The sequence below is a fragment of the Siphateles boraxobius genome, unplaced genomic scaffold (assembly GCF_051911475.1).
Source record: "Siphateles boraxobius isolate OS27281-9 unplaced genomic scaffold, OSU_SipBor_1 193, whole genome shotgun sequence".
NCBI classification, from domain to species: Eukaryota; Metazoa; Chordata; class Actinopteri; order Cypriniformes; family Leuciscidae; genus Siphateles; species Siphateles boraxobius.
This window is the reverse complement of record NW_027508803.1, coordinates 170205-240000: the sequence shown is the minus strand read 5'-3', so window position 1 is coordinate 240000 and position 69796 is coordinate 170205. Positions and strand designations below refer to the sequence as shown.

The window sequence follows — 69796 nt, the reverse complement described above, 5'->3', positions numbered from 1 at the left end:
CCATCAGTGTGTGTCGCTCCTGCAGCTTCAAGTGTTTCAGCGGGCGCGCGCGGACAGGGTCTGTGTGTCCGTGTCCGTGTGTGTGTGTGTCCGTGACTCCGCCCACCCGCGTCCGACACACACACACACACACTGATGCTCCTCCAGGTGTTTCCAGAGGTGCTGCTGCTCTTTCATCCCTTCCGTCAATTTATGTTTTATTTGACACATTATTTTAAATGCTGTCTATGTATAGCTACATTTTCTGACTTTGTTTATATGCAATTAACAACATACATACTAGAGTAAATGCTGATTATTAAACAGTTTGTTTTGATCATGTTAGATGATAAACAGTGCATATTTCGTCACGTGGAAAATATGGGGGGAAATGTATTTTTATTTTAGAGTTGTTACTTTCAAAATTGTCTTTAGATTAGTCTCATATCTGGTCCCACCTTAACAGGGTTCATATGTAATTGAATTAATTATATATTACGTTTAAATTTAATGAAATGCAACCCACACAAATTCAAACGGACTCAAAATTGCTCGACCGTCGTTAAAATATATTATTTTAAAAGAATCTTTTTGAAGAAGTTTGAGAATTTGAAGATACAAAAAAAACTACAAAAGCTGATTCATTGTCATATGTATAGATTCAGTCAATAAAAAGGCATGTGTAGGGAAATGTGAGCACTGGTTTTATTCGGTTTTTGTGCACTTACATCACATCTTCTACACACTACAGAGACACTGTCGTTTAGAGACAAACCTTTAATAGTTTCTATCGAAATCATAAAAGGTAAGCAGATGCACTTCTGAGAGCTGAGGGATGAATACTGCACACACACGCTGAATGTTTGCGATATAATTTCTGCTCAATAACAACGTCATGTCAGATGCGCCCGATAATCATCAGATGAGTCTTTATAGAACGCATTGTGTTTATCGTGCAATTTATACGCAAAAATTAGTTTTTACGTGCATATGATACGAACTGTGAACCCCTTGGGTAGGATTAGCAGTGTAGTGGGTTATTTAGTGCGGGTCATGCACGCTAAAACTGCGTATCATATGCACGTAAAAACTAATTTTCGCGTATAAATTCCACGATAAACACAATGCCTGCTATAGATACGCATTTCATGAGATCAGGGTGGTTAAGTTGAGTTAAGAGTTTAGTGAGTGTGTGAATTTTGTCAAGTGAACTCGGGTCCGGATGATTCCTCCGAGCAGGATTTGGAGCGCGGGAAGAGCCCGTTCTCGTCCACGGGAAGCGCGTTGGTTGCCGTGACGCACAGGCCCTTCCGCGCGCGTCGTCGCTCCTCCAGTCGGATGGTGTGGTACAGGCCCACGGGCGGGTCCTCCAGCAGCGCGTCGCTCTCGGAGCGCGAAGGTCTCATCTGGCACACGGAGCGCAACATCAGCAACGCGGGCGCGTACAGCACGTTCACCAGACCCATGCCCAGGTTCAGCTGCACGAACCCCAGGTGGTGCACGATCTGCCCCGCGACCACAGGCCCTAGCGCATACGCGACGCAGTAGGAGATGTCCGCGATGGCGTACACGCTCCCGTACACGGACACGTGACGCACGTCCACCAGGAACGCGAGCGTTGGCAGGAGCGCCGTGTCCACTAGCGCGATGCCGAAGCAGATTCCGCACAGCGGGACCATCAGCTGGCCGAAGCTCCTGCATGCGGGAACAGTGCACGAACTGGCCCCTATAATCACCATCCCGAGGGCCCCGTAGAACCACTGCAGGTCCGGGAACTTTGCGGCTAAACGGACAGTGACATAAACGCCCAGCACGTGCGGCAGGAACGCGGGCAGCCAGACGAGCCCCATCTCCCACTCGCTGGCGTTCATCGTGCTCTCCATCCAGCGGGAGATGGTGGGCTCCAGGAACGCCAGCGGGATGTTGCACACGGTCAGCGCGCCCGCCACCACGGCGATGTACGGGTCAATCATGAGCCGGTGAATGGGCGTCCCGACCGGCATGTTCTCGCGCGTCCTGTTAGAGAAAGGTTTGATCACAGTCAAGACCAGCACGCTGTCTGCCAAGCACACGCAGGCCAGAACTATGAACGGGACCCGTTTACCTGCGAACTCATACAGGATCCCGCCGAACGGAGGCGCCACGAGGCTCCCGAACGAGATGAAGGCGAGCGCGATGCCGAGCGCGCGACTCCTCTCCGCCTCCTCCGTGTATTTATCCGCGATCATCGCGATCCCTGACGTGTCCGCGAACGCTGAGCCGAACCCCTGCAGACTGCGCGCGCAGAACAGCGTCCAGTAGTTCTCAGCGAACGCAAATATACACGTGGAGACGAACATGACCAGGAGTCCGATGAGCAGCGGGATGTCGTACCCGACGCGGTCGATGAAGGTGCCGGTGAACGGGTTCACCAGGAGCTGCAGGATGGCCTTGGACGCGAACAACACCCCGATCTGGATGTCCAGGTTCTCCCGGGTTGCTCTGCTCAGAGAAGAGTTGGAATTAGTGCGCAAAGCCTGCGCGTTCTCTAAATCTGTGAGATAATCGGGAATGATGGGAACGATCACCATGTAAAGCATGTTGTCCAGCAGAAGCGCGACGCAAACTATCACCAGTATGACGCGTCTCTGCCGCTCCGGGTCCCGCAACGCGCTGCCCAGCTGTTTACTTCTTTCGCCCATCTCAGACAACTTTAGTGCGGCTGATTTAGCCAGCCCAGCAGACCCAGCAGACTCCATGCCTGTTTCCCTCAGGAGAAATGTCCTTCAGAATCTCTTTACATTCCCTTTATGTGCAGCGACGCTTCTGGTTTTTACGCACGAACTTTCCGTGTGTCCGGCGCGCGCGCTCGGGTTGCTTTGCTTTGGTCTGTCGGCTGGTGACGTGCTAGTCTTTTCTCTTCACAATCCTGAGCTTTGCATCTTGCATTTCATTTTCTACTGAGCCTTTTTTCATTTACATTCCTGTTACGCGCGTATTGAGTTTGCACTCTCTCGTGTGCGCGCAATGTCACCTGTGGTCATTCACATCAGTTTTTCTTTCCATCAGAAATAGTAGACTTGCTATGAGCACAAATTAAGAAGTGTGCCAATATTAGTCTCCTCTTATTTCCTCTGTCTGTGTTTTCTCCAGGGGTGTGTGTCGCGCGCGCGCGCTCCCGCTGGTCATCAGCTGCGGCCGTTCTAAAACTGACCAATCAGAGTCATCCTCACATGATGAAGACAACAGTTCTCGGATACCCCCCCCCCCCCCCCTGGATCAGCTCTTAGTCTGTTCTCCAAACACTGGAGAAATAATAGCAATAACAAAAGTTCATCAAGGCTTGTCTTGCGTCGTAAATGACCGCTGATAATAATCCGAGTGTATATGCTGGAAAAATAATAAATTCATGAACAAAACAAGAAATGCACATTATATGAGTGCCAGGGTTTCCAGTCTGATCAGGATAAAATGTATATTACGTGTTTTCTTGATGCAAGTTCTCATTACACACACACACACACACACACACACACACACACACACACACACACACACACACACACACACACACACACACACACACACACACACACACACACACACACACACATGTAGTGTTTCCATGTTTTATGGGGACTTTCCATAGACATAATGATTTTTATACTGTACAAACTGTATATTCTATTCCCTTACACTAACCCTACCCCTAAACCTACCCATCACAGAAAGCTTTCTGCATTTTTACATTTTCAAAAAACATCACTTAGTATGATTTATAAGCTGTTTTCCTCATGGGGACCAAAAAATGTCCCCACACGAACAAGGATTTCAGATATTGCCATCCTTATGGGGACATTTTGTCCCCATAATGTAGGGTTTACCAGGCCACACACACACACACACACACACACACACACACACACACACACACACACACACACACACACACACACACACACACACACACACACACACACACACACACACACACACACACACACACAAAATGACAATTGTTACAGTTTCTTTTTATGCGACTATTTCTGTGAAATTTGATATTACAAGGTTAAATAATTGAAATCATTCACTGTGTCACTCATTTAATATTCGTCAGTATTATTGATCTGACTTTTGCTGCTGTGTTTTTTATTGCTAGAAACGAAACAGCACTGCATTGAATCCATTAACATAAAATGAAAAGGAAAGAAAAAAAAATACAGAGAAATAACAATGACACCTCAACCAGTAAGAAAAATATGATCATAAGTGTCTGACGCTGCTGTATGAGAACTGAACTGGGCTGAACGATGACATCATTTAAAAAAAAATGTTGTGCAGAACTGATTTATAGATTAAATGAACTTATTCAATAATTGATGATCTTTACAGCGGAACTGAATCAACACAGAACTGACTTCAGCGGAACAACAGACCTAATGCATTACTTTCCAGTTATCTCTGTAAAGCTGCTTTGAAACACTCTGTGTTGTAAAAAGCGCTGTATAAATAAAGCTGACTTGACTAGACTTGTGTTGGCTGGTCAACCGCTATTGTTAGGGACGAATAAATTATGAACTATTATTTAAATACTTCAATTCACGGACATGACGCAAGACAATAATAATATGATATCACCTTTTGGGAAGTATTTGGGGAACTAATAAAGCATGCACAGTTATTCTGATCATTAGCACTAATGAACTGCGGCACAACACTGACATCTATCGGGCGTTTAATATAAACGGTCAGATTTCTCCTGTTTCTGTTCCTTCTCGAGCTTCTGCTCTTACTAAACCGATGCATCACTGCAGGGGCCTGTACCATAGAACTAGACTCACACTAAAGGAGACTAGAACTAGACTGCACACTAAAGGAGCCTAGAACACTAAAGGAGCCTAGAACTAGACTCACACTAAAGGAGACTAGAACTAGACTGCACACTAAAGGAGCCTAGAACTAGACTGCACACTAAAGGAGCCTAGAACACTAAAGGAGCCTAGAACTAGACTGCACACTAAAGGAGCCTAGAACTAGACTGCACACTAAAGGAGCCTAGAACTAGACTGCAAACTAAAGGAGCCTAGAACTAGACTGCACACTAAAGGAGCCTAGAACTAGACTGCAAACTAAAGGAGCCTAGAACTAGACTCACACTAAAGGAGACTAGAACTAGACTGCACACTAAAGGAGCCTAGAACTAGACTGCAAACTAAAGGAGCCTAGAACTAGACTCACACTAAAAGACTCTAGAACTAGACTGCTCACTAAAGGAGCCTAGAACTAGACTGCAAACTAAAGGAGCCTAGAACTAGACTGCACACTAAAGGAGCCTAGAACTAGACTGCAAACTAAAGGAGCCTAGAACTAGACTGCAAACTAAAGGAGCCTAGAACTAGACTCACACTAAAGGAGACTAGAACTAGACTGCACACTAAAGGAGCCTAGAACTAGACTGCACACTAAAGGAGACTAGAACTAGACTGCACACTAAAGGAGCCTAGAACTAGACTGCACACTAAAGGAGCCTAGAACTAGACTGCACACTAAAGGAGCCTAGAACACTAAAGGAGCCTAGAACTAGACTGCAAACTAAAGGAGCCTAGAACTAGACTGCACACTAAAGGAGCCTAGAACTAGACTGCACACTAAAGGAGCCTAGAACTAGACTGCAAACTAAAGGAGCCTAGAACTAGACTGCACACTAAAGGAGCCTAGAACTAGACTGCAAACTAAAGGAGACTAGAACTAGACTGCACACTAAAGGAGCCTAGAACTAGACTGCAAACTAAAGGAGCCTAGAACTAGACTCACACTAAAGGAGACTAGAACTAGACTGCACACTAAAGGAGCCTAGAACTAGACTGCACACTAAAGGAGACTAGAACTAGACTGCACACTAAAGGAGCCTAGAACTAGACTGCACACTAAAGGAGCCTAGAACACTAAAGGAGCCTAGAACTAGACTGCAAACTAAAGGAGCCTAGAACTAGACTGCACACTAAAGGAGCCTAGAACTAGACTGCACACTAAAGGAGCCTAGAGCACGAAAGGAGCCTAGAACTGGACTGCACACTAAAGGAGACTAGAACTAGACTGCACACTAAAGGAGACTAGAACTAGACTTCACACTAAAGGAGACAAGAACTAGACTGCACACTAAAGGAGATTAGAACTAGACTGCACACTAAAGGAGTCTAGAACTAGACTGCACACTAAAGGAGCCTAGAACTAGACTGCACACTAAAGGAGCCTAGAACTAGACTGCACACTAAAGGAGCCTAGAACTAGACTGCACACTAAAGGAGCCTAGAACACGAAAGGAGCCTAGAACTAGACTGCACACTAAAGGAGACTAGAACACGAAAGGAGCCTAGAACTAGACTGCACACTAAAGGAGCCTAGAACTAGACTGCAAACTAAAGGAGCCTAGAACTAGACTGCACACTAAAGGAGCCTAGAACACAAAAGGAGCCTAGAACTAGACTGCACACTAAAGGAGCCTAGAACACTAAAGGGGCCTAGAACTAGACTGCACACTAAAGGAGCCTAGAACTAGACTGCAAACTAAAGGAGCCTAGAACTAGACTGCAAACTAAAGGAGCCTAGAACTAGACTGCACACTAAAGGAGCCTAGAACTAGACTGCACACTAAAGGAGCCTAGAGCACGAAAGGAGCCTAGAACTGGACTGCACACTAAAGGAGACTAGAACTAGACTGCACACTAAAGGAGACTAGAACTAGACTTCACACTAAAGGAGACTAGAACTAGACTGCACACTAAAGGAGACTAGAACTAGACTGCACACTATAGGAGTCTAGAACTAGACTGCATACTAAAGGAGCCTAGAACTAGACTGCACACTAAAGGAGCCTAGAACTAGACTGCACACTAAAGGAGCCTAGAACTAGACTGCACACTAAAGGAGCCTAGAACACGAAAGGAGCCTAGAACTAGACTGCACACTAAAGGAGACTAGAACACGAAAGGAGCCTAGAACTAGACTGCACACTAAAGGAGCCTAGAACTAGACTGCACACTAAAGGAGCCTAGAACTAGACTGCACACTAAAGGAGCCTAGAACTAGACTGCACACTAAAGGAGCCTAGAACTAGACTGCACACTAAAGGAGCCTAGAACTAGACTGCACACTAAAGGAGCCTAGAACACTAAAGGAGCCTAGAACTAGACTGCACACTAAAGGAGACTAGAACACGAAAGGAGCCTAGAACTAGACTGCACACTAAAGGAGACTAGAACTAGACTGCACACTAAAGGAGCCTAGAACACTAAAGGAGCCTAGAACTAGACTCACACTAAAGGAGACTAGAACTAGACTGCACACTAAAGGAGCCTAGAACTAGACTGCACACTAAAGGAGCCTAGAACTAGACTGCACACTAAAGGAGCCTAGAACACTAAAGGAGCCTAGAACTAGACTGCAAACTAAAGGAGCCTAGAACTAGACTGCACACTAAAGGAGCCTAGAACTAGACTGCACACTAAAGGAGCCTAGAACTAGACTGCAAACTAAAGGAGCCTAGAACTAGACTGCACACTAAAGGAGCCTAGAACTAGACTGCAAACTAAAGGAGCCTAGAACTAGACTCACACTAAAGGAGACTAGAACTAGACTGCACACTAAAGGAGCCTAGAACTAGACTGCAAACTAAAGGAGCCTAGAACTAGACTCACACTAAAGGAGACTAGAACTAGACTGCTCACTAAAGGAGCCTAGAACTAGACTGCAAACTAAAGGAGCCTAGAACTAGACTGCACACTAAAGGAGCCTAGAACTAGACTGCACACTAAAGGAGCCTAGAACTAGACTGCAAACTAAAGGAGCCTAGAACTAGACTGCAAACTAAAGGAGCCTAGAACTAGACTGCAAACTAAAGGAGCCTAGAACTAGACTCACACTAAAGGAGACTAGAACTAGACTGCACACTAAAGGAGCCTAGAACTAGACTGCACACTAAAGGAGACTAGAACTAGACTGCACACTAAAGGAGCCTAGAACTAGACTGCACACTAAAGGAGCCTAGAACTAGACTGCACACTAAAGGAGCCTAGAACACTAAAGGAGCCTAGAACTAGACTGCAAACTAAAGGAGCCTAGAACTAGACTGCACACTAAAGGAGCCTAGAACTAGACTGCACACTAAAGGAGCCTAGAACTAGACTGCAAACTAAAGGAGCCTAGAACTAGACTGCACACTAAAGGAGCCTAGAACTAGACTGCAAACTAAAGGAGACTAGAACTAGACTGCACACTAAAGGAGCCTAGAACTAGACTGCAAACTAAAGGAGCCTAGAACTAGACTCACACTAAAGGAGACTAGAACTAGACTGCACACTAAAGGAGCCTAGAACTAGACTGCACACTAAAGGAGACTAGAACTAGACTGCACACTAAAGGAGCCTAGAACTAGACTGCACACTAAAGGAGCCTAGAACACTAAAGGAGCCTAGAACTAGACTGCAAACTAAAGGAGCCTAGAACTAGACTGCACACTAAAGGAGCCTAGAACTAGACTGCACACTAAAGGAGCCTAGAGCACGAAAGGAGCCTAGAACTGGACTGCACACTAAAGGAGACTAGAACTAGACTGCACACTAAAGGAGACTAGAACTAGACTTCACACTAAAGGAGACAAGAACTAGACTGCACACTAAAGGAGATTAGAACTAGACTGCACAATAAAGGAGTCTAGAACTAGACTGCACACTAAAGGAGCCTAGAACTAGACTGCACACTAAAGGAGCCTAGAACTAGACTGCACACTAAAGGAGCCTAGAACTAGACTGCACACTAAAGGAGCCTAGAACACGAAAGGAGCCTAGAACTAGACTGCACACTAAAGGAGACTAGAACACGAAAGGAGCCTAGAACTAGACTGCACACTAAAGGAGCCTAGAACTAGACTGCAAACTAAAGGAGCCTAGAACTAGACTGCACACTAAAGGAGCCTAGAACACTAAAGGAGCCTAGAACTAGACTGCACACTAAAGGAGCCTAGAACACTAAAGGAGCCTAGAACTAGACTGCACACTAAAGGAGCCTAGAACTAGACTGCAAACTAAAGGAGCCTAGAACTAGACTGCAAACTAAAGGAGCCTAGAACTAGACTGCACACTAAAGGAGCCTAGAACTAGACTGCACACTAAAGGAGCCTAGAGCACGAAAGGAGCCTAGAACTGGACTGCACACTAAAGGAGACTAGAACTAGACTGCACACTAAAGGAGACTAGAACTAGACTTCACACTAAAGGAGACTAGAACTAGACTGCACACTAAAGGAGACTAGAACTAGACTGCACACTATAGGAGTCTAGAACTAGACTGCATACTAAAGGAGCCTAGAACTAGACTGCACACTAAAGGAGCCTAGAACTAGACTGCACACTAAAGGAGCCTAGAACTAGACTGCACACTAAAGGAGCCTAGAACACGAAAGGAGCCTAGAACTAGACTGCACACTAAAGGAGACTAGAACACGAAAGGAGCCTAGAACTAGACTGCACACTAAAGGAGCCTAGAACTAGACTGCACACTAAAGGAGCCTAAAACTAGACTGCACACTAAAGGAGCCTATAACTAGACTGCACACTAAAGGAGCCTAGAACTAGACTGCACACTAAAGGAGCCTAGAACTAGACTGCACACTAAAGGAGCCTAGAACTAGACTGCACACTAAAGGAGCCTAGAACACGAAAGGAGCCTAGAACTAGACTGCACACTAAAGGAGACTAGAACACGAAAGGAGCCTAGAACTAGACTGCACACTAAAGGAGCCTAGAACTAGACTGCAAACTAAAGGAGCCTAGAACTAGACTGCACACTAAAGGAGCCTAGAACACTAAAGGAGCCTAGAACTAGACTGCACACTAAAGGAGCCTAGAACACTAAAGGAGCCTAGAACTAGACTGCACACTAAAGGAGCCTAGAACTAGACTGCAAACTAAAGGAGCCTAGAACTAGACTGCAAACTAAAGGAGCCTAGAACTAGACTGCACACTAAAGGAGCCTAGAACTAGACTGCACACTAAAGGAGCCTAGAGCACGAAAGGAGCCTAGAACTGGACTGCACACTAAAGGAGACTAGAACTAGACTTCAAACTAAAGGAGACTAGAACTAGACTGCACACTAAAGGAGACTAGAACTAGACTGCACACTAAAGGAGTCTAGAACTAGACTGCACACTAAAGGAGCCTAGAACTAGACTGCACACTAAAGGAGCCTAGAACTAGACTGCACACTAAAGGAGCCTAGAACTAGACTGCACACTAAAGGAGCCTAGAACACGAAAGGAGCCTAGAACTAGACTGCACACTAAAGGAGACTAGAACACGAAAGGAGCCTAGAACTAGACTGCACACTAAAGGAGCCTAGAACTAGACTGCACACTAAAGGAGCCTAAAACTAGACTGCACACTAAAGGAGCCTAGAACTAGACTGCACACTAAAGGAGACTAGAACTAGACTGCACACTAAAGGAGCCTAGAACTAGACTGCACACTAAAGGAGCCTAAAACTAGACTGCACACTAAAGGAGCCTAGAACTAGACTGCACACTAAAGGAGACTAGAACTAGACTTCACACTAAAGGAGCCTAGAACTAGACTTCACACTAAAGGAGACTAGAACTAGACTGCACACTAAAGGAGACTAGAACTAGACTGCACACTAAAGGAGCCTAGAACTAGACTGCACACTAAAGGAGCCTAGAACTAGACTGCACACTAAAGGAGCCTAGAACACGAAAGGAGCCTAGAACTAGACTGCACACTAAAGGAGACTAGAACACGAAAGGAGCCCAGAACTGGACTGCACACTAAAGGAGACTAGAATTAGACTGCACACTAAAGGAGCCTAGAACACTAAAGGAGCCTAGAACTAGACTGCACACTAAAGGAGCCTAGAACTAGACAGCACACTAAAGGAGACTAGAACTACACTGCACACTAAAGGAGCCTAGAACTGGACTGCACACTAAAGGAGCCTAGAACTAGACTGCACACTAAAGGAGCCTAGAACTAGACTGCACACTAAAGGAGCCTAGAACTAGACTGCACACTAAAGGAGCCTAGAACTAGACTGCACACTATAGGAGCCTAGAACTAGACTGCACACTAAAGGAGCCTAAAACTAGACTGCACACTAAAGGAGCCTAGAACTAGACTGCACAGTAAAGGAGCCTAGAACTAGACTGCACACTAAAGGAGCCTAGAACTAGACTGCACACTAAAGGAGCCTAGAACTAGACTGCACACTAAAGGAGCCTAGAACTAGACTGCACACTAAAGGAGCCTAGAACTAGACTGCACACTAAAGGAGCCTAGAACTAGACTGCACACTAAAGGAGCCTAGAACTAGACTGCACACTAAAGGAGACTAGAACTAGACTGCACACTAAAGGAGCCTAGAACTAGACTGCACACTAAAGGAGCCTAGAACTAGACTGCACACTAAAGGAGACTAGAACTAGACTGCACACAAAGGGGCCTAGAACTAGACTGCACACTAAAGGAGACTAGAACACTAAAGGAGCCTAGAACTAGACTGCAAACTAAAGGAGCCTAGAACACTAAAGGAGCCTAGAACTGGACTGCACACTAAAGGAGCCTAGAACTAGACTGCACACTAAAGGAGCCTAGAACTGGACTGCACACTAAAGGAGCCTAGAACTAGACTGCACACTAAAGGAGACTAGAACTAGACTGCACACTAAAGTAGACTAGAACACTAAAGGAGCCTAGAACTAGACTGCACACAAAGGGGCCTAGAACTAGACTGCACACTAAAGGAGACTAGAACACTAAAGGAGCCTAGAACTAGACTGCACACTAAAGGAGCCTAGAACACTAAAGGAGACTAGAACTAGACTGCACACTAAAGGAGACTAGAACACTAAAGGAGCCTAGAACTAGACTGCACACTAAAGGAGCCTAGAACTAGACTGCACACTAAAGGAGCCTAAAACTAGACTGCACACTAAAGGAGCCTAGAACTAGACTGCACACTAAAGGAGCCTAGAACTAGACTACACACTAAAGGAGCCTAGAACTAGACTGCACACTAAAGGAGCCTAGAACTAGACTGCACACTAAAGGATCGTAAAACTAGACTGCACACTAAAGGAGACTAGAAACACTAAAGGAACCTAGAAATAGACTGCACACTAAAGGAGACTAGAACACTAAAGGAGCCTAGAACTAGACTGCACACAAAGGGGCCTATAACTAGACTGCACACTAAAGGAGACTAGAACACTAAAGGAGCCTAGAACTAGACTGCACACTAAAGGAGCCTAGAACACTAAAGGAGACTAGAACTAGACTGCACACTAAAGGAGACTAGAACACTAAAGGAGCCTAGAACTAGACTGCACACTAAAGGATCCTAGAACACTAAAGGAGCCTAGAACTAGACTGCACACTAAAGGAGACTAGAACACTAAAGGAGCCTAGAACTGGACTGCACACTAAAGGAGCCTAGAACTAGACTGCACACTAAAGGAGCCTAGAACTAGACTGCACACTAAAGGAGCCTAGAACTAGACTGCACACTAAAGTAGACTAGAACACTAAAGGAGCCTAGAACTAGACTGCACACAAAGGGGCCTAGAACTAGACTGCACACTAAAGGAGACTAGAACACTAAAGGAGCCTAGAACTAGACTGCACACTAAAGGAGCCTAGAACACTAAAGGAGACTAGAACTAGACTGCACACTAAAGGAGACTAGAACACTAAAGGAGCCTAGAACTAGACTGCACACTAAGGGAGCCTAGAACTAGACTGCACACTAAAGGAGCCTAAAACTAGACTGCACACTAAAGGAGCCTAGAACTAGACTGCACACTAAAGGAGCCTAGAACTAGACTACACACTAAAGGAGCCTAGAACTAGACTGCAAACTAAAGGAGCCTAGAACTAGACTGCACACTAAAGGATCCTAAAACTAGACTGCACACTAAAGGAGACTAGAAACACTAAAGGAACCTAGAAATAGATTGCACACTAAAGGAGACTAGAACACTAAAGGAGCCTAGAACTAGACTGCACACTAAAGGAGCCTAGAACACTAAAGGAGACTAGAACTAGACTGCACACTAAAGGAGACTAGAACACTAAAGGAGCCTAGAACTAGACTGCACACTAAAGGATCCTAGAACACTAAATGAGCCTAGAACTAGACTGCACACTAAAGGAGACTAGAACACTAAAGGAGCCTAGAACTGGACTGCACACTAAAGGAGCCTAGAACTAGACTGCACACTAAAGGAGCCTAGAACTAGACTGCACACTAAAGGAGCCTAGAACTAGACTGCACACTAAAGGAGCCTAGAACTAGACTGCACACTAAAGGAGTCTAGAACTAGACTGCACACTAAAGGAGCCTAGAACACGAAAGAAGCCTAGAACTAGACTGCACACTAAAGGAGACTAGAACACGAAAGGAGCCTAGAACTGGACTGCACACTAAAGGAGCCTAGAACTAGACTGCACACTAAAGGAGACTAGAACTAGACTGCACACTAAAGGAGCCTAGAACTAGACTGCACACTAAAGGAGCCTAGAACTAGACTGCACACTAAAGGAGCCTAGAACTAGACTGCACACTAAAGGAGCCTAGAACTAGACTGCACACTAAAGGAGCCTAATACTAGACTGCACACTAAAGGGGCCTAGAACTAGACTGCACACTAAAGGAGCCTAAAACTAGACTGCACACTAAAGGAGCCTAGAACTAGACTGCACACTAAAGGGGCCTAGAACTAGACTGCACACTAAAGGGGCCTAGAACTAGACTGCACACTAAAGGAGACTAGAACACTAAAGGAGCCTAGAACTAGACTGGACACAAAGGGGCCTAGAACTAGACTGCACACTAAAGGAGACTAGAACACTAAAGGAGCCTAGAACTGGACTGCACACTAAAGGAGCCTAGAACTAGACTGCACACTAAAGGAGCCTAGAACTAGACTGCACACTAAAGGAGCCTAGAACTAGACTGCACACTAAAGGAGCCTAAAACTAGACTGCACACTAAAGGAGCCTAGAACTAGACTGCACACTAAAGGAGCCTAGAACTGGACTGCACACTAAAGGAGACTAGAACTAGACTGCACACTAAAGGAGCCTAGAACTAGACTGCACACTAAAGGAGACTAGAACTAGACTGCACACTAAAGGAGCCTAGAACTAGACTGCACACTAAAGGAGACTAAAACTAGACTGCACACTAAAGGAGCCTAGAACTAGACTGCACACTAAAGGAGCCTAGAACTAGACTGCACACTAAAGGAGCCTAGAACTAGACTGCACACTAAAGGAGCCTAGAACTAGACTGCACACTAAAGGAGCCTAGAACTGGACTGCACAATAAAGGAGCCTAGAACTAGACTGCACACTAAAGGAGACTAGAACTAGACTGCACACTAAAGGAGCCTAGAACTAGACTGCACACTAAAGGAGACTAGAACTAGACTGCACACTAAAGGAGCCTAGAACTAGACTGCACACTAAAGGAGCCTAGAACTAGACTGCACACTAAAGGGACCTAGAAATAGACTGCACACTAAAGGAGCCTAAAACTAGACTGCACACTAAAGGAGCCTAAAACTAGACTGCTCACTAAAGGAGCCTAAAACTAGACTGCACACTAAAGGGGCCTAGAACTAGACTGCACACTAAAGGAGCCTAAAACTAGACTGCACACTAAAGGAGCCTAGAACTGGACTGCACACTAAAGGAGACTAGAACTAGACTGCACACTAAAGGAGCCTAGAACTAGACTGCACACTAAAGGAGACTAGAACTAGACTGCACACTAAAGGAGCCTAGAACTAGACTGCACACTAAAGGAGACTAAAACTAGACTGCACACTAAAGGAGCCTAGAACTAGACTGCACACTAAAGGAGCCTAGAACTAGACTGCACACTAAAGGAGCCTAGAACTAGACTGCACACTAAAGGAGCCTAGAACTAGACTGCACACTAAAGGAGCCTAGAACTGGACTGCACAATAAAGGAGCCTAGAACTAGACTGCACACTAAAGGAGACTAGAACTAGACTGCACACTAAAGGAGCCTAGAACTAGACTGCACACTAAAGGAGACTAGAACTAGACTGCACACTAAAGGAGCCTAGAACTAGACTGCACACTAAAGGAGCCTAGAACTAGACTGCACACTAAAGGGACCTAGAAATAGACTGCACACTAAAGGAGCCTAAAACTAGACTGCACACTAAAGGAGCCTAAAACTAGACTGCTCACTAAAGGAGCCTAAAACTAGACTGCACACTAAAGGGGCCTAGAACTAGACTGCACACTAAAGGAGCCTAAAACTAGACTGCACACTAAAGGAGCCTAGAACTAGACTGCACACTAAAGGGCCCTAGAACTAGACTGCACACTAAAGGTGCCTAGAACTAGACTGCACACTAAAGGAGACTAGAACACTAAAGGAGCCTAGAACTAGACTGCACACTAAAGGAGACTAGAACACTAAAGGAGCCTAAAACTAGACTGCACACTAAAGGAGACTAGAACACTAAAGGAGCCTAGAACTAGACTGCACACAAAGGGGCCTAGAACTAGACTGCACACTAAAGGAGACTAGAACACTAAAGGAGCCTAGAACTAGACTGCAAACTAAAGGAGCCTAGAACACTAAAGGAGCCTAGAACTGGACTGCACACTAAAGGAGCCTAGAACTAGACTGCACACTAAAGGAGCCTAGAACTGGACTGCACACTAAAGGAGCCTAGAACTAGACTGCACACTAAAGGAGACTAGAACTAGACTGCACACTAAAGTAGACTAAAACACTAAAGGAGCCTAGAACTAGACTGCACACAAAGGGGCCTAGAACTAGACTGCACACTAAAGGAGCCTAGAACTAGACTGCACACTAAAGGAGCCTAGAACTAGACTGCACACTAAAGGAGCCTAGAACTAGACTGCACACTAAAGGAGCCTAATACTAGACTGCACACTAAAGGGGCCTAGAACTAGACTGCACACTAAAGGAGCCTAAAACTAGACTGCACACTAAAGGAGCCTAGAACTAGACTGCACACTAAAGGGGCCTAGAACTAGACTGCACACTAAAGGGGCCTAGAACTAGACTGCACACTAAAGGAGACTAGAACACTAAAGGAGCCTAGAACTAGACTGGACACAAAGGGGCCTAGAACTAGACTGCACACTAAAGGAGACCTGAACACTAAAGGAGCCTAGAACTGGACTGCACACTAAAGGAGCCTAGAACTAGACTGCACACTAAAGGAGCCTAGAACTAGACTGCACACTAAAGGAGCCTAGAACTAGACTGCACACTAAAGGAGCCTAAAACTAGACTGCACACTAAAGGAGCCTAGAACTAGACTGCACACTAAAGGAGCCTAGAACTGGACTGCACACTAAAGGAGCCTAGAACTAGACTGCACACTAAAGGAGCCTAGAAGTAGACTGCACACTAAAGGAGACTAGAATTAGACTGCACACTAAAGGAGCCTAGAACTAGACTGCACACTAAAGGAGACTAAAACTAGACTGCACACTAAAGGAGCCTAGAACTAGACTGCACACTAAAGGAGCCTAGAACTAGACTGCACACTAAAGGAGCCTAGAACTAGACTGCACACTAAAGGAGCCTAGAACTAGACTGCACACTAAAGGAGCCTAGAACTGGACTGCACAATAAAGGAGCCTAGAACTAGACTGCACACTAAAGGAGACTAGAACTAGACTGCACACTAAAGGAGCCTAGAACTAGACTGCACACTAAAGGAGACTAGAACTAGACTGCACACTAAAGGAGCCTAGAACTAGACTGCACACTAAAGGAGCCTAGAACTAGACTGCACACTAAAGGGACCTAGAAATAGACTGCACACTAAAGGAGCCTAAAACTAGACTGCACACTAAAGGAGCCTAAAACTAGACTGCTCACTAAAGGAGCCTAAAACTAGACTGCACACTAAAGGGGCCTAGAACTAGACTGCACACTAAAGGAGCCTAAAACTAGACTGCACACTAAAGGAGCCTAGAACTAGACTGCACACTAAAGGGCCCTAGAACTAGACTGCACACTAAAGGTGCCTAGAACTAGACTGCACACTAAAGGAGACTAGAACACTAAAGGAGCCTAGAACTAGACTGCACACTAAAGGAGACTAGAACACTAAAGGAGCCTAAAACTAGACTGCACACTAAAGGAGACTAGAACACTAAAGGAGCCTAGAACTAGACTGCACACAAAGGGGCCTAGAACTAGACTGCACACTAAAGGAGCCTAGAACTAGACTGCACACTAAAGGAGCCTAGAACTAGACTGCAAACTAAAGGAGACTAGAACACTAAAGGAGCCTAGAACTAGACTGCACACTAAAGGAGACTAGAACACTAAAGGAGCCTAGAACTAGACTGCACACAAAGGGGCCTAGAACTAGACTGCACACTAAAGGAGCCTAGAACTAGACTGCACACTAAAGGAGACTAGAACACTAAAGGAGCCTAGAACTAGACTGCAAACTAAAGGAGCCTAGAACACTAAAGGAGCCTAGAACTGGACTGCACACTAAAGGAGCCTAGAACTAGACTGCACACTAAAGGAGCCTAGAACTGGACTGCACACTAAAGGAGCCTAGAACTAGACTGCACACTAAAGGAGACTAGAACTAGACTGCACACTAAAGGAGCCTAAAACTAGACTGCACACTAAAGGAGCCTAGAACTAGACTGCACACTAAAGGAGCCTAGAACTGGACTGCACACTAAAGGAGACTAGAACTAGACTGCACACTAAAGGAGCCTAGAACTAGACTGCACACTAAAGGAGACTAGAACTAGACTGCACACTAAAGGAGCCTAGAACTAGACTGCACACTAAAGGAGACTAAAACTAGACTGCACACTAAAGGAGCCTAGAACACGAAAGGAGCCTAGAACTAGACTGCACACTAAAGGAGACTAGAACACGAAAGGAGCCTAGAACTAGACTGCACACTAAAGGAGCCTAGAACTAGACTGCAAACTAAAGGAGCCTAGAACTAGACTGCACACTAAAGGAGCCTAGAACTAGACTGCACACTAAAGGAGCCTAGAGCACGAAAGGAGCCTAGAACTGGACTGCACACTAAAGGAGACTAGAACTAGACTGCACACTAAAGGAGACTAGAACTAGACTTCACACTAAAGGAGACAAGAACTAGACTGCACACTAAAGGAGATTAGAACTAGACTGCACACTAAAGGAGTCTAGAACTAGACTGCACACTAAAGGAGCCTAGAACTAGACTGCACACTAAAGGAGCCTAGAACTAGACTGCACACTAAAGGAGCCTAGAACTAGACTGCACACTAAAGGAGCCTAGAACACGAAAGGAGCCTAGAACTAGACTGCACACTAAAGGAGACTAGAACACGAAAGGAGCCTAGAACTAGACTGCACACTAAAGGAGCCTAGAACTAGACTGCAAACTAAAGGAGCCTAGAACTAGACTGCACACTAAAGGAGCCTAGAACACAAAAGGAGCCTAGAACTAGACTGCACACTAAAGGAGCCTAGAACACTAAAGGGGCCTAGAACTAGACTGCACACTAAAGGAGCCTAGAACTAGACTGCAAACTAAAGGAGCCTAGAACTAGACTGCAAACTAAAGGAGCCTAGAACTAGACTGCACACTAAAGGAGCCTAGAACTAGACTGCACACTAAAGGAGCCTAGAGCACGAAAGGAGCCTAGAACTGGACTGCACACTAAAGGAGACTAGAACTAGACTGCACACTAAAGGAGACTAGAACTAGACTTCACACTAAAGGAGACTAGAACTAGACTGCACACTAAAGGAGACTAGAACTAGACTGCACACTATAGGAGTCTAGAACTAGACTGCATACTAAAGGAGCCTAGAACTAGACTGCACACTAAAGGAGCCTAGAACTAGACTGCACACTAAAGGAGCCTAGAACTAGACTGCACACTAAAGGAGCCTAGAACACGAAAGGAGCCTAGAACTAGACTGCACACTAAAGGAGACTAGAACACGAAAGGAGCCTAGAACTAGACTGCACACTAAAGGAGCCTAGAACTAGACTGCACACTAAAGGAGCCTAGAACTAGACTGCACACTAAAGGAGCCTAGAACTAGACTGCACACTAAAGGAGCCTAGAACTAGACTGCACACTAAAGGAGCCTAGAACTAGACTGCACACTAAAGGAGCCTAGAACACTAAAGGAGCCTAGAACTAGACTGCACACTAAAGGAGACTAGAACACGAAAGGAGCCTAGAACTAGACTGCACACTAAAGGAGACTAGAACTAGACTGCACACTAAAGGAGCCTAGAACACTAAAGGAGCCTAGAACTAGACTCACACTAAAGGAGACTAGAACTAGACTGCACACTAAAGGAGCCTAGAACTAGACTGCACACTAAAGGAGCCTAGAACTAGACTGCACACTAAAGGAGCCTAGAACACTAAAGGAGCCTAGAACTAGACTGCAAACTAAAGGAGCCTAGAACTAGACTGCACACTAAAGGAGCCTAGAACTAGACTGCACACTAAAGGAGCCTAGAACTAGACTGCAAACTAAAGGAGCCTAGAACTAGACTGCACACTAAAGGAGCCTAGAACTAGACTGCAAACTAAAGGAGCCTAGAACTAGACTCACACTAAAGGAGACTAGAACTAGACTGCACACTAAAGGAGCCTAGAACTAGACTGCAAACTAAAGGAGCCTAGAACTAGACTCACACTAAAGGAGACTAGAACTAGACTGCTCACTAAAGGAGCCTAGAACTAGACTGCAAACTAAAGGAGCCTAGAACTAGACTGCACACTAAAGGAGCCTAGAACTAGACTGCACACTAAAGGAGCCTAGAACTAGACTGCAAACTAAAGGAGCCTAGAACTAGACTGCAAACTAAAGGAGCCTAGAACTAGACTGCAAACTAAAGGAGCCTAGAACTAGACTCACACTAAAGGAGACTAGAACTAGACTGCACACTAAAGGAGCCTAGAACTAGACTGCACACTAAAGGAGACTAGAACTAGACTGCACACTAAAGGAGCCTAGAACTAGACTGCACACTAAAGGAGCCTAGAACTAGACTGCACACTAAAGGAGCCTAGAACACTAAAGGAGCCTAGAACTAGACTGCAAACTAAAGGAGCCTAGAACTAGACTGCACACTAAAGGAGCCTAGAACTAGACTGCACACTAAAGGAGCCTAGAACTAGACTGCAAACTAAAGGAGCCTAGAACTAGACTGCACACTAAAGGAGCCTAGAACTAGACTGCAAACTAAAGGAGACTAGAACTAGACTGCACACTAAAGGAGCCTAGAACTAGACTGCAAACTAAAGGAGCCTAGAACTAGACTCACACTAAAGGAGACTAGAACTAGACTGCACACTAAAGGAGCCTAGAACTAGACTGCACACTAAAGGAGACTAGAACTAGACTGCACACTAAAGGAGCCTAGAACTAGACTGCACACTAAAGGAGCCTAGAACACTAAAGGAGCCTAGAACTAGACTGCAAACTAAAGGAGCCTAGAACTAGACTGCACACTAAAGGAGCCTAGAACTAGACTGCACACTAAAGGAGCCTAGAGCACGAAAGGAGCCTAGAACTGGACTGCACACTAAAGGAGACTAGAACTAGACTGCACACTAAAGGAGACTAGAACTAGACTTCACACTAAAGGAGACAAGAACTAGACTGCACACTAAAGGAGATTAGAACTAGACTGCACAATAAAGGAGTCTAGAACTAGACTGCACACTAAAGGAGCCTAGAACTAGACTGCACACTAAAGGAGCCTAGAACTAGACTGCACACTAAAGGAGCCTAGAACTAGACTGCACACTAAAGGAGCCTAGAACACGAAAGGAGCCTAGAACTAGACTGCACACTAAAGGAGACTAGAACACGAAAGGAGCCTAGAACTAGACTGCACACTAAAGGAGCCTAGAACTAGACTGCAAACTAAAGGAGCCTAGAACTAGACTGCACACTAAAGGAGCCTAGAACACTAAAGGAGCCTAGAACTAGACTGCACACTAAAGGAGCCTAGAACACTAAAGGAGCCTAGAACTAGACTGCACACTAAAGGAGCCTAGAACTAGACTGCAAACTAAAGGAGCCTAGAACTAGACTGCAAACTAAAGGAGCCTAGAACTAGACTGCACACTAAAGGAGCCTAGAACTAGACTGCACACTAAAGGAGCCTAGAGCACGAAAGGAGCCTAGAACTGGACTGCACACTAAAGGAGACTAGAACTAGACTGCACACTAAAGGAGACTAGAACTAGACTTCACACTAAAGGAGACTAGAACTAGACTGCACACTAAAGGAGACTAGAACTAGACTGCACACTATAGGAGTCTAGAACTAGACTGCATACTAAAGGAGCCTAGAACTAGACTGCACACTAAAGGAGCCTAGAACTAGACTGCACACTAAAGGAGCCTAGAACTAGACTGCACACTAAAGGAGCCTAGAACACGAAAGGAGCCTAGAACTAGACTGCACACTAAAGGAGACTAGAACACGAAAGGAGCCTAGAACTAGACTGCACACTAAAGGAGCCTAGAACTAGACTGCACACTAAAGGAGCCTAAAACTAGACTGCACACTAAAGGAGCCTATAACTAGACTGCACACTAAAGGAGCCTAGAACTAGACTGCACACTAAAGGAGCCTAGAACTAGACTGCACACTAAAGGAGCCTAGAACTAGACTGCACACTAAAGGAGCCTAGAACACGAAAGGAGCCTAGAACTAGACTGCACACTAAAGGAGACTAGAACACGAAAGGAGCCTAGAACTAGACTGCACACTAAAGGAGCCTAGAACTAGACTGCAAACTAAAGGAGCCTAGAACTAGACTGCACACTAAAGGAGCCTAGAACACTAAAGGAGCCTAGAACTAGACTGCACACTAAAGGAGCCTAGAACACTAAAGGAGCCTAGAACTAGACTGCACACTAAAGGAGCCTAGAACTAGACTGCAAACTAAAGGAGCCTAGAACTAGACTGCAAACTAAAGGAGCCTAGAACTAGACTGCACACTAAAGGAGCCTAGAACTAGACTGCACACTAAAGGAGCCTAGAGCACGAAAGGAGCCTAGAACTGGACTGCACACTAAAGGAGACTAGAACTAGACTTCAAACTAAAGGAGACTAGAACTAGACTGCACACTAAAGGAGACTAGAACTAGACTGCACACTAAAGGAGTCTAGAACTAGACTGCACACTAAAGGAGCCTAGAACTAGACTGCACACTAAAGGAGCCTAGAACTAGACTGCACACTAAAGGAGCCTAGAACTAGACTGCACACTAAAGGAGCCTAGAACACGAAAGGAGCCTAGAACTAGACTGCACACTAAAGGAGACTAGAACACGAAAGGAGCCTAGAACTAGACTGCACACTAAAGGAGCCTAGAACTAGACTGCACACTAAAGGAGCCTAAAACTAGACTGCACACTAAAGGAGCCTAGAACTAGACTGCACACTAAAGGAGACTAGAACTAGACTGCACACTAAAGGAGCCTAGAACTAGACTGCACACTAAAGGAGCCTAAAACTAGACTGCACACTAAAGGAGCCTAGAACTAGACTGCACACTAAAGGAGACTAGAACTAGACTTCACACTAAAGGAGCCTAGAACTAGACTTCACACTAAAGGAGACTAGAACTAGACTGCACACTAAAGGAGACTAGAACTAGACTGCACACTAAAGGAGCCTAGAACTAGACTGCACACTAAAGGAGCCTAGAACTAGACTGCACACTAAAGGAGCCTAGAACACGAAAGGAGCCTAGAACTAGACTGCACACTAAAGGAGACTAGAACACGAAAGGAGCCCAGAACTGGACTGCACACTAAAGGAGACTAGAATTAGACTGCACACTAAAGGAGCCTAGAACACTAAAGGAGCCTAGAACTAGACTGCACACTAAAGGAGCCTAGAACTAGACAGCACACTAAAGGAGACTAGAACTACACTGCACACTAAAGGAGCCTAGAACTGGACTGCACACTAAAGGAGCCTAGAACTAGACTGCACACTAAAGGAGCCTAGAACTAGACTGCACACTAAAGGAGCCTAGAACTAGACTGCACACTAAAGGAGCCTAGAACTAGACTGCACACTATAGGAGCCTAGAACTAGACTGCACACTAAAGGAGCCTAAAACTAGACTGCACACTAAAGGAGCCTAGAACTAGACTGCACAGTAAAGGAGCCTAGAACTAGACTGCACACTAAAGGAGCCTAGAACTAGACTGCACACTAAAGGAGCCTAGAACTAGACTGCACACTAAAGGAGCCTAGAACTAGACTGCACACTAAAGGAGCCTAGAACTAGACTGCACACTAAAGGAGCCTAGAACTAGACTGCACACTAAAGGAGCCTAGAACTAGACTGCACACTAAAGGAGACTAGAACTAGACTGCACACTAAAGGAGCCTAGAACTAGACTGCACACTAAAGGAGCCTAGAACTAGACTGCACACTAAAGGAGACTAGAACTAGACTGCACACAAAGGGGCCTAGAACTAGACTGCACACTAAAGGAGACTAGAACACTAAAGGAGCCTAGAACTAGACTGCAAACTAAAGGAGCCTAGAACACTAAAGGAGCCTAGAACTGGACTGCACACTAAAGGAGCCTAGAACTAGACTGCACACTAAAGGAGCCTAGAACTGGACTGCACACTAAAGGAGCCTAGAACTAGACTGCACACTAAAGGAGACTAGAACTAGACTGCACACTAAAGTAGACTAGAACACTAAAGGAGCCTAGAACTAGACTGCACACAAAGGGGCCTAGAACTAGACTGCACACTAAAGGAGACTAGAACACTAAAGGAGCCTAGAACTAGACTGCACACTAAAGGAGCCTAGAACACTAAAGGAGACTAGAACTAGACTGCACACTAAAGGAGACTAGAACACTAAAGGAGCCTAGAACTAGACTGCACACTAAAGGAGCCTAGAACTAGACTGCACACTAAAGGAGCCTAAAACTAGACTGCACACTAAAGGAGCCTAGAACTAGACTGCACACTAAAGGAGCCTAGAACTAGACTACACACTAAAGGAGCCTAGAACTAGACTGCACACTAAAGGAGCCTAGAACTAGACTGCACACTAAAGGATCGTAAAACTAGACTGCACACTAAAGGAGACTAGAAACACTAAAGGAACCTAGAAATAGACTGCACACTAAAGGAGACTAGAACACTAAAGGAGCCTAGAACTAGACTGCACACAAAGGGGCCTATAACTAGACTGCACACTAAAGGAGACTAGAACACTAAAGGAGCCTAGAACTAGACTGCACACTAAAGGAGCCTAGAACACTAAAGGAGACTAGAACTAGACTGCACACTAAAGGAGACTAGAACACTAAAGGAGCCTAGAACTAGACTGCACACTAAAGGATCCTAGAACACTAAAGGAGCCTAGAACTAGACTGCACACTAAAGGAGACTAGAACACTAAAGGAGCCTAGAACTGGACTGCACACTAAAGGAGCCTAGAACTAGACTGCACACTAAAGGAGCCTAGAACTAGACTGCACACTAAAGGAGCCTAGAACTAGACTGCACACTAAAGTAGACTAGAACACTAAAGGAGCCTAGAACTAGACTGCACACAAAGGGGCCTAGAACTAGACTGCACACTAAAGGAGACTAGAACACTAAAGGAGCCTAGAACTAGACTGCACACTAAAGGAGCCTAGAACACTAAAGGAGACTAGAACTAGACTGCACACTAAAGGAGACTAGAACACTAAAGGAGCCTAGAACTAGACTGCACACTAAGGGAGCCTAGAACTAGACTGCACACTAAAGGAGCCTAAAACTAGACTGCACACTAAAGGAGCCTAGAACTAGACTGCACACTAAAGGAGCCTAGAACTAGACTACACACTAAAGGAGCCTAGAACTAGACTGCAAACTAAAGGAGCCTAGAACTAGACTGCACACTAAAGGATCCTAAAACTAGACTGCACACTAAAGGAGACTAGAAACACTAAAGGAACCTAGAAATAGATTGCACACTAAAGGAGACTAGAACACTAAAGGAGCCTAGAACTAGACTGCACACTAAAGGAGCCTAGAACACTAAAGGAGACTAGAACTAGACTGCACACTAAAGGAGACTAGAACACTAAAGGAGCCTAGAACTAGACTGCACACTAAAGGATCCTAGAACACTAAATGAGCCTAGAACTAGACTGCACACTAAAGGAGACTAGAACACTAAAGGAGCCTAGAACTGGACTGCACACTAAAGGAGCCTAGAACTAGACTGCACACTAAAGGAGCCTAGAACTAGACTGCACACTAAAGGAGCCTAGAACTAGACTGCACACTAAAGGAGCCTAGAACTAGACTGCACACTAAAGGAGTCTAGAACTAGACTGCACACTAAAGGAGCCTAGAACACGAAAGAAGCCTAGAACTAGACTGCACACTAAAGGAGACTAGAACACGAAAGGAGCCTAGAACTGGACTGCACACTAAAGGAGCCTAGAACTAGACTGCACACTAAAGGAGACTAGAACTAGACTGCACACTAAAGGAGCCTAGAACTAGACTGCACACTAAAGGAGCCTAGAACTAGACTGCACACTAAAGGAGCCTAGAACTAGACTGCACACTAAAGGAGCCTAGAACTAGACTGCACACTAAAGGAGCCTAATACTAGACTGCACACTAAAGGGGCCTAGAACTAGACTGCACACTAAAGGAGCCTAAAACTAGACTGCACACTAAAGGAGCCTAGAACTAGACTGCACACTAAAGGGGCCTAGAACTAGACTGCACACTAAAGGGGCCTAGAACTAGACTGCACACTAAAGGAGACTAGAACACTAAAGGAGCCTAGAACTAGACTGGACACAAAGGGGCCTAGAACTAGACTGCACACTAAAGGAGACTAGAACACTAAAGGAGCCTAGAACTGGACTGCACACTAAAGGAGCCTAGAACTAGACTGCACACTAAAGGAGCCTAGAACTAGACTGCACACTAAAGGAGCCTAGAACTAGACTGCACACTAAAGGAGCCTAAAACTAGACTGCACACTAAAGGAGCCTAGAACTAGACTGCACACTAAAGGAGCCTAGAACTGGACTGCACACTAAAGGAGACTAGAACTAGACTGCACACTAAAGGAGCCTAGAACTAGACTGCACACTAAAGGAGACTAGAACTAGACTGCACACTAAAGGAGCCTAGAACTAGACTGCACACTAAAGGAGACTAAAACTAGACTGCACACTAAAGGAGCCTAGAACTAGACTGCACACTAAAGGAGCCTAGAACTAGACTGCACACTAAAGGAGCCTAGAACTAGACTGCACACTAAAGGAGCCTAGAACTAGACTGCACACTAAAGGAGCCTAGAACTGGACTGCACAATAAAGGAGCCTAGAACTAGACTGCACACTAAAGGAGACTAGAACTAGACTGCACACTAAAGGAGCCTAGAACTAGACTGCACACTAAAGGAGACTAGAACTAGACTGCACACTAAAGGAGCCTAGAACTAGACTGCACACTAAAGGAGCCTAGAACTAGACTGCACACTAAAGGGACCTAGAAATAGACTGCACACTAAAGGAGCCTAAAACTAGACTGCACACTAAAGGAGCCTAAAACTAGACTGCTCACTAAAGGAGCCTAAAACTAGACTGCACACTAAAGGGGCCTAGAACTAGACTGCACACTAAAGGAGCCTAAAACTAGACTGCACACTAAAGGAGCCTAGAACTGGACTGCACACTAAAGGAGACTAGAACTAGACTGCACACTAAAGGAGCCTAGAACTAGACTGCACACTAAAGGAGACTAGAACTAGACTGCACACTAAAGGAGCCTAGAACTAGACTGCACACTAAAGGAGACTAAAACTAGACTGCACACTAAAGGAGCCTAGAACTAGACTGCACACTAAAGGAGCCTAGAACTAGACTGCACACTAAAGGAGCCTAGAACTAGACTGCACACTAAAGGAGCCTAGAACTAGACTGCACACTAAAGGAGCCTAGAACTGGACTGCACAATAAAGGAGCCTAGAACTAGACTGCACACTAAAGGAGACTAGAACTAGACTGCACACTAAAGGAGCCTAGAACTAGACTGCACACTAAAGGAGACTAGAACTAGACTGCACACTAAAGGAGCCTAGAACTAGACTGCACACTAAAGGAGCCTAGAACTAGACTGCACACTAAAGGGACCTAGAAATAGACTGCACACTAAAGGAGCCTAAAACTAGACTGCACACTAAAGGAGCCTAAAACTAGACTGCTCACTAAAGGAGCCTAAAACTAGACTGCACACTAAAGGGGCCTAGAACTAGACTGCACACTAAAGGAGCCTAAAACTAGACTGCACACTAAAGGAGCCTAGAACTAGACTGCACACTAAAGGGCCCTAGAACTAGACTGCACACTAAAGGTGCCTAGAACTAGACTGCACACTAAAGGAGACTAGAACACTAAAGGAGCCTAGAACTAGACTGCACACTAAAGGAGACTAGAACACTAAAGGAGCCTAAAACTAGACTGCACACTAAAGGAGACTAGAACACTAAAGGAGCCTAGAACTAGACTGCACACAAAGGGGCCTAGAACTAGACTGCACACTAAAGGAGACTAGAACACTAAAGGAGCCTAGAACTAGACTGCAAACTAAAGGAGCCTAGAACACTAAAGGAGCCTAGAACTGGACTGCACACTAAAGGAGCCTAGAACTAGACTGCACACTAAAGGAGCCTAGAACTGGACTGCACACTAAAGGAGCCTAGAACTAGACTGCACACTAAAGGAGACTAGAACTAGACTGCACACTAAAGTAGACTAAAACACTAAAGGAGCCTAGAACTAGACTGCACACAAAGGGGCCTAGAACTAGACTGCACACTAAAGGAGCCTAGAACTAGACTGCACACTAAAGGAGCCTAGAACTAGACTGCACACTAAAGGAGCCTAGAACTAGACTGCACACTAAAGGAGCCTAATACTAGACTGCACACTAAAGGGGCCTAGAACTAGACTGCACACTAAAGGAGCCTAAAACTAGACTGCACACTAAAGGAGCCTAGAACTAGACTGCACACTAAAGGGGCCTAGAACTAGACTGCACACTAAAGGGGCCTAGAACTAGACTGCACACTAAAGGAGACTAGAACACTAAAGGAGCCTAGAACTAGACTGGACACAAAGGGGCCTAGAACTAGACTGCACACTAAAGGAGACCTGAACACTAAAGGAGCCTAGAACTGGACTGCACACTAAAGGAGCCTAGAACTAGACTGCACACTAAAGGAGCCTAGAACTAGACTGCACACTAAAGGAGCCTAGAACTAGACTGCACACTAAAGGAGCCTAAAACTAGACTGCACACTAAAGGAGCCTAGAACTAGACTGCACACTAAAGGAGCCTAGAACTGGACTGCACACTAAAGGAGCCTAGAACTAGACTGCACACTAAAGGAGCCTAGAAGTAGACTGCACACTAAAGGAGACTAGAATTAGACTGCACACTAAAGGAGCCTAGAACTAGACTGCACACTAAAGGAGACTAAAACTAGACTGCACACTAAAGGAGCCTAGAACTAGACTGCACACTAAAGGAGCCTAGAACTAGACTGCACACTAAAGGAGCCTAGAACTAGACTGCACACTAAAGGAGCCTAGAACTAGACTGCACACTAAAGGAGCCTAGAACTGGACTGCACAATAAAGGAGCCTAGAACTAGACTGCACACTAAAGGAGACTAGAACTAGACTGCACACTAAAGGAGCCTAGAACTAGACTGCACACTAAAGGAGACTAGAACTAGACTGCACACTAAAGGAGCCTAGAACTAGACTGCACACTAAAGGAGCCTAGAACTAGACTGCACACTAAAGGGACCTAGAAATAGACTGCACACTAAAGGAGCCTAAAACTAGACTGCACACTAAAGGAGCCTAAAACTAGACTGCTCACTAAAGGAGCCTAAAACTAGACTGCACACTAAAGGGGCCTAGAACTAGACTGCACACTAAAGGAGCCTAAAACTAGACTGCACACTAAAGGAGCCTAGAACTAGACTGCACACTAAAGGGCCCTAGAACTAGACTGCACACTAAAGGTGCCTAGAACTAGACTGCACACTAAAGGAGACTAGAACACTAAAGGAGCCTAGAACTAGACTGCACACTAAAGGAGACTAGAACACTAAAGGAGCCTAAAACTAGACTGCACACTAAAGGAGACTAGAACACTAAAGGAGCCTAGAACTAGACTGCACACAAAGGGGCCTAGAACTAGACTGCACACTAAAGGAGCCTAGAACTAGACTGCACACTAAAGGAGCCTAGAACTAGACTGCAAACTAAAGGAGACTAGAACACTAAAGGAGCCTAGAACTAGACTGCACACTAAAGGAGACTAGAACACTAAAGGAGCCTAGAACTAGACTGCACACAAAGGGGCCTAGAACTAGACTGCACACTAAAGGAGCCTAGAACTAGACTGCACACTAAAGGAGACTAGAACACTAAAGGAGCCTAGAACTAGACTGCAAACTAAAGGAGCCTAGAACACTAAAGGAGCCTAGAACTGGACTGCACACTAAAGGAGCCTAGAACTAGACTGCACACTAAAGGAGCCTAGAACTGGACTGCACACTAAAGGAGCCTAGAACTAGACTGCACACTAAAGGAGACTAGAACTAGACTGCACACTAAAGGAGCCTAAAACTAGACTGCACACTAAAGGAGCCTAGAACTAGACTGCACACTAAAGGAGCCTAGAACTGGACTGCACACTAAAGGAGACTAGAACTAGACTGCACACTAAAGGAGCCTAGAACTAGACTGCACACTAAAGGAGACTAGAACTAGACTGCACACTAAAGGAGCCTAGAACTAGACTGCACACTAAAGGAGACTAAAACTAGACTGCACACTAAAGGAGCCTAGAACTAGACTGCACACTAAAGGAGCCTAGAACTAGACTGCACACTAAAGGAGCCTAGAACTAGACTGCACACTAAAGGAGCCTAGAACTAGACTGCACACTAAAGGAGCCTAGAACTGGACTGCACAATAAAGGAGCCTAGAACTAGACTGCACACTAAAGGAGACTAGAACTAGACTGCACACTAAAGGAGCCTAGAACTAGACTGCACACTAAAGGAGACTAGAACTAGACTGCACACTAAAGGAGCCTAGAACTAGACTGCACACTAAAGGAGCCTAGAACTAGACTGCACACTAAAGGGACCTAGAAATAGACTGCACACTAAAGGAGCCTAAAACTAGACTGCACACTAAAGGAGCCTAAAACTAGACTGCTCACTAAAGGAGCCTAAAACTAGACTGCACACTAAAGGGGCCTAGAACTAGACTGCACACTAAAGGAGCCTAAAACTAGACTGCACACTAAAGGAGCCTAGAACTGGACTGCACACTAAAGGAGACTAGAACTAGACTGCACACTAAAGGAGCCTAGAACTAGACTGCACACTAAAGGAGACTAGAACTAGACTGCACACTAAAGGAGCCTAGAACTAGACTGCACACTAAAGGAGACTAAAACTAGACTGCACACTAAAGGAGCCTAGAACTAGACTGCACACTAAAGGAGCCTAGAACTAGACTGCACACTAAAGGAGCCTAGAACTAGACTGCACACTAAAGGAGCCTAGAACTAGACTGCACACTAAAGGAGCCTAGAACTGGACTGCACAATAAAGGAGCCTAGAACTAGACTGCACACTAAAGGAGACTAGAACTAGACTGCACACTAAAGGAGCCTAGAACTAGACTGCACACTAAAGGAGACTAGAACTAGACTGCACACTAAAGGAGCCTAGAACTAGACTGCACACTAAAGGAGCCTAGAACTAGACTGCACACTAAAGGGACCTAGAAATAGACTGCACACTAAAGGAGCCTAAAACTAGACTGCACACTAAAGGAGCCTAAAACTAGACTGCTCACTAAAGGAGCCTAAAACTAGACTGCACACTAAAGGGGCCTAGAACTAGACTGCACACTAAAGGAGCCTAAAACTAGACTGCACACTAAAGGAGCCTAGAACTAGACTGCACACTAAAGGGCCCTAGAACTAGACTGCACACTAAAGGTGCCTAGAACTAGACTGCACACTAAAGGAGACTAGAACACTAAAGGAGCCTAGAACTAGACTGCACACTAAAGGAGACTAGAACACTAAAGGAGCCTAAAACTAGACTGCACACTAAAGGAGACTAGAACACTAAAGGAGCCTAGAACTAGACTGCACACAAAGGGGCCTAGAACTAGACTGCACACTAAAGGAGACTAGAACACTAAAGGAGCCTAGAACTAGACTGCAAACTAAAGGAGCCTAGAACACTAAAGGAGCCTAGAACTGGACTGCACACTAAAGGAGCCTAGAACTAGACTGCACACTAAAGGAGCCTAGAACTGGACTGCACACTAAAGGAGCCTAGAACTAGACTGCACACTAAAGGAGACTAGAACTAGACTGCACACTAAAGTAGACTAAAACACTAAAGGAGCCTAGAACTGGACTGCACACTAAAGGAGCCTAGAACTAGACTGCACACTAAAGGAGCCTAGAACTAGACTGCACACTAAAGGAGACTAGAATTAGACTGCACACTAAAGGAGCCTAGAACTAGACTGCACACTAAAGGAGACTAAAACTAGACTGCACACTAAAGGAGCCTAGAACTAGACTGCACACTAAAGGAGCCTAGAACTAGACTGCACACTAAAGGAGCCTAGAACTAGACTGCACACTAAAGGAGCCTAGAACTAGACTGCACACTAAAGGAGCCTAGAACTGGACTGCACAATAAAGGAGCCTAGAACTAGACTGCACACTAAAGGAGACTAGAACTAGACTGCACACTAAAGGAGCCTAGAACTAGACTGCACACTAAAGGAGACTAGAACTAGACTGCACACTAAAGGAGCCTAGAACTAGACTGCACACTAAAGGAGCCTAGAACTAGACTGCACACTAAAGGGACCTAGAAATAGACTGCACACTAAAGGAGCCTAAAACTAGACTGCACACTAAAGGAGCCTAAAACTAGACTGCTCACTAAAGGAGCCTAAAACTAGACTGCACACTAAAGGGGCCTAGAACTAGACTGCACACTAAAGGAGCCTAAAACTAGACTGCACACTAAAGGAGCCTAGAACTAGACTGCACACTAAAGGGCCCTAGAACTAGACTGCACACTAAAGGTGCCTAGAACTAGACTGCACACTAAAGGAGACTAGAACACTAAAGGAGCCTAGAACTAGACTGCACACTAAAGGAGACTAGAACACTAAAGGAGCCTAAAACTAGACTGCACACTAAAGGAGACTAGAACACTAAAGGAGCCTAGAACTAGACTGCACACAAAGGGGCCTAGAACTAGACTGCACACTAAAGGAGCCTAGAACTAGACTGCACACTAAAGGAGCCTAGAACTAGACTGCAAACTAAAGGAGACTAGAACACTAAAGGAGCCTAGAACTAGACTGCACACTAAAGGAGACTAGAACACTAAAGGAGCCTAGAACTAGACTGCACACAAAGGGGCCTAGAACTAGACTGCACACTAAAGGAGCCTAGAACTAGACTGCACACTAAAGGAGACTAGAACACTAAAGGAGCCTAGAACTAGACTGCAAACTAAAGGAGCCTAGAACACTAAAGGAGCCTAGAACTGGACTGCACACTAAAGGAGCCTAGAACTAGACTGCACACTAAAGGAGCCTAGAACTGGACTGCACACTAAAGGAGCCTAGAACTAGACTGCACACTAAAGGAGACTAGAACTAGACTGCACACTAAAGTAGACTAAAACACTAAAGGAGCCTAGAACTAGACTGCACACAAAGGGGCCTAGAACTAGACTGCACACTAAAGGAGACTCGAACACTAAATGAGCCTAGAACTAGACTGCACACTAAAGGAGCCTAGAACACTAAAGGAGACTAGAACTAGACTGCACACTAAAGGAGACTAGAACACTAAAGGAGCCTAGAACTAGACTGCACACTAAAGGAGCCTAGAACTAGACTGCACACTAAAGGACCCTAGAACTAGACTGCACACTAAAGGAGCCTAGAACTACACTGCACACTAAAGGAGCCTAGAACTAGACTGCACACTAAAGGAGCCTAGAACTGGACTGCACACTAAAGGAGACTAGAACTAGACTGCACACTAAAGGAGACTAGAACACTAAAGGAGCCTAGAACTAGACTGCACACAAAGGGGCCTAGAACTAGACTGCACACTAAAGGAGCCTAGAACTAGACTGCACACTAAAGGAGACTAGAACACTAAAGGAGCCTAGAACTAGACTGCACACTAAAGGAGCCTAGAACTAGACTGCACACTAAAGGAGCCTAAAACTAGACTGCACACTAAAGGAGCCTAGAACTAGACTGCACACTAAAGGACCCTAGAACTAGACTGCACACTAAAGGAGCCTAGAACTAGACTGCACACTAAAGGAGCCTAGAACTAGACTGCACACTAAAGGATCCTAAAATTAGACTGCACACTAAAGGAGACTAGAAACACTAAAGGAACCTAGAAATAGACTGCACACTAAAGGAGACTAGAACACTAAAGGAGCCTAGAACTAGACTGCACACAAAGGGGCCTATAACTAGACTGCACACTAAAGGAGACTAGAACACTAAAGGAGCCTAGAACTAGACTGCACACTAAAGGAGCCTAGAACACTAAAGGAGACTAGAACTAGACTGCACACTAAAGGAGACTAGAACACTAAAGGAGCCTAGAACTAGACTGCACACTAAAGGATCCTAGAACACTAAAGGAGCCTAGAACTAGACTGCACACTAAAGGAGACTAGAGCACTAAAGGAGCCTAGAACTGGACTGCACACTAAAGGAGCCTAGAACTAGACTGCACACTAAAGGAGCCTAGAACTAGACTGCACACTAAAGGATCCTAGAACTAGACTGCACACTAAAGGAGCCTAAAACTAGACTGCACACTAAAGGAGACTAGAACTAGACTGCACACTAAAGGAGACTATAACTAGACTAGAACTAGACTGCACACTAAAGGAGCCTAGAACTAGACTGCACACTAAAGGAGACTAAAACTAGACTGCACACTAAAGGAGCCTAGAACTAGACTGCACACTAAAGGAGCCTAGAACTAGACTGCACACTAAAGGAGCCTAGAACTAGACTGCACACTAAAGGAGCCTAGAACTAGACTGCACACTAAAGGAGCCTAGAACTGGACTGCACAATAAAGGAGCCTAGAACTAGACTGCACACTAAAGGAGACTAGAACTAGACTGCACACTAAAGGAGCCTAGAACTAGACTGCACACTAAAGGAGCCTAGAACTAGACTGCACACTAAAGGAGCCTAGAACTAGACTGCACACTAAAGGAGCCTAAAACTAGACTGCTCACTAAAGGAGCCTAAAACTAGACTGCACACTAAAGGGGCCTAGAACTAGACTGCACACTAAAGGAGCCTAAAACTAGACTGCACACTAAAGGAGCCTAGAACTAGACTGCACACTAAAGGAGCCTAAAACTAGACTGCTCACTAAAGGGGCCTAGAACTAGACTGCACACTAAAGGAGCCTAAAACTAGACTGCACACTAAAGGAGCCTAGAACTAGACTGCACACTAAAGGAGCCTAAAACTAGACTGCTCACTAAAGGAGCCTAAAACTAGACTGCACACTAAAGGGGCCTAGAACTAGACTGCACACTAAAGGAGCCTAAAACTAGACTGCACACTAAAGGAGCCTAGAACTAGACTGCACACTAAAGGGCCCTAGAACTAGACTGCACACTAAAGGGGCCTAGAACTAGACTGCACACTAAAGGAGACTAGAACACTAAAGGAGCCTAGAACTAGACTGCACACTAAAGGAGACTAGAACACTAAAGGAGCCTAGAACTAGACTGCACACTAAAGGAGACTAGAACTAGACTGCACACTAAAGGAGCCTAGAACTAGACTGCACACTAAAGGAGCCTAGAACCATACTGCACACTAAAGGAGACTAGAACTAGACTGCACACTAAAGGAGACTAGAACTAGACTGCACACTAAAGGAGACTAGAACTAGACTGCACACTAAAGGAGACTAGAACACTAAAGGAGACTACAACTAGACTGCACACTAAAGGAGCTTAGAACTAGACTGCACACTAAAGGAGCCTAAAACTAGACTGCACACTAAAGGAGCTTAGAACTAGACTGTACACTATAGGAGACTAGAACACTAAAGGAGCCTAGAACTAGACTGCACCCTAAACGAGCCTAGAACTAGACTGCACACTAAAGGAGACTAGAACTAGACTGCACCCTAAACGAGCCTAGTACTAGACTGCACACTAAAAGAGACTAGAACACTAAAGGAGCCTAGAACTAGACTGCACACTAAAGGAGCCTAGAACTAGACTGCACACTAAAGGAGACTAGAACACTAAAGGAGCCTAGAACTAGACTGCACACTAAAGGAGACTAGAACTAGACTGCACCCTAAACGAGCCTAGAACTAGACTGCACACTAAAAGAGACTAGAACACTAAAGGAGCCTAGAACTAGACTGCACACTAAAGGAGCTTAGAACTAGACTGCACACTAAAGGAGCCTAAAACTAGACTGCACACTAAAGGAGCTTAGAACTAGACTGTACACTAAAGGAGACTAGAACACTAAAGGAGCCTAGAACTAGACTGCACCCTAAACGAGCCTAGAACTAGACTGCACACTAAAAGAGACTAGAACACTAAAGGAGCCTAGAACTAGACTGCACACTAAAGGAGCCTAGAACTAGACTGCAGACTAAAGGAGACTAGAACACTAAAGGAGCCTAGAACTAGTTCAGTGATCAGTGTTTGTGTGTCTCAGCTGTAGTTCAGTGATCAGTGTTTGTGTATCTCAGCTGTAGTTCAGCATCAGTGTTTGTGTGTCTCAGCTGTAGTTCAGTGATCAGTGTTTGTGTGTCTCAGCTGTAGTTCAGCATCAGTGTTTGTGTGTCTCAGCTGTAGTTCAGTGATCAGTGTTTGTGTGTCTCAGCTGTAGTTCAGCATCAGTGTTTGTGTGTCTCAGCTGTAGTTCAGCATCAGTGTTTGTGTGTCTCAGCTGTAGTTCAGTGATCAGTGTTTGTGTGTCTCAGCTGTAGTTCAGCATCAGTGTTTGTGTGTCACAGCTGTAGTTCAGCATCAGTGTTTGTGTGTCTCAGCTGTAGTTCAGCATCAGTGTTTGTGTGTTTCAGCTGTAGTTCAGCATCAGTGTTTGTGTCTCAGCTGTAGTTCAGCATCAGTGTTTGTGTGTCTCAGCTGTAGTTCAGCATCAGTGTTTGTGTGTCTCAGCTGTAGTTCAGCATCAGTGTTTGTGTGTCTCAGCTGTAGTTCAGCATCAGTGTTTGTGTGTTTCAGCTGTAGTTCAGCATCAGTGTTTGTGTCTCAGCTGTAGTTCAGCATCAGTGTTTGTGTGTCTCAGCTGTAGTTCAGCATCAGTGTTTGTGTGTCTCAGCTGTAGTTCATCATCAGTGTTTGTGTGTCTCAGCTGTAGTTCAGCATCAGTGTTTGTGTGTCTCAGCTGTAGTTCAGCATCAGTGTTTGTGTGTCTCAGCTGTAGTTCAGCATCAGTGTTTGTGTCTCAGCTGTAGTTCAGCATCAGTGTTTGTGTGTTTCAGCTGTAGTTCAGCATCAGTGTTTGTGTCTCAGCTGTAGTTCAGCATCAGTGTTTGTGTGTCTCAGCTGTAGTTCAGCATCAGTGTTTGTGTGTCTCAGCTGTAGTTCATCATCAGTGTTTGTGTCTCAGCTGTAGTTCAGCATCAGTGTTTGTGTCTCAGCTGTAGTTCATCATCAGTGTTTGTGTCTCAGCTGTAGTTCAGCATCAGTGTTTGTGTCTCAGCTGTAGTTCAGCATCAGTGTTTGTGTGTCTCAGCTGTAGTTCAGCATCAGTGTTTGTGTGTCTCAGCTGTAGTTCAGCATCAGTGTTTGTGTGTCTCAGCTGTAGTTCAGCATCAGTGTTTGTGTGTCTCAGCTGTAGTTCAGCATCAGTGTTTGTGTGTCTCAGCTGTAGTTCAGCATCAGTGTTTGTGTGTCTCAGCTGTAGTTCATCATCAGTGTTTGTGTGTCTCAGCTGTAGTTCAGCATCAGTGTTTGTGTGTCTCAGTTGTAGTTCAGCATCAGTGTTTGTGTGTCTCAGCTGTAGTTCAGCATCAGTGTTTGTGTGTCTCAGCTGTAGTTCAGCATCAGTGTTTGTGTGTCTCAGCTGTAGTTCAGCATCAGTGTTTGTGTGTTTCAGCTGTAGTTCAGCATCAGTGTTTGTGTGTCTCAGCTGTAGTTCAGCATCAGTGTTTGTGTGTCTCAGCTGTAGTTCATCATCAGTGTTTGTGTGTCTCAGCTGTAGTTCAGCATCAGTGTTTGTGTGTCTCAGCTGTAGTTCAGCATCAGTGTTTGTGTGTCTCAGCTGTAGTTCAGCATCAGTGTTTGTGTGTCTCAGCTGTAGTTCAGCATCAGTGTTTGTGTGTCTCAGCTGTAGTTCATCATCAGTGTTTGTGTGTCTCAGCTGTAGTTCAGCATCAGTGTTTGTGTGTCTCAGCTGTAGTTCAGCATCAGTGTTTGTGTGTCTCAGCTGTAGTTCAGCATCAGTGTTTGTGTGTCTCAGCTGTAGTTCATCATCAGTGTTTGTGTGTCTCAGCTGTAGTTCAGCATCAGTGTCTGTGTGTCTCAGCTGTAGTTCAGCATCAGTGTTTGTGTGTCTCAGCTGTAGTTCAGCATCAGTGCACTGCGCAGTTCAGCCGCTAGATGGCGCTGTCAGTCAGGAAACAAGCGTGTGTTCAGGTGTGTGTCTTCAGTGTCTGTTCAGAATTACATTATCTGCAATAACTGATTAGCGTTGCTGCAAAATAATTTAGTCCAAATTACACTTAAATCTTAAATCTTAAATTTTTGCTCAGGATTACAAGTAGGGTTCATGTGATAAACGTAAACAGGTTTAGCTCGAACTGAAACACATGCTGAAAACAAGTTGGAGTGATTTACATATTATTAAATTTTCTAGTGCCAGAAATGGTGCAATTAAATGCACAATCTCCAAAACTTTTATTCGGAACGGCATTTCATTTTTTGGAAGAATAATCAGGGCCACATGTAAAGGTGTATAACCGTTATGGGTAAGTGTGTTATAGTGACAGTATAGACTCATATGGGAATGTTGTTCTGTATGAATGAATGTTTGTTGCACAGAGTTAATGATTAAACAACTGACCTTTATCCTCGAGTCCATGAAACATCTGCAATATATACCTATATAAAACTATCTAGACTCTTTTACAGATTTTGCAATATTATCTTACGTAACGTCACAGCATTTTCTCTTCACTGATGCCGTTTCTTTTAGACCTTACATTTGAAAAATCACACTGACCAGATCATTGTGGGAATATGGGGGATAATCTCATCAATTATTGGGAAACTGAGCAGCTTTTCAAGAAATGGCTAAAGACGCATGTTTCTCATCAGAACTTGAGCCATTAATAATAACTCTTCTACTCTATTTCTATACACAGTACTTGCATATTATTGCGCTTTTGTTGGTTTAACTGCTTCTATTGCTCTCCTCATTTATAAGTCTCTTTGGATAAATGATCAAATGTAAATGTAGTCTCAAATCTGCACTGTGATAGGAAGTGTCTGTCAGCTTTGCTTAGAGAAACTGGTCAAATCTTCATCACTGTGATCTAATCTAGAGCTTCAGGACCGTGTGAAAGTTTTTATTGGAGTGTTTACGCTCTTCAATGTCTATTTCCAAAGCTGTTTCTGAGAAGAGTCCTGGAGTTAATCCAGCTTACGGGTCGATGTCAGCGAACAGCCCGAGATAGAGCTGAGATAACCCAGAGATCGAGAGGCAGTGACCCAGAGCCGTGTGAACCAGAGCTGAGCTTCATTAACATTTAAATATCTTTATAACAGCTTAAAGAGCAAATATCTGGAAAAAAAGACAAAGTATCCCCGTGGAACTCTTCTTACCCTAAATTAGCTGCATCTGCTTTGTCTACTTGCCAATGTTCAGTTGATAGTCTCTCAGCTCACGTGAAATACACCAGTTGCCTCATTTATAAACGGTTGTGAGGAAGCGTCCTACATCTGATCTCAGATTCAGAGAACCAACACCTCTCTTCCAGAAGAGAAATTTAATAATCGGAAATGATCTTGAAATTGTGCACAGCTTCAGATCTCCACCTTGTAAACGTAATGTGATTAACGTACATACTCTCTGAGTGTGTGTGTGTGTGTGGGTGTTTGTGTGTGTGTGTGTGTGTGTGTGCGTGCTCAGACTCACTGACGGAGGTGTGTGTGTGTGTGTGAGTGTGTGAGGAAGAGGATGGTTTCAGATCTGCAATGGTGTGTGTGTGTGTGTGAGGAAGAGGAGGGTTTCAGATCTGCAATGGTGTGTGTGTGTGTGTGTGTGTGTGTGTGTGTGTGTGTGTGAGGAAGAGGAGGGTTTCAGATCTGCAATGGTGTGTGTGTGTGTGTGTGTGTATGTGTGTGTGTGAGGAAGAGGAGCGTTTCAGATCTGCAATGGTGTGTGTGTGTGTGTGTGTGTGAGGAAGAGGAGCGTTTCAGATCTGCAATGGTGTGTGTGTGTGTGTGTGAGGAAGAGGAGCGTTTCAGATCTGCAATGGTGTGTGTGTGTGTGTGTGTGTGAGGAAGAGGAGCGTTTCAGATCTGCAATGGTGTGTGTGTGTGTGTGTGTGTGTGTGTGTGTGAGGAAGAGGAACGTTTCAGATCTGCAATGGTGTGTGTGTGTGTGAGGAAGAGGAGGGTTTCAGATCTGCAATGGTGTGTGTGTGTGTGTGTATGTGTGTGTGTGAGGAAGAGGAGCGTTACAGATCTGCAATGGTGTGTGTGTGTGTGTGTGTGTGTGTGTGTGTGTGTGTGTGAGGAAGAGGAGCGTTTCAGATCTGCAATGGTGTGTGTGAGGAAGAGGAGCGTTTCAGATCTGCAATGGTGTGTGTGTGTGTGTGAGGAAGAGGAGCGTTTCAGATCTGCAATGGTGTGTGTGTGTGTGAGGAAGAGGAGCGTTTCAGATCTGCAATGGTGTGTGTGTGTGAGGAAGAGGAGCGTTTCAGATCTGCAATGATGTGTGTGTGTGAGGAAGAGGAGCGTTTCAGATCTGCAATGGTGTGTGTGTGTGTGAGGAAAAGGAGCGTTTCAGATCTGCAATGGTGTGTGTGTGTGTGAGGTAGAGGAGCGTTTCAGATCTGCAATGGTGTGTGTGTGTGTGAGGAAGAGGAGCGTTTCAGATCTGCAATGGTGTGTGTGTGTGAGGAAGAGGAGCGTTTCAGATCTGCAATGATGTGTGTGTGAGGAAGAGGAGCGTTTCAGATCTGCAATGGTGTGTGTGTGTGTGTGTTAGGAAGAGGAGGGTTTCAGATCTGCAATGGTGTGTGTGTGTGTGTTTGTGTGTGAGGAAGAGGAGGGTTTCAGATCTGCAATGGTGTGTGTGTGTGTGTTAGGAAGAGGAGGGTTTCAGATCTGCAATGGTGTGTGTGTGTGTGTTAGGAAGAGGAGGGTTTCAGATCTGCAATGGTGTGTGTGTGTGTGTGTGTGTGTGTGTGTGAGGAAGAGGAGCGTTTCAGATCTGCACTGGTGTGTGTGTGTGTGTGTTAGGAAGAGGAGGGTTTCAGATCTGCAATGGTGTGTGTGTGTGTGTGTGTGAGGAAGAGGAGGGTTTCAGATCTGCAATGGTGTGTGTGAGGAAGAGGAGGGTTTCAGATCTGCAATGGTGTGTGTGTGTGTGTGTGTGTGTGTGTGTGTGTGTGAGGAAGAGGAGCGTTTCAGATCTGCACTGGTGTGTGTGTGTGTGAGGAAGAGGAGGGTTTCAGATCTGCACTGGTGTGTGTGTGAGGAAGAGGAGCGTTTCAGATCTGCAATGGTGTGTGTGTGTGTGTGTGTGTGTGTGTGTGTGTGTGTGTGAGGAAGAGGAGCGTTTCAGATCTGCAATGGTGTGTGTGTGTGTGTGTGTGTGTGTGTGTGTGTGTGTGAGGAAGAGGAGGGTTTCAGATCTGCAATGGTGTGTGTGTGTGTGAGGAAGAGGAGTGTTTCAGATCTGCAATGATGTGTGTGTGTGTGTGTGAGGAAGAGGAGCGTTTCAGTTCTGCAATGGTGTGTGTGTTTGTGTGAGGAAGAGGAGCGTTTCAGATCTGCAATGGTGTGTGTGTGTGTGTGTGTGTGTGTGAGGAAGAGGAGCGTTTCAGATCTGCAATGATGTGTGTGTGTGTGTGAGGAAGAGGAGCGTTTCAGATCTGCAATGGTGTGTGTGTGTGAGGAAGAGGAGCGTTTCAGATCTGCAATGGTGTGTGTGTGTGAGGAAGAGGAGCGTTTCAGATCTGCACTGGTGTGTGTGTGTGAGGAAGAGAAGCGTTTCAGATCTGCAATGGTGTGTGTGTGTGAGGAAGAGGAGCGTTTCAGATCTGCAATGATGTGTGTGTGTGAGGAAGAGGAGCGTTTCAGATCTGCAATGGTGTGTGTGTGTGAGGAAGAGGAGCGTTTCAGATCTGCAATGGTGTGTGTGTGTGAGGAAGAGTAGCGTTTCAGATCTGCAATGATGTGTGTGTGTGTGTGTGTGTGTGTGTGAGGAAGAGGAGCATTTCAGATCTGCAATGGTGTGTGTGTGTCTGTGAGGAAGAGGAGGGTTTCAGATCTGCACTTGTGTGTGTGTGTGTGTGAGGAAGAGGAGCGTTTCAGATCTGCAATGGTGTGTGTGTGTGAGGAAGAGGAGCGTTTCAGATCTGCAATGGTGTGTGTGTGTGTGAGGAAGAGGAGCGTTTCAGATCTGCAATGGTGTGTGTGTGTGTGTGTGTGGAAGAGGAGAGTTTCAGATCTGCAATGGTGTGTGTGTGTGTGAGGAAGAGGAGGGTTTCAGATCTGCAATGGTGTGTGTGTGTGTGAGGAAGAGGAGCGTTTCAAATCTGCAATGGTGTGTGTGAGGAAGAGGAGCGTTTCAGATCTGCAATGGTGTGTGTGTGTGTGAGGAAGAGGAGCGTTTCAGATCTGCAATGGTGTGTGTGAGGAAGAGGAGCGTTTCAGATCTGCAATGATGTGTGTGTGTGTGTGAGGTAGAGGAGCGTTTCAGATCTGCAATGATGTGTGTGTGTGTGTGTGTGTGTGTGTGAGGAAGAGGAGCGTTTCAGATCTGCACTGGTGTGTGTGTGTGTGAGGAAGAGGAGCGTTTCAGATCTGCAATGGTGTGTTTGTGTGAGGAAGAGGAGCGTTTCAGATCTGCAATGGTGTGTTTGTGTGAGGAAGAGGAGCGTTTCAGATCTGCAATGGTGTGTGTGTGTGTGAGGAAGAGGAACGTTTCAGATCTGCAATGGTGTGTGTGTGTGAGGAAGAGGAGCGTTTCAGATCTGTAATGGTGTGTGTGTGTGTGTGTGTGAGGAAGAGGAGCGTTTCAGATCTGCAATGGTGTGTGTGTGTGTGTGTGAGGAAGAGGAACGTTTCAGATCTGAGATGGTGTGTGTGTGTGTGTGTGAGGAAGAGGAGGGTTTCAGATCTGCAAAGATGTGTGTGTGTGTGAGGAAGAGGAGCATTTCAGATCTGCAATGGTGTGTGTGTGTGTGTGTGTATGAGGAAGAGGAGGGTTTCAGATCTGCAATGGTGTGTGTGTGTGTGTGTATGAGGAAGAGGAGCGTTTCAGATCTGCAAAGATGTGTGTGTGTGTGAGGAAGAGGTGCGTTTCAGATCTGCACTGGTGTGTGTGTGTGTGTGTGAGGAAGAGGAGCATTTCAGATCTGCACCGGTGTGTGTGTGTGTGTGTGTGAGGAAGAGGAGCGTTTCAGATCTGTACTTGTGTGTGTGTGTGTGAGGAAGAGGAGGGTTTCAGATCTGCACTGGTGTGTGTGTGTGTGAGGAAGAGGAGCGTTTCAGATCTGCACTGGTGTGTGTGTGTGTGTGAGGAAGAGGAGCGTTTCAGATCTGCAATGGTGTGTGTGTGTGAGGAAGAGGAGCGTTTCAGATCTGCAATGGTGTGTGTGTGTGAGGAAGAGGAGCGTTTCAGATCTGCAATGGTGTGTGTGTGTGTGTGTGTGTGTGTGAGGAAGAGGAGCGTTTCAGATCTGTACTTGTGTGTGTGTGTGTGAGGAAGAGGAGGGTTTCAGATCTGCAATGGTGTGTGTGTGTGAGGAAGAGGAGCGTTTCAGATCTGCACTGGTGCGTGTGTGTGTGTGAGGAAGAGTAGCGTTTCAGATCTGCAATGGTGTGTGTGAGGAAGAGGAGCGTTTCAGATCTGCACTGGTGCGTGTGTGTGTGTGTGTGAGGAAGAGGAGCGTTTCAGATCTGCAATGGTGTGTGTGTGTGTGTGTGAGGAAGAGCAGCGTTTCAGATCTGCAATGATGTGTGTGTGAGGAAGAGGAGCGTTTCAGATCTGCAATGGTGTGTGTGTGTGTGAGGAAGAGGAGTGTTTCAGTTCTGCAATGGTGTGTGTGTGTGAGGAAGAGGAGCGTTTCAGATCTGCAAAGGTGTGTGTGTGTGTGTGTGTGTGTTAGGGAGAGGAGCGTTTCAGATCTGCAAAGGTGTGTGTGTGTGTGTGTGTGTGTGAGGGAGAGGAGCGTTTCAGATCTGCAAAGGTGTGTGTGTGTGTGTGTGTGTGTGAGGAGGGGCGTTTCAGATCTGCAATGGTGTGTGTGTGTGTGAGGAAGAGGAGCGTTTCAGATCTGCAATGGTGTGTGTGTGTGTGAGGAGGGGCGTTTCAGATCTGCAATGGTGTGTGTGTGTGTGAGGGAGAGGAGCGTTTCAGATCTGCAAAGGTGTGTGTGTGTGTGTGTGTGTGTGAGGAGGGGCGTTTCAGATCTGCAATGGTGTGTGTGTGTGTGAGGAAGAGGAGCGTTTCAGATCTGCAAAGGTGTGTGTGTGTGTGTGTGTGTGTGAGGGAGAGGAGCGTTTCAGATCTGCAAAGGTGTGTGTGTGTGTGTGTGTGTGTGAGGAGGGGCGTTTCAGATCTGCAATGGTGTGTGTGTGTGAGGATGAGGAGCGTTTCAGATCTGCAATGGTGTGTGTGTGTGAGGAGGGGCGTTTCAGATCTGCAATGGTGTGTGTGTGTGTGAGGAAGAGGAGCGTTTCAGATCTGCAATGGTGTGTGTGTGTGTGAGGAAGAGGAGCGTTTCAGATCTGCAATGGTGTGTGTGTGTGAGGAGGGGCGTTTCAGATCTGCAATGGTGTGTGTGTGTGTGAGGAAGAGGAGCGTTTCAGATCTGCAATGGTGTGTGTGTGTGTGAGGAAGAGGAGCGTTTCAGATCTGCAATGGTGTGTGTGTGTGAGGAGGGGCGTTTCAGATCTGCAATGGTGTGTGTGTGTGTGAGGAAGAGGAGCGTTTCAGATCTGCAATGGTGTGTGTGTGTGAGGAAGAGGAGCGTTTCAGATCTGCAATGGTGTGTGTGTGTGAGGAAGAGGAGCGTTTCAGATCTGCAATGGTGTGTGTGTGTGAGGAAGAGGAGAGTTTCAGATCTGCAATGGTGTGTGTGTGTGTGAGGGAGAGGAGGGTTTCAGATCTGCAATGGTGTGTGTGTGTGTGAGGGAGAGGAGCGTTTCAGATCTGCACTTGTGTGTGTGTGTGTGAGGAAGAGGAGCGTTTCAGATCTGCAATGGTGTGTGTGTGTGTGTGTGTGAGGAAGAGGAGCGTTTCAGATCTGCAATGGTGTGTGTGTGTGTGTGTGAGGAAGAGGAGGGTTTCAGATCTGCACTTGTGTGTGTGTGTGTGTGTGTGAGGAAGAGGAGCGTTTCAGATCTGCAATGGTGTGTGTGTGTGTGTGAGGAAGAGGAGCGTTTCAGATCTGCAATGGTGTGTGTGTGTGTGTGAGGAAGAGGAGTGTTTCAGATCTGCACTGGTGTGTGTGTGTGTGAGGAAGAGGAGCGTTTCAGATCTTTACTGGTGTGTGTGTGTGTGTGTGTGAGGAAGAGGAGCGTTTCAGATCTGCACTGGTGTGTGTGTGTGTGTGTGTGTGAGGAAGAGGAGGGTTTCAGATCTGCAATGGTGTGTGTGTGTGAGGAAGAGGAGCATTTCAGATCTGCACTGGTGTGTGTGTGTGTGTGTGTGAGGAAGAGGAGCGTTTGAGATCTGCACTGGTGTGTGTGTGTGTGTGTGTGAGGAAGAGGAGCATTTCAGATCTGCACTGGTGTGTGTGTGTGTGTGTGTGAGGAAGAGGAGCGTTTCAGATCTGCACTGGTGTGTGTGTGAGGAAGAGGAGCGTTTCAGATCTGCAATGGTGTGTGTGTGTGTGTGAGGAAGAGGAGCATTTCAGATCTGCACTGGTGTGTGTGTGTGTGTGTGTGAGGAAGAGGAGCGTTTGAGATCTGCACTGGTGTGTGTGTGTGTGTGTGAGGAAGAGGAGCATTTCAGATCTGCACTGGTGTGTGTGTGTGTGTGTGTGAGGAAGAGGAGCGTTTCAGATCTGCAATGGTGTGTGTGTGTGTGTGAGGAAGAGGAGCGTTTCAGATCTGCACTGGTGTGTGTGTGTGTGTGAGGAAGAGGAGCGTTTCAGATCTGCACTGGTGTGTGTGTGTGTGTGTGTCAGAGCTTTTGGTCAGCAGGTCTGAGAGTCGCGCTGTGACCGGCGCATTAATGATCCTGATCCGCTTTGGGAAACAAACACACGTCACAAACCCAAATCTGCCGATATGAGAGCAGCTCCTTGTGCAGAGGAATTACTGAAGATTACAAAAGCCTTCAGATCTCTTAATCCTAAATGTGCATGTTGATTATTAGCCCCTGTTCAGAGACCTGAGCTAGCCACTGAACAATCCATGAAGATCTCTCAACCTGGAATAATGAACTGCAATAAAAGCACTCCTAACTCACACATGTAGAGGAATGAGAGCGTTTAGTGAGTCTGAGTGTGTATGAATGAAACCAGTTAAGAAGAACGGCCCTCTGATGTCAACAGGCTCGTTGAGTTAATTAGCCTTTATAAGCATCAGTCCCCTGAAGGGCCCCTGAAGAAACTGTGACAACCGTCTTAAGCCTCACGTTTATTCTGTGGATTAACAAAGAAAGGCCCTTTTGTTACTAGTGGTTCATTCACTGGATTCAAGCTCTGGCTAGAAAAATTCTCTTCTTCATACATTTACACATGAATACTGACTCATTAATCAACAGAGACAGTAAGGCATCAACAATGAGTGTCCTGAATGAATTGTGGGAATTGTAAGTCACCTCTCACACTTCAGGCTTCACACTGTATTTCAGTCTTCAATTAATAATTCAGGGAAATTCTGGATAAACATCTCCAAATGTGTTAGGCACTGATTCGACATAAACATCATCATGTGTGAACGCTTATAGATTCTTCTGAAAACAACATTACATGGACGTACGAACGGACTTTCACTCTTATTTCTTCTTGTCCGCAGGTTTCTGTCCCGTGAGGAACTGCCAGATTCCTCCGCGGTAGAACTCGTTACCGTACGCGTACATGACGGCGTGGAAGATCGGAGACGTCTTTGCGAGCACCGGCAGAACCTGCAGGATTTACAAGTAAAGACTGAGACTCTGAGCTAATGTGCTGATGAAGAGAAGAGAAGATTTATTCATGTTTGATTACAGTTCTCTTACCATCCTGAGCTTCGGGGAAATGATACTGGCGTTCTCGAAGCAGGCGTATGTGCACATCAGAACATACGGACCCCAGCAGAACAACAGCATCTTCAGCGGTAAGCCAGTGTTAAACTACAGGACAGAGAGAAAGAGCAGCTGACATGCATTCACTGTCCGGTCCGATCACAGAAACTACACCAGCAATCTTTCAATGCAAGAACGAAACCTTAAAGCACACAGAACGATGAGCATTCGATCCTGTGCCTGATCTACAACTGAGGAGACTATACAACTGTGTAAAGCGAGTTCCTTTAAAACTAGAATGATTGTGTTTGTATACTTCCTTTAAAATCGTACTGGGAGAGAGTGTGCGAGTACCTTAAAGTGGTGCGTCTTTTTGAAATGTGCATAGATGCCACTGTAGGAGGATTGCATGATGAGAACAGGGAACGCTAAATACAGAACAGTGATGGTCAGCATGTAGCTGATGTAATTCCTGAAGATGACAGCAGAGAAGAGAACAACGCATTACTCTTACATTATCATTTAAGTCACTGCAGATAAACGAATCAGTCATTTCAGTATTATCAATGTTATCTCTGTCTGAAGATTAGTAATGTGCCGTCATTTTCAGGGACGTTGTGCTTTGCCTTGAGCTACAGCAAACTGTGGTGAAACACACCAGGTGTGTGAGGTGTTGGAGTCAGGTGTGTGAGGTGTTGGAGTCAGGTGTGTGAGGTGGAGTTAGGGTTAGGGTTAGGTGTGTGAGGTGGAGTCACGTGTGTGAGAGATGGAGTCAGGTGTGTCAGGTGTTGGTGTCAGGTGTTGGTGTCAGGTGTGTGAGATGGAGTTGGTGTGTGAGGTGTTGGTGTCAGGTGTGTGAGATGGAGTTGGTGTGTGAGGTGGAGTCAGGTGTGTGAGAGATGGAGTCAGGTGTGTGAGGTGTTGGTGTCAGGTGTGTGAGTCAGGTGTGTGAGAGGTGTGTGAGTCAGGTGTGTGAGAGGTGGAGTCAGGTGTTTGAGGTGTTCGTGTCAGGTGTGTGAGAGATGGAGTCAGGTGTGTGAGAGATGGAGTCAGGTGTGTGAGAGATGGAGTCAGGTGTGTGAGGTGTTGGAATCAAGTGTGTGAGGTGTTGGAGTTGGTGTGTGAGGTGTTCGAGTAAGGTGTGTGAGGTGTTCGAGTCAGGTGTGTGAGGTGTTGGAGACAGGTGTGTGAGAGATGGAGTCAGGTGTGTGAGGTGTTGGAGTCAAGTGTGTGAGGTGTTGGAGTCAGGTGTGTGAGAGGTGGAGTCAGGTGTGTGAGAGGTGGAGTCAGGTGTGTGAGGTGGAGTCAGGAGTGTGAGGTGGAGTCAGGTGTGTGAGAGGTGGAGTCAGGTGTGTGAGAGATGGAGTCAGGTGTGTGAGGTGTTGGAGGTGTTGGAGTCAAGTGTGTGAGGTGTTGGAGTTGGTGTGTGAGGTGTTCGAGTCAGGTGTGTGAGGTGTTGGAGACAGGTGTGTGAGAGATGGAGTCAGGTGTGTGAGGTGTTGGAGTCAAGTGTGTGAGGTGTTGGAGTCAGGTGTGTGAGAGGTGGAGTCAGGTGTGTGAGGTGGAGTCAGGAGTGTGAGGTGGAGTCAGGTGTGTGAGAGGTGGAGTCAGGTGTGTGAGGTAGAGTCAGGTGTGTGAGGTGTTGGTGTCAGGTGTGTGAGTCAGGTGTGTGAGAGGTGTGTGAGTCAGGTGTGTGAGAGGTGGAGTCAGGTGTTTGAGGTGTTCGTGTCAGGTGTGTGAGAGATGGAGTCAGGTGTGTGAGAGATGGAGTCAGGTGTGTGAGGTGTTGGAGGTGTTGGAGTCAAGTGTGTGAGGTGTTGGAGTTGGTGTGTGAGGTGTTCGAGTCAGGTGTGTGAGGTGTTGGAGACAGGTGTGTGAGAGATGGAGTCAGGTGTGTGAGGTGTTGGAGTCAAGTGTGTGAGGTGGAGTCAGGAGTGTGAGGTGGAGTCAGGTGTGTGAGGTGGAGTCAGGTGTGTGAGGTGGAGTCAGGTGTGTGAGGTAGAGTCAGGTGTGTGAGGTGTTGGTGTCAGGTGTGTGAGTCAGGTGTGTGAGAGGTGTGTGAGTCAGGTGTGTGAGAGGTGGAGTCAGGTGTTTGAGGTGTTCGTGTCAGGTGTGTGAGAGATGGAGTCAGGTGTGTGAGAGATGGAGTCAGGTGTGTGAGGTGTTGGAGGTGTTGGAGTCAAGTGTGTGAGGTGTTGGAGTTGGTGTGTGAGGTGTTCGAGTCAGGTGTGTGAGGTGTTGGAGACAGGTGTGTGAGAGATGGAGTCAGGTGTGTGAGGTGTTGGAGTCAGGTGTGTGAGAGGTGGAGTCAGGTGTGTGAGGTGGAGTCAGGAGTGTGAGGTGGAGTCAGGTGTGTGAGAGGTGGAGTCAGGTGTGTGAGGTAGAGTCAGGTGTGTGAGGTGATTCACCGCATGACGTGTGACATTAGATCCCGTGTGTTTCGTGTTTATTTGAACACCTTCAGTTCCACTAATGTTCACAAATCTGTTCTTTATAAAAGTAAAATCTCTTTTCATGTATTCGCGATGTTACTGTAGTAGCTTATTGTGTCATGTTTATCAAAATAAAACTGATTAAAAAAACATAGACCCCTACATTATTTAAAAAGTAGCCTATAGGCTTATGTTGAACTTATTCTTGAACAAACGTAAGCATAAAGTATTAAATGGAAACATATCTGAAATGAGTATTTGACAAATATTCCATTTATTTCACTTCAGCTGTGGTAAAGTATGCAAACACCACGTGATGCGGTCACTACGGGAACCAGAAAGTGTCCGACTTCACGTCTCTGTTTGCAGCTCCTCCCCGACTGCACACGGCAACTCTCGCCGATCGATTACATCCAGCTGCAGCCGATGTCGAACACACCTGGAGTCAGGTGTGTGAGGTGGAGTCAGGTGTGTGAGGTGGAGTCAGGTGGGTGAGAAGTGGAGTCAGGTATGTGAGAAGTGGAGTCAGGTGTGTGAGAAGTGGAGTCAGGAGGGTGAGAAGTGGAGTCAGGTGTGTGAGTGTGTAGGCTTGTTCGACTTGAACCGGCGCTGCACAGACCGATCGGTTGATGACATCAAAGTACCGCGAGAGCGATTCAAAAGCATAAGGAGCCATCTGCTCTCTAATCGCTCTCGCGGTACTTTGATATCATCAACCGATCGGTCTGTGCAGCGCCGGTTCAAGTCGAACAAGCCTTGTGAGAAGTGGAGTCAGGTGGGTGAGAAGTGGAGTCAGGTGGGTGAGAAGGGGAGTCAGGTGTGTGAGAAGTGGAGTCAGGTGTGTGAGAAGTGGAGTCAGGTGTGTGAGTGTGTGAGAAGTGGAGTCAGGTGTGTGAGAAGTGGAGTCAGGTATGTGAGAAGTGGAGTCAGGTATGTGAGAAGTGGAGTCAGGTGTGTGAGAAGTGGAGTCAGGTGTGTGAGTGTGTGAGAAGTGGAGTCAGGTGTGTGAGAAGTGGAGTCAGGTGTGTGAGAAGTGGAGTCAGGTGTGTGAGAAGTGGAGTCAGGTGTGTGAGAAGTGGAGTCAGGTGTGTGAGAAGCGGAGTCAGGTGTGTGAGAAGTGGAGTCACGTGTGTGAGAAGTGGAGTCAGGTGTGTGAGTGTGTGAGAAGTGGAGTCAGGTGTGTGAGTGTGTGAGAAGCGGAGTCAGGTGTGTGAGAAGTGGAGTCACGTGTGTGAGAAGTGGAGTCACGTGTGTGAGAAGTGGAGTCAGGTGTGTGAGTGCGTGAGAAGTGGAGTCAGGTGTGTGAGTGCGTGAGAAGTGGAGTCAGGTGTGTGAGAAGTGGAGTCAGGTATGTGAGAAGTGGAGTCAGGTGTGTGAGAAGTGGAGTCAGGTGTGTGAGAAGTGGAGTCAGGTGTGTGAGAAGTGGAGTCAGGTGTGTGAGAAGTGGAGTCAGGTGGGTGAGAAGTGGAGTCAGGTGTGTGAGAAGTGGAGTCAGGTGTGTGAGAAGTGGAGTCAGGTGTGTGAGAAGTGGAGTCAGGTGTGTGAGAAGTGGAGTCAGGTGTGTGAGAAGTGGAGTCAGGTGTGGGAAGTGGAGTCAGGTGGGTGAGAAGTGGAGTCAGGAGTGTCAGGTGTTGGAGGTGTGGGAGTCAGGTGTGTGAGAGGCGGAGTCAGGTGTGTGAGGTGGAGGAGTCAGGTGTGTGAGAGGTGGAGTCAGGTGTGTGAGAAGTGGAGTCAGGTGTGAGGTGGTGGAGTCAGGTGTGTGAGGTGCTGGAGGTGTTGGAGTCAGGTGTGTGAGAGGCGGAGTCAGGTGTGTAAGGTGTTGGAGGTGTTGGAGTCAGGTGTTGGAGGTGTTGGAGTCAGGTGTGTGTGAGGTGGAGGAGTCAGGTGTGTGAGAGGCGGAGTCAGGTGTGTGAGGTGGAGGAGTCAGGTGTGTGAGAGGCGGAGTCAGGTGTGTGAGGTGGAGGAGTCAGGTGTGTGAGAGGCGGAGTCAGGTGTGAGAGGTGGAGTCAGGTGTGAGAGGTGGAGTCAGGTGTGTGAGAAGTGGAGTCAGGTGTGAGGTGGTGGAGTCAGGTGTGAGGTGGTGGAGTCAGGTGTGTGAGGTGTTGGAGTCAGGTGTGTGAGAGGCGGAGTCAGGTGTGAGAGGCGGAGTCAGGTGTGAGAAGTGGAGTCAGGTGTTTGAGGTGTTGGAGTCAGCTGTTGGTGTCAGGTGTGTGAGGTGTTACCTATCTCCGAGTGTGTAGTCCAGTGTGCAGCAAGTTCTCATTGGCTCAAAGTCAAACACTCCCCAGCCAATAGCAGGCAGTGGCAGAACGGCCCAGAACACGGCCAGGATCCAGATGAGGGCGCTCATGGTTCCAGATGTGCTCCAAAACATCTTCTGCTCTGCAAACACACTCCACTCACTCATCTACCGACTAACAGCGGGTCACTGAACCATTACAAACACTGAACGCAAGGCTTAAAGAAACGAGGCACCATGAACAATGAAGGATAATTCAGTAGTGCTTTTCTGGATGGAAGATGTTTGGATTTACTCACTGGTGCAGTACAGATGATATCTGTCCCAAGCAATGGCACCCAGAAAACTGATGGAGGCGAGAATCGACACCATTCCCTGAAACGCGTGAATCTGACAGCCTTCGGACCCGAACGGCCAGTATCTGTCAGAGGTCAGAAAAAACACAAACACACACTGGTTTTTCAGCATATAATATGAGAGAGAGAGAGAGAGAGAGAGAGAGAGAGAGAGAGAGAGAGAGAGAGATACAACTTTCAAAAGCAAATGAAACTTTGAACACGTTCAGTTTTGAATTGATGCAGTAGTTTTTGTGTTTTAATGTGTATTTGTATGTCTATGTTATTGTAGCAGCTATCTTCGCCAGGTCACTCCTGTAAAGTTGATTTCAATCTCAGTGAGTCTTTTTTTAACCTAAATTTTTTTTAAAAAAAGTTCAGCTGGTGTTACCTCAGATAGCTTGCGTAGGCAGCCACCAGCCCGTTAATATTGAGGCTCAGATCCGCCACGGCCAGGTTAAAGATGAAGAAGTTATTGGGCGTCTGCATCTCTCGCACTCGGAGGAACGCCATCGCTGAGATCAAGTTAAGGAAGAAGCCGAGAAGGCCTGAAAGAAAATATTCAGGCATTCAGACCGTACGGAATTCATAACGGTGTTCACAGCAATAAACAGAGACAATCAAAATGCTGTTAGAAGACTTGTTAGTCCACGCTAACGAAAAAGTAGGCCTACTAATAATAACCATGTCAAGTCAGCTATAGTATTTCTATAGCGCGTTATACAGATTGTTTCAAAGCAGCTTTACAGAGATAACAGCAAAATTATGCATCTTGGCTGTTGTTCAGCGTTCAGTGTTTCGCTGTAAAGATCAAGTTAATGTCATCTATAAAGCAGTTCTGCAGAAAACAGTGATGTCTGTGAGTCTGTAGATCAACAAGACCAGCTCTCATTAATCGATAAACCAGCCTTCACTAATCAATCAAACACAATGGTAATCCTGAACTGCGTCATGCAGTTATCAGTTATGTTTCTCAATAAATTCATCGACGAAGGACTATCCACTATGGATGAATGGATCCATCGATCGATCGATTGATTGATTGATTGATTGATTGATTGATTGATCAGCGTCACTCACCGCCGACCAGCAGCGCGGATCCGAAGGCGAACATGTCAAAATCACTGAAACCCTCCGGTAATGTGTATGAAGCCATTTTCAACAGTTTCTCACGGCTGTCCGCTCACAGTGCCAGACTTTATATGTGTGTCTCTTTCCTTGTGAAAGCGCGTTTGAGATTTAAAGCCTCTGAAATCCCCGCAGGAATGTTTTAATTTTTAATGCTGCAGAAGTTTGTGAAATAAAAGCTGTTGCGCTCATTCTCCTCAGTCATGCGTCGAGAACAGCGAAGATGAACAAACACACATTCATGATTTACTAATGAACACTACTCGCTCAAACATCAAATGCCCAATACATATAGGCTACTGGAGTTTCGAAATATTTGTGTTAATCACAGTGAGCTTGTCATGCTATGGCCACCGTATAATATATATATATACATATATTATATTTATTTTTAAGGTTTAAAGGGGCATGGTGGAATTCAAATCCTCAAAAAGTTTAATTTTTTCACCATAAAGAAAATAAATAGTATCCAGACATTTTAGCTTCCTAAATGTAGTTCATATTCTGCAGCTTCATCTTCATCCCTCAACCTAACATAATCTAAACCTAACATTAAGTTAAACTAACCTAAGCTAAACCTAAACTAACCCTTTTTGCTAGAGATTAAATAAGTGTCCGAATCAATCAACAATGTCTGTATTTTGTGAACACTTTTAAATGAGACTGTTATACTTTGCTGCGGAATTTAAATCAAAGGTTGCAATTAAGAAAACTAATTCTTTGTTATTAGATTTCAGATGTTAATGCAATTGAGAAATAATATGCGTACATTGTTACCTACAAAACTTAAATGAAATGGGTTCACTGTAATCTCACTAAAGTCTTTTAGCTGACAGAGACTCTCCAAAGAGCAAAGCTGGAACATTAGAAGCATTTGTACTTTCCCCTGTTTTCCTCTGATAAGAGTTTCTATTAAATTAATGATTAAAAATCTGCAATTCTGAGTGAACCTGAGAAATCAGAAACTAGTTCTCTACACGCGGATCTGTTTAATAAAAGTGAGTTCATTCATAGATTAAATATGATTTCCATTATTATTCTTCAGGACAGAATGTGGAACAAATAGAGGCTACTGTATATTTATCATGCTATACAAATATTTTGTAGACCCTATACAAAATATATTCTGAAGACTATGCACATGAATGTCTTTCAGTCTGAGAAGGTAAAAAGACTCCATACTGCCACCAGGTGTTCCTCACGACACACACACACACACACACACACACACACACACACACACACACACACACACACACACACACACACACACACACACACACACACACACACACACACACACACACACACACACACACACACACACACGACACTGTTAATATTTTAAAGTATCACCATCTGCATTTTTCTTTTAATCATGTAAGCATTGTACACCAAACAGACAGTCAAGATAATAATGTTAGCTAACCATTATAACCAGATCTGTGAGTAAAATAGATGTATTACAAAACCAGAAAAATGCAGATTTCATATTATCTTCAATTTAATGCACCACAAACTGTTTTTGCTGAAGTGAAAATTCCTAATTATGTGCAACATTGAATTTAATTGCAGTTTTGATGCATGATTTGAAGTCAAAGGTCAAACAAACAAAACACTTATCATTTGCATGTATAATTTTTTTCATTTAATATATCTATTACAAAATATTTTCAATTTAAGTAATCTTTGAAAAGCAACATCATAAAAAATACATTTTCTCCCCACTGTATGGTTTCCTCGACGTGTGGTAAAAATAAAATAAAAGAAAGCCGATCACCAATACAATGCTGTGAATTCACTAACTTCTGTCCAATCCCAGGTCTAAAATTAACCCTCCAATCAAAAAGGGACGTCTCTGTTCTGTATATATACAAAAAGCAACCCCACAGCCTATGGGCTTCCAGGAAGGAATAATCGTGTAAATGAAAATACCCAAGTCCTTCCTCTAATCTGCTCTATCCCTTTTATCTGGGGATTCGGAGCAGAGCGAGCAGAAGCTGGAGAGACACAGAGATGCTGCAGGAATAACAGACTCAGGATCACAGCGAGAGAGAACTGGAGGCACAGAAGATGTTTTGGGGTTTAGCGCTGGCGCTATGTTTTCTCCCCTGGATCTGCAGATCCTGTCCTGCTCAGTGCAGCTGCTTCTACCACAAACTGAGCGACGGCTCCAAGTCAAGGTATTTCACATGGACTCTGTCATTTACTGAACTCCGATGCCAGTGTAGAAAGGGTTCATATGGACCGTTGTCTGCAGAATATTGACATGCCAGATTGAGCCTGCTCTTCATTTAGCCATTGGATTAACGCACGTGTGCTTTTTAATCTCCTCTGTCGCAGTGTTTCAGGACTCTGGCGTTAATCGCACACAGTGTGATGATGATAATAATAATACACAATAAAAGTAAACCCAGAATAGTGCACAGCGTATCATTGTTGACTACTATAATTGTAAATAAAAGTAGATAATTCTTATTTGTGTTTGATCATAATGACGTGACTGTAATAAACACATCTCTGTGCTGTTTCTATAGGAGTGTCCTGTGTAATGGCCCTGACCTCACTGTCATCCCAAACAACTTTCCCTCGGACACCTCCAAACTCCGCATCGAGAAGACGTCCATCAGCCGTTTGTCCAGCGATACCTTTCTCTACCTCATTAACCTGGAGTACCTCTGGATATCCTTCAACTCGCTCTCCTCCCTCAGCGCCGACAGCTTCCGAGGACTCTATGCCTTGGATGAACTACGGATGGATGGGAATGTTCTCACTTCATTTCCATGGGAATGTTTGACGGACATGCCCAGCCTTCGGCTTCTGGATTTGCACAACAATAAAATCAGCAGCATCCCAGCTGAAGCAACCATTTACATCAAAAACCTGACCTATCTGGATCTGTCCAGCAACAGTCTTGGTACCGTCCCAGCCGAGGTTCTGACTTCATGGTTCTCTCTGAAACCTCCTCCAGATACAGAGAATTCCAAAATGATACTGGGTGAGTTTATTTCTACAGTCTGACCATTTGTGTCTTAGTCATTAACCAATAGTAAAACATTGACGTAAGTGTCTGTTCTTTGTGCAGGTCTTCACGACAACCCCTGGCAGTGTGACTGCCGTCTGTTTGATATGGTGCAGTTCCAGAAGTTTCCTTCGTCCTCGGTGGCGTTGATCGATACAGGCCTGCGCTGTGCCGAGCCGGAGAGCCTGTCAGGAGTCCTCTTCTCTGACGCTGAGCTCCGCAAGTGCCAGATTCCCCGCGTGCACACGGCCGTCGCCAGGGTCCGCAGCTCCATCGGGAACAACGTGCTTCTGCGCTGCGGGACCATCGGAGTGCCCATCCCGGAGCTGGCCTGGTCCCGGGCCGACGCCAAGCCCATGAACGGCACCGGTACGCTCGCTCTCATCTCGTGTCTGCCTGGGTTTATTGCTCCTGCTAAATGAACACGGCGCCCAGGCGTGCTTTAACTGATAAACAAATAAATAAATGGAATCTCCTGCTTAAGCAATAAGAGAGATGCACACATGCAAGTGAAATTTGTTGTAATCGCTGTTATGTATAATTGCACAGCTAATGAAAAAATGAAATAATGTATTTTTTTTTTCATGCACTTTTCCAATGAAATGTTTATCATTGATGAATTTATTATGCATATTGAATACAGTGAAATATCTTTATACAACATGTAATACCCATGATGCTTAAGCAATAAGAGAGATGCAAACATGCAAGTGAAATTAGTTGTAATCGCTGTTATGTGTAATTGCACAGGTAAATGCAAAATGCAACGTCAGAACTCATACTAATGTCAGTGTTTTTTCTTTTATCCTATAGTACAACAGGAAGTCTCTAAAGAGGGCATCATCTGGTCCATTCTCAGCGTTCCTGCTGTTTCCTACCGAGATTCAGGGAAATATGTTTGCAGAGCCACGAACTTTGTCGGGAGTGCCGATGCCATCATCTCGCTTGTCATTTCTGATACATGGCAAATCGATGAAGCGGTCGCCAAAAGAAGCCACGGAAAGAAGAACGGTGGATTTGGTCGTGCGGCGTATCAAGAGAAACTTGTGGCCAGATACGTGCCTCCTGCCACATCAGCCGCCGTGCCCATTATTGAGCCCCTAAATGGACCGAAAAACACGGCGTCCATCCGGGTCGAAAGCTACAGCGTTTCTGATGATGCTCCCAAATCGAAGGCCACGGCGGCACCGGCAGCCAGCGCAGAAACCGACAGCACCGAGGAGCTTCAGAAAGACGTGTTGAGGAACCTTGAGGCCAACGCTTCTTCTCTACAGCAGGTCCCCGAGCGCCGAGTCGTTCGGTCGGTCAAAGTCATTGGCGACACCGACAACACCGTCTCCCTGAACTGGCGAGCGCCCACCGCCACCAACACCACGTCCTTCAGCGTTCTGTACGCCGTCTTTGGTGAGCGAGATATGCGGCGCATTAATGTCGGACCCGGCAAGAATCGCATCACGATCGAAGGCCTCGTGCCCAAAACCAAGTATATAGCATGTGTGTGTGTGAAAGGCCTCATCCCTAAGAAGGAGCAGTGTGTGATTTTCTCCACGGACGAGGCGGCCAGTGCCAGCGGCACACAGAAGCTCATTAACGTGGTGGTGATCACAGTCGCCTGCGTCATCGCGGTTCCTCTGACCCTGATCGTGTGCTGCGGGGCACTGAAGAAGAGGCTGCAGAAACTGCTGGGACGCAAGGCCAAAGACATTCAGGATTCCTATGTGACGTTTGAGACTCTGTCTCCGGGCACCAAAGCTAAAGGCCTGGAGGGGGAATATCTCAGCAGACTGAACCCGGACGAGTCCAACCGCCTGCTGTCGGCCCGCTCCAGCCTGGACTCGGCGGCCACGGCCCGGACCGAGGGACAGCCCAACGAGTACTTCTGTTGATCCAAACCCACGGCCTGGACCGAGGGACAGCCCAACGAGTACTTCTGCTGATCCAAACCTACGGCCCGGACCGAGGGACAGCTCAACGAGTACTTCTGCTGATCCAGATTCAGTTTCATGTGTTTGAAAGCATTTTGACCTTCCTTAGCCCTGAAAGGGAACATACCAGTTTAGAGAAAGTTCACTGTTCAAAAAGGGAAAATTAAATAATGTCTTTGTTTTTTATTTTTTTCATGCACTTTTCCAATGAAATGTTTATCATTGATGAATTTATCATGCATATTGAATACAGTGAAATATCTTTATACAACACGTAATACCCATCTGTCTGATAGAGAAAGTGAGCGCGTAAGACTTTCTGTTTGGACTGCCAGGAGAGGGTTAGTGACGTACATGCTGAAACTTTTTCTTTTTACTTGTTTTTCTTTATACTGTTATCTTGGGTGAGTGTTTTCCACTTTAACCCTAAAACTGTACTTATAATCTGTCAAATCAGGAATATGTTGATGTCTGTATGTACTGAAATATTTGTGCTTAAGAAAATGACTGAATAAAACAATTTTTTTAAATTTGGTTCTTGATATCTGAAGTCATGCACCTGAAAACATGTACAAGCACATTACCCGTTCTATTCCTAGTTCGTCTGAATGCTCAAAGCAATATTTAGAAACTTCCGTTGAAGTTTGAGCATTAAGGATAATAGGATTTACTCCACAGATCCAGTGAACCGCATGGAGCTGCCGTGTGTTTAATGTCTGAGATCCCAAATGTAACTCTGTATTAAAGCTATTTACATGATCGAGAGAACCTTTTATTAAAACTGTCTTCAGTAATTCATTACTGCATAGCAACTGAACAAAAGTCATTCATTTTGATCATGTTCATTATTTACTGCTGGTAAGCACCTGTAAAATAACACAGTATTGTGTCTAAGCATCATTTGCTCCCCGATCCACTGCGTCAGGATAGATTAAGAGTAATGAGTGAAGCAGGGCCCCAGATAAAGCGCTGCTCGATCATCTCAAAATCATTAAAATCTTCCTCACGGCTCTGTCTGCGGGTCCGACCGGATCCCTCTGTCAGGCCGCATCCCTGTGTCCGACCCCATCCCTCTGTCCGACCCAATCCTTCTGTCCGACCCGATCCCTGTGTCCGACCCGATCCCTGTGTCCGACACGATCCCTCTGTCCGACCCAATTCCTATGTCCGACCCGATCCCTGTGTTCGACCCCATCCCTCTGTCCGACCCGATTAAGAGTAATGAGTGAAGCAGGACCACAAATAAAGCGCTCCTCAAGCGTCTTCAAAACACTATGGCCCTCTTCATCACGGCTCTGTCCGCGGGTCCGACCGGATCCCTCTGTCAGACCCGATCCCTCTGTCCGACCCAATTCCTATGTCCGACCCGATCCCTGTGTTCGACCCGATCCCTCTGTCCAACCCCATCCCTTTGTCCGACCCGATCCCTGTGTCCGACCCGATCCCTCTGTCAGACCGCATCCCTGTGTCCAATCCCATCCCTCTGTCTGACCCGATCCCTCTGTCCAACCGGATCCCTGTGTCCGACCGGATCCGTCTGTCCAACCGGATCCCTGTGTCCGACCGGATCCCTGTGTCCGACTGGATCCCTCTGTCCGACCCAATCCCTCTGTCCGACCCGATCCCTGTGTCCGACCCGATCCCTGTGTCCGACCCGATCCCTCTGTCCGACCCGATCCCTCTGTCCGACCCGATCCCTCTGTCAACTGAGTGACAGATGTGTGCCATTCAGAATAATGAACCCTACAGACAAAGTAGTCATTCTTAAAAAAACACGAAGATCGTTGATGTCTTCACTTGTATTGCTGTTGAAGAATTGTCTGCACCTGAGTCCCTGCAGAATAACGTTCAGTGTGCTGCAAGTTCTATAAGTCATGTGCGGACCACTGATGAGAGAAGAAACGTGCTGGATAAATTAGGACTGCAGGATCTGAATCTGGATGCTTGTGAAGTGTCAGAGGAATGGAAGCAACAACACACAAAGACCAATATGCCATATACATATAACGCAAAACCAGCAACAACACACAAAGACCAATATGCCATATACATATAACGCAAAACCAGCAACAACACACAAAGACCAATATGCCATATACATATAACGCAAAACCAGCAACAACACACAAAGACCAATATGCCATATACATATAACGCAAAACCAGCAACAACACACAAAGACCAATAAGCCATAGGCCTAAATATAACGCAAATAGTGCGCAACGCTCGTGTGCCCAAAATGTCAACGATATTAAAGTTTATGCAGGAGGCAAATGCCTGCTGGCATTTTTCTTTAAGCAGTAATTTCTGGAATTTTCCAAGTAATCACATTTCACCTCCTCAAATTACTGTGCAAATCTCTTTACACCACTTTCTTATGTGCGTATGCCCACACAAATGAAATGTCCGCAAGCACATTATATCATCAGCAGGTTCAGCATCTTAAATAACGACTAAAGAGCAAATGAAGCTTAACTTACATTTCAGAAACACGCACGGCAGGCCTTCATCGCAGCAAAGGTCTTAACTGCATCCTCTATTTCGATTCTCTGTGCCAGTTCATGTTCTATGGAGATTGTTGCCAGTCCATTAACTCTGTTCCCTGTTCACAAAACGTTCCCCATTCAAAGCAATCGGGACGTCACATATGAAACAGCCAGCCACCGCTGTCAGCGAGCCGAGCCGCTGTATTCAAGCACTGAGGGCGCGCGCGCCGTGCCCATATCTCCGGTTCAGTTTCCCGAGCCCACGAAGTGCGGCGAAAACATTTTCGGTGTAACTGCCAGACGGTTCAGCTCGTCTGCGACAATCTTTGCGGCATCCATCTTCATCGAATTTTGATATCAGATAGAGCCGGCCAGAGCACAGCATAATAAGTAGCCATGCGGTTCACTTGGAGGGCGGGGGCAAAAGCTCCAGGTTATTCAGTATGGAAATACACACAGACAATTACACGCCACGCCCCTACTGCATGCTAGAATCTCCGAAAACAAGACGATTTCAACCTCAAAGTGTAAGCTTTTAAATATACCAATACTGCTATCTCAAACATGGAGAGGCTTCTTCGTGATTTCAATTAACAGATTCTCCAAAAAATTGAAAATCACCAATTTTGAAAAAAAAACTCTTCTTTCTCATTTTGCTCGAAAGTTGTGCTGCCGACTTGTGTCCCTAGTTTCTGTGACGGGTCACATATGCATCTCCGCTAGTTTTAGTGTGGAAAAAGAATGGTGACCTTCGTATTTGTACAGATTTCAGATGGCTGAATGCGAAGACAGTGAAGGACGCTCACCCACTCCCACATCAAGCGGATGCACTCGCAGCTTTGGGAGGCAACGTTTTCTTTTCGACCATGGACTTGACTTCTGGCTTTTATAATGTACCTATGTTTGAAGAGCATAAGAAGTACACTGCCTTTTCCTCTCCGTTCGGCCTTCATGAGTACAATCGTCTACCTCAGGGTTTGACCAACAGTCCTGCAACCTTTATGAGGATGATGATGTCCATTTTCGGGGATGAAAATTTCAGTAGCCTTCTCTGCTACTTGGACGATCTGATGGTTTTTGCTCCAAGTGAGCAAGTAGCTCTTGACCGACTGGAACTGGTATTCTCACGCCTGTCTAAGCACAACTTAAAACTAGCACCGAAGAAGTGTATGTTCCTCAGGAGATCTGTCAGGTTCTTGGGACACATTGTCACTAAGAGTGGTGTCCAGACCGACCCTGAGAAGGTGAAGGTGATCAGTAACATCCAGACTTCCGACCTCATGGAAGCGGATGGCGTCAAAAGAAGATCAGATCATTTTATACTATCAGCATTTCATTATAGACTGTTCTGCTAAGCCAAAACCTCTTTTCAGTCTTCTATCAGATCGGTCACAGAAAAGAACTCAGAGGAAGTGTGGTTGGATGAGGAAGCCACTCAGTGTCGTGAAGCTTTCACCCGAGGATTGGACTAGTGAGTGTTGTACTGCTCTTGAGACTCTAAAGCAAGACCTACTGCACAGTGTAACTCTAGCACACCCAGATTTCAGTCATCCCTTTATTCTCTCTGTTGTTGCTTCATTTGATGGCGTAGGAGCCGTGTTATCTCAGGTGCCCCCTGGTGAGAAAATTGCACGTCCAGTTGCTTTTGCCAGCAAAACACTCTCCAAGTCTCAGATAAACTACCCAGCACATCGACTCGAATTCCTGGCTTTAAAGTGGGCTGTTTGTGAGAAGTTTAGCCACTGGCTAAAAGGGAGACATTTCACTGCATGGTCTGATAATAATCCTTTGACCTATATTCTAACCAAACCCAGACTGGATGCGTGTGAACAGCGATGGGTGGGGAAGCTCGCTGCATACGACTTTGACCTGAAGTATGTGCCAGGCACAAAGAACATTGTTGCAGATGCCTTGAGCAGAGAACCCTTTGTCAAGTCTTGTGTTAGCCATCGTCTGTTGAAAGGACCATACATTTCTCTTTTGGATGTGGTAAATGGTGTTGTTACTGGAACCGTGCAGGATGCCTTTCGTGTCACTAACAACTGTCAGAATGTGCAGTCTAGCAGTGATGACGAAACTGAGAACGAGATGCAGGATGACGTGAATGACTCATGTCTAGGATCTATTAATGCTGCTGAAGTTTCTGCTTTTCTGGGTGCTCACTGCGATGGTGGAGTTAGTCCATTGCCCGTGTCAAGTCCAAAGTCACTCCAGCTCCCTGATGAAGATCCATCTGTTGCAATCCCGTTTTCCAGACTTGCAAATCTCCAAGAGCAGGACAACATAGTCAGTAGAGTCATCAGCTATGTTCTGAGACATAAACGTCCTTCAAAGAGTGAGAAAGCAAAGGAGCCTAGCCCTGTGAAAAACCTTTTTAAGCACTGGAAGAAGCTAAAGATCCGTAATCGTGTGCTGTACAGAGTAAAGAAAGATCGACAGATGAATAAGAAACTCTTCCAATACGTTGTACCAGATTCTCTAAAGCGTGAACTTCTCTGTGGTGTTCATGACTCAGCTGGACATCAGGGTAGTGCAAGAACTCTCTCCCTTGCAGTTGAAAGGTTATTTTGGCCAGGAATGAATAAAGACATCAAGCTCTGTGTGAAAAACTGCCAGAGGTGTGTTGTTGGAAAAACTTTAGAGCCGAATGCTCGTGCGCCCCTTGAGCATATTCGCACCTTTGAACCTATGGAATTAGTATGCATAGATTTCTGGAGTGCTGAACAGACTTCAGGAAAGGTCGTTGATGTCCTAGTAGTGACAGATCATTTTTCTAAGATGGCACACGCCTTCCCCTGTCACAACCAGTGAGCTAAACAAGTTGCCCATCGCCTCTGGAATGACCTCTTCTGCATTTATGGATTTCTAAGGAGAATACATTCGGACCAGGGTGCAAATTTTGAAAGTAAAATCATTAAGAACTTGCTTGAGATGGCTGGTGTTAAAAAATATCACACCACACCGTACCACCCTATGGGTAACGATCAGGCAGAACGTTTCAATAGGACCTTGGGTAACATGATAAGAGCTCTCCCAGTGAAATCCAAGGCGAGGTGGCCACAGCTTCTGAGAACATTAACCTTCAGTTACAATTGTACTGTGCATGAAACGACCGGGTTCGCCCCTTTTTACCTTATGTTTTGGCGTATCCTGAGGCTGCCTATCGACATCATGTTTCAGCATGTCCATCATGTTTCAGCATGTTTCAGCATCTCCTCTCCATGAAGGAGGAATAATCTTCGTTTCGAGCACCCCGTTAAATGCTTTCATTAATGTCGGTGCCAAATGATCTTGCATGAGTTTATACCATTCGGAATTGAATCAATCTGCACCGGGGGCTTTTCCATTTTTTAATCTCTTAATTGCGGATATAATTTCTTCCTTCGTAATTTTCGAGATTAGCTTCTTGTTCTGATCATTTGTAACTTTAGGTAGATTTAGTGAAGATAAAAATGAATCAATTTCAGTAGCACTTCTTAATTGTGATTGAGAATATAGTGTCCGATAATAATCCTCAAAACATTGTTGTATTTTTTCTAGGTTAGTTTCGATTTGGTTTGTTTCAGGATGTTTAATTTTAAAAATTGTTCTCTCCGCCTGTTGTTTCCTTAATCTATATGACAAAAGTTTAAGCGCTTTCCCTCCAGTATCGTAATATTGTTGTTTTGTAAAAAGAATTTTTTCTGAATGTCCTGTGTGTTTATTTCATTTATCTCCTTCTTTATTTCGAACATTTTTGCTTTTACTGAGTCCTGTGGAGAAGATAAATGCTCTTTCTGTAATTCTTTAAGTTTAGTATCGAGGTCTAGTAATTTTTGTTTTTTCATTTTCTTTATGTAACGGGCTATTTAGCCCGCCTTGTAGGGGAAATTTGTTAGTGCTGCCCTGGAAAACTGAATAACGAAGGGATCTTAGTCCCCGCTTCCAGTGCTTTTAGTCTCGTTACACACTCAATGTATCTATGTTGTGTCCTACTTTATTGAGATGCACACTACAGACCGACAAGGGTAGGCTTCAGTTTAAGTAATGTCACAAGATGGTCTCCTGAAGTAAAAGTATATGTGAGAGACAGTCTAATATACTCCTCCCTCCCCTGGTCTAATAAAGTAGCTGAGACGCCCCTACTCCTGGACAGCTCTAAACAAAAAGGTACACTGGAGGAAAGTAGAAAAATTAAACAATATTTATTTTTGGTATTTAGCATATTTTTTTCTTCCTTGTAACCAAGTGTTAGCTACCTCAGTGTCAATTATCACTAAATAAAAGAAAATAAATAAAATGTATGGTCTTTGTGTTTTCTTTTAAACTCACTATAACATAACCACCTTTAGTGTAAAAGTTATAAACCTCTCACTTGTACATTGATAAATTCCACTTCAAAAATGAAAAAAACACTTGTAATTTCTTGTAAACACCACTTAGGATGAGTTCTCAGATTTCAAATGATCAACTTCAAATGATCAAACAATAACATTTGAAAAAAACAACAACAACAATGGCATACACATTGAAATGTCACATTAGGAAGAGCACTTACGTGAAATGTCCCTTTATGTGTTCACTCTCAGTTCACTTTAAATTCTGTAGTTCAACTGAACACTCACAGTTCACTGTTCAAAATATCAAAAAGGAATAAGTTGGGGAGTTGAGATGTGTTGACTCGACGTAGCGTGCGTTGAAATCAACTTGAGATTGCTTAGTTGAATCACTCAAGCTCAATGAAATGTCCCAAAAATGAAATGTATCAAAAATGAGTCAAAAAGCAAATGAATCAAACTAAGATGAATCAAAATGAAATTCACTGAGATGTATCAAACTGAGATGTCGTTGGATGGCAGGGTAATACAAAATAGTCTGAAACTCAAATCTTCTCGAAACTATGTTCAGCACCAACGACGACATGTGCAGAACACTCAAATACACGTGACCAGTCTGTTTGACTCGTTAGTTCATTAGGCTGCTTCTCAATCGAGATGTAAGGAGTGTAAAACTCAGCAAAAATGTGGAAAATTTCTTCAATCGTCACTAATCAAATGTAATCATTTCTGTATTTCACAGGTAAGGTACCCTTGTTTTGCCTCTGAGAACATCTGAGTTTAGGAATACTTTCTCTTTCAACTTCTGAAACATCAGCATCATCTGAGTCATCTTGTACCAGCAACTCTGATTCTGATATTACATCCTGACCCCCATTACTATCATGCTGTCTTACTTCCTCTGACTCCTCTTGATCCACCCTTGTGTGTACATGGTAAGTGGAGTGTTGTGCAGTTTCTGGAAAGCAGACAATGTCTGACATGTCTTTGTCTGACTCTGGCTTGTCTCTCATACTACATCGGTGTGCACGCGGTGTGGAAGGTGACGGGAATGAACAGTGCCGAAGCTGATCTCTGTGTACTACCTTTGAAGGACACCCTTTTTCTGGTTTAATAGTAAACACAGGGATGTCTGAGTGGTTTTGCTTTATTACTATGTATGGTATGTCTTCCCATTTATCCTGAATTTTGTTTCTACCCCTGTCCCCAAGCACATCCATTGGTAAACGTGCATCCCTACCGAACATTAGATAGAACGGGGAATAACCAGTGGATGAATGGACATGGCTGTTGTAAGCCATCACCAGCTCTGGAAGGTGAGTCTTCCAATCTCTCTTTTTCTCTGGTGGCAAGGTTCTTAACAAATCATGCATGGTACGGTTGAATCTCTCACATTGAGAGTTCCCCTGTGGATGGCATGGGGTGGTATGGCTTTTTCCTATACCATAGATCTTGCAAAGCTCCTTGATCACAGTGGCCTCAAAATACCTGCCCTGGTCTGAATGCAAGCGAACCGGACAGCCGTAATAAACAAACCAGTGCTTAAGCAGAGCTTTTGCCGTTGTGTTTGCAGTCTGATTCTTTGTAGGAACAGCAACCGTGAATCTGGTGAACATATCGGTAAGAACAAGGACGTTTTCATACCCTCCAGAAGACTGCTCAAGCTGTGTATAATCCATGGCAAGGACCTCTAATGGGGCTGAGACATTACTACATGTCATAGGAGCTCGAAGTCTGGGAAAAACATCTTTGGCCAGTGTACATCTTTTGCACTTCCTTATCCAGCATGAGAAATCCGCAGACATTGTAGGCCAGTAGTAACTTCGTCTCATTAGAGTCAACGTACTCCTCTCCCCGAAATGGCCTCCGTGTTCATGACTGCCCTCATACACTTCACGCTGTAGAGGTTCAGGAACAACCACCTGCCAGGTCTCCTCTCCATCCCTAGGGTCGAGGATGCATCTGAACAACACTCCCTGCTGCAGCTTAAGACGATCAAACTCCTTGGTAAGCTTCTTCAGTTTTGGTTCCATACAACTTTGATCCACTCTGCTTGGTCTCTTATTCTCAGACACTGCTTTATAAATGGGACAGATCACAGGGTCATTCCTCTGCTGCTTGCCAATTTCACTCCAGCTATAGCCACTTATTTCCCCTCTTACAGATGCTTGCACTGCAGCTTTACCTTCAGGTTCCTCCTGAACAATCTTTTTGGCTGGCCACAAACATGCTCTCACTTCGTCAGTTCCTAGCCGAATGAAATGCTTGCCATCATCGTCCTTCTCCGGTTCCTCCCTGGAAGGGATTCTCGATAAAGCATCTGCATTCGTGTTGAGTCGGCCCGGTTTGTAGCATACTTCAAAGTTGTACTCCGCCAGCTGTGCTACCCAGCGTTGCTCAACCGCTCCGAGGTTAGCCGAATCAAGGTAACGTAGCGGGTTATGGTCAGTAATCACTGTGAATTTTGAATACATAAGGTACTCTCTAAATTTTTCAGTGATTGCCCACTTCAATGCGAGCAGTTCCAACTTGAATGCACTATAGTTTTTGTCATTTTTCTCTGACCTTCTCAAACCTCTGATGGCATATGCCACAACACGCTCAGTCCCCCCTTGCTTCTGGCTGAGTACGGCTCCCAATCCATGATGGCTTCCATCCGTGGCGAGTACAAAGGGCATACTAAAGTCAGGATATGCAAGGATGGGGGGTGACATCAAGCACTTCTTCAACTCGTCAAATGCGGCCTGGCATTCTTGGCTCCAGGTGAAAGTCACAGAGGTCCTGATTTTCTTTCCTCCACCTACCAATGCATGTAGTGGCCTGGCAATCTGAGCGAACATTGGGACGAATTTTCTGTAGTAGCTCATAAACCCGAGTACTTGTCTGACCTCTCTTACACTCGTGGGGACTGACCATGTGTCCAGGGCTTTAACTTTCTCGTTATCTACTTTTATACCTTCCGCGGAAATCTGGTGTCCCAAAAACTTCACTTCAGACCTTAGGAGAAAGCATTTGCTTAGCTTTAGCTTTAGACCATGCTGTTTCAGACGGTTGAAGACAAGTTCTAACCTCTCACAATGGCTCTCAAAGTCTTTGGAGAAGATAATAACATCATCCAGATAGACTAAAAGAACGTCAAAGGCCAAGTCACCAAGCACCACTCCCATAAGGCTCTGAAAGGTGGCCGGGGCATTGCACAACCCGAATGGCATCCTGGTCCACTCAAACAGGCCAAATGGGGTGGTGACAGCTGTCTTCTCTGTCCTTCTCACTCACAGCTACCTGAAAATACCCAGCAGTCAGGTCTAGTGTAGAGAACAGTTTAGTATTACCCAAAGTGTCCAAGGACTCGTCCACCCTTGGAAGTGGATATGCATCCTTACACGTCACTTGGTTCAGCTTTCGGTAGTCACAGCAGATTCGTACACTGCCATCTTTCTTCATAACGATAACTGCGGGGGATGCCCAGGGGCTACTGCTCTCTTTGAGGACTCCCTGGGACACCAGACCCTGGACATGCCTTTTGACCTCTTGAAATATCTGTGGTGGCACTCTACGATGTCGCTGCTTTATTGGTGGCGCTTCACCTGTAGGAATATTGTGCACCACAGCCGTGGTGTAGCCATAATATTGGTCATCCTTGGAGAAAACATCTCTGTGCTTTGATAACAACTCAATGAGCCTGTCACATTGTTCTGGTGTGAGTCTTTCATAGTAAACTTCAACAGAAACGGGTAGCTGAGTGAGTGAGTTTTTATCGGTTTGAACCTTGTCTTGCACCAACTCTTTGACATGAAGTACGCCGTCACTTTCCTCAAATTTGAGCACATCCTTTGTGATCACTTCCCTTGGCTTATACACAGAAGCAACTCTGGATCGGGGAACAAGTCTAACAGCCTTTCCACTCAAGTTCACTATACGCACAGGAACCTTCCCACCCTCTGTTTTAGCAAGAACGTGAGCCACTAAGAGTCCTTTTGGCAAACTTGCTCCAGCGACTGGCTCTACTAGCACATGACTATTCACCCTAGGCGACACTCCACAGCGCCCTTCTAGCACCTTCTCACAGCGGGGAGGAATAGTGACAGCCTGTCTTCCGGCAATCTTGACATACCCAATCCTTCCGTCAGACCCCAGATGTCCAGCTTCTTTCTCAACTCTAGCAAGTACTCTCCGGACCTGGGCTTCATCTCGACTATTATACTTGTCAATCTTCTCCATCCCCTCGGCTGAGATAAACAAGGACTGAACTTCATTGAGTACATTCATTCCGATGATTCCAGACACCCCCTTCATTTCCTTCACACCAGGACTTGTGTCAGTCAGAACGAATATACACTTCCCAGGAAATACTTTCCCCAGACATTCTACATCAGCCTGCAAGCATCCCAAGAAAGGAATGTCCAGCCCATTAGCAGCTGTCAGCTTAACCCAGCATGCAGAGGATAACTTCAGCTTCTGCTCCCCATAGTGCTGCCTGAAGTGTGAATCAGATATGGTGGACACCTCTGACCCTGTATCTAAAAGGCACTTGGTCTTGACACCAGCTGTCTTCACCTCAATGGCCAGGCAATCCCCAAAAGCACTGTCCTTCAGTTTTTCAGCAGTCTCATCAGCCAACCATTCCGCTGTGTGACATCTAATCAATGAAGGCTCAGGGCCTTTCTGCACTGCACCTCCGGAGTCTTTCTCGGTAGCCTCAGCTGACTCCACTGTACGCTGTGGTGCTGCTGGACCCCTCCTTAACTTGCCAGCTTGCGGACAATAGTGACTGGTGTGTCCGGGCTCACCACATGAATAACAAATATAACGACCTTCATTATCTTTTAAAGGTTGATTCTTTGAACGGCTCCGCTGTGGCTTATTTCTCTCCTTTCCATGGACTGCTTGATACAGTTCCTCTTGACGAGTTGCTATTTTCTGGATCGCCTCATGCAGTTTCTCCAATGACAGAGCAAAAGGAGCATCCTGTGCTGCAGCAGCATTCACTACCCTTCTTGCACGGGTACTGGATCTTATATTACTAGGAGTCTGTGTTTCCTCCTCTTCTGACCAGGTAATGCCGCTTGCATCAACTGAACAAGACTCAAATCTGGCTCAGCTTTAACTCTACGCTTCATCTCTCGGCGCAAAAATTCGTCTTTTGAGCCTAACACCAACTGCTCCTTCAAAACATTTTCAGCATCCGCCACTCTATTAGGCTCTCGGCGCTGAACACGATTAAGTCTTTCCCGATGGTCATACGCATAGGAGCGT

The 69796-nt window shown here is 45.5% G+C and overlaps 4 protein-coding genes across 4 annotated transcripts in view; 1 reads left to right on the top strand and 3 right to left on the bottom strand.

Annotated features, from left to right (window-relative positions):
• chatb (choline O-acetyltransferase b) overlaps positions 1 to 4 on the bottom strand; it is a 35520-nt gene extending 35516 nt beyond the window's left edge. The window contains exon 1 of the mRNA XM_077235480.1: positions 1 to 4. This exon is cut by the window's left edge and continues 5 nt beyond it. Within this exon, the coding sequence (XP_077091595.1) occupies positions 1 to 4 (4 nt within the window).
• An 860-nt stretch (positions 5 to 864) lies between these two features.
• slc18a3b (solute carrier family 18 member 3b) lies at positions 865 to 3065 on the bottom strand. Its single transcript, XM_077235471.1, has one exon. It carries the CDS (start codon positions 2715 to 2717, stop codon positions 1182 to 1184), a length of 1536 nt encoding a protein of 511 aa, XP_077091586.1. The 5' UTR covers positions 2718 to 3065; the 3' UTR covers positions 865 to 1181.
• Positions 3066 to 46055: 42990 nt separating this feature from the next.
• rgrb (retinal G protein coupled receptor b) lies at positions 46056 to 53033 on the bottom strand. The gene is made up of 7 exons (XM_077235477.1): positions 52744 to 53033; positions 52055 to 52211; positions 51628 to 51749; positions 51312 to 51471; positions 47012 to 47129; positions 46652 to 46765; positions 46056 to 46558 (listed from the first exon to the last, which is right to left on the bottom strand). The coding sequence occupies exons 1-7, from the start codon at positions 52817 to 52819 to the stop codon at positions 46430 to 46432; spliced, it is 876 nt and encodes a 291-aa protein (XP_077091592.1). The 5' UTR covers positions 52820 to 53033; the 3' UTR covers positions 46056 to 46429.
• Positions 53034 to 54613: 1580 nt separating this feature from the next.
• lrit1b (leucine-rich repeat, immunoglobulin-like and transmembrane domains 1b) lies at positions 54614 to 58268 on the top strand. The gene is made up of 4 exons (XM_077235476.1): positions 54614 to 54974; positions 55329 to 55789; positions 55877 to 56182; positions 56627 to 58268. The coding sequence occupies exons 1-4, from the start codon at positions 54865 to 54867 to the stop codon at positions 57697 to 57699; spliced, it is 1950 nt and encodes a 649-aa protein (XP_077091591.1). The 5' UTR covers positions 54614 to 54864; the 3' UTR covers positions 57700 to 58268.
• Positions 58269 to 69796: the final 11528 nt, after the last annotated feature.

Bases quoted from the DNA above. Each gene is read 5' to 3' on its own strand.
- slc18a3b (XM_077235471.1), bottom strand. From the start codon at position 2,717: ATGGAGTCTGCTGGGTCTGCTGGGCTGGCTAAATCAGCCGCACTAAAG.
- rgrb (XM_077235477.1), bottom strand. From the start codon at position 52,819: ATGGCTTCATACACATTACCGGAGGGTTTCAGTGATTTTGACATGTTC. The intron at 46,766-47,011 runs GTACTCGCACAC...TCTGTCCTGTAG, and splicing joins AAAAGACGCACCACTTTAAG to TTTAACACTGGCTTACCGCT. The intron at 46,559-46,651 runs GTAAGAGAACTG...TAAATCCTGCAG, and splicing joins TTTCCCCGAAGCTCAGGATG to GTTCTGCCGGTGCTCGCAAA.
- lrit1b (XM_077235476.1), top strand. From the start codon at position 54,865: ATGTTTTGGGGTTTAGCGCTGGCGCTATGTTTTCTCCCCTGGATCTGC. The intron at 54,975-55,328 runs GTATTTCACATG...CTGTTTCTATAG, and splicing joins AGCGACGGCTCCAAGTCAAG to GAGTGTCCTGTGTAATGGCC. The intron at 56,183-56,626 runs GTACGCTCGCTC...TTTATCCTATAG, and splicing joins CAAGCCCATGAACGGCACCG to TACAACAGGAAGTCTCTAAA.